This window comes from Ambystoma mexicanum, chromosome 2p (assembly GCF_040938575.1).
Source record: "Ambystoma mexicanum isolate Mex_15411 chromosome 2p, UKY_AmexF1_1, whole genome shotgun sequence".
NCBI classification, from domain to species: Eukaryota; Metazoa; Chordata; class Amphibia; order Caudata; family Ambystomatidae; genus Ambystoma; species Ambystoma mexicanum.
Genome location: NC_090923.1, coordinates 980,922,357 through 980,994,445, shown reverse-complemented (window position 1 = coordinate 980,994,445; position 72,089 = coordinate 980,922,357).

Here is a 72,089-nt window from a genome sequence, read left to right as displayed (position 1 = left end):
AATTCATTTTCCTGAGTACATTTTCGCCTAATTCTGAGGAACTCTCCGTATGGTAAATATTTGGTGATGTGTTGAGGATGATTACTCCTTGCATGTAAAATGATATTTCCAGTTGTGGGTTTAATGGAAAGGGTTGACTGGATTTGATTATTTTCTATGTATAATTCGAGATCTAGAAAGTGGATTTCGACTTCGCTTTCTTCCATAGTTAATGTCAGATTGTATTGATTATTGTTGAGATATTTGTAATATACTTGTAATGATTCCTTACTTCCTTTCCAGATGACCAGGATGTCATCTATGAATTTTCCCCAATAGATGATTTTGTTTTCCTGTGTGAAGGCAGGATGTTGCCACGCATGTTCTAGTTCATAATTACCCATATAGAGGTTTGCCTAGGGCGGGGCAAATTTAGCGCCCATGGCAGTTCCTTGTTTTTGCCTAAACATTTCATTGTTAAATAGAAAAACATTATATTGTGAGTGTGAAGTTTAACATTTCCAGAATCATGTTGTTTTGGTCCAAATATGAGATAGATCGTGTTTCCAAAAAAAAATGTACTGTGTCCATTCTTTTTTGTGTAATATGCTAATATAAAGGGACGTTACATCAAAGGAAACCGATCTGTAGTCCTGTTCCCAATTGATTAATTCCAGCTGTTGTATTACATGCATAGTGTTTTGTATGAACTTGGCTAGTCCTGCTGCCAATGGCTGTAAATATTTTTCTATGTATGCCAATATTGGTTCAGTTCTTGATCCAATTCCATTTATTATTAGTCGACTTGATGGTAATGTTGCATATTTTATATGTATCTTTGGTATCTTCTCCCAACAAGGTTGTTCATGTGCGTGCATTCAGTACTCAAGTTTTAGTTTGGGCTATTAGGTGTCTCAGGCGACTCCTATAAGCCAAAACTATTGTATTAAAGTACAGGTAGGGAGAAATGGAGTATGAGGAGGGGCACACAGCTTGTAGGTTTTGTTTGGTTATGTGCCCACCCATTGACTGCCCATGGTTATGTTAATCCTTATGGCCATTCCACACCCAGTTCCCACCCCTCCCGACCCAAACCACCTCCACATGGGAACTCTTTGAGCTTGTTTTACTCAAGCCTTACCATCAAACATTGCACTCAAAGTGCCAGTTAGTATTTCTTCAAAGATGTCTTCTGAGGGTTATTGACGTAATTGGAGTTGTAAACCTGCTACTGGTGTAATACAAATTTCTTAACCAGGTCTGCCTTCAACCACTCGATTTATAAGCACTATGCATGTCCTTCACCGATTTCTTGTTAAAATCAAGCATTGGAAAAGCCAACAGTTTTGCTAGTGTATAAGTATTAGACATTTGCCAGACACTGCTATTAGATGCCCTGGTACTCATACCATTGTGTACCTGCTACCATCAATGACCAGTTAATACCACTACGGCTGTGCTTGGCCTTTCCCATACATGCATACACAAAAGCCCAAACTGTTGGCATTGCCAGTGCTTGTTTAGAGTAGATGGGGACTGATGTGACCCTGCAGGTGCACAGGGATTCAGATTGTGGAGGCTGGAACCCCTATGAAGAAAAATCATCTCAACAATGACATGTGTATCCTTTGAAATTGGCATTTCTGTGGAATTGAAGACTTCACATGGCATATGAGGGCAACACCTGGAAACATCACTGTACCTTAGGTATTATGTGTAAAACTGGACTGGCAGTATCTGTGTATAGGTGGCTACACCTGTCATGTTATGCCAAGACCTGGAAATTGGTAGCTGTATTTAACATAGGATGACTGTACCTGATGACTGATGCTATAACTGCCATATGGCAGTGTAGGGGCATATCAGGCTATACTGGCATATATGAGAGCAGTGCCCGGCCTATGTTACGTTAGCTCTTCTGGGTATGCCCCTCTTATTTCATGACCCCAACAAGGGCATATAAAGGCAGAGCTATTGTTTAAAATGTAATTGGTAACTGATATAGTCTTTTGTCTGATTTTCTAACTTCTTGTTGTTTTATTAATCTCAAGATTAAAGATTTTTCACATATGGAATGTCATTTCCTGTTATGTCATTGTATCAAAGGTATTGTGGCCTCACTTCCTATGATGTCATTACGTTATAGACTGGTGACTACACAGTAATACCTTCTGCCCTGGCCCCACCTCAGTACAGCAAAGGTGTGCGACGTTACAAACTGAGACAGGCTTACCGCCCCATGAACAGAGGGGAGGTTGACAATATGAGTTAAACTAAACACCATGAAACAATATGCTTAACAAAAGTGAACGAAAATGCAATCTGCCGTAAATAATTAATTAGGTTGTGCAACACAAGAAAGGACTACAAGTAGTTGTAGAGTGCACAAATAGTGTGCCAGATAAATAGTGCACCATAGCATAAAAGAAGAGGAGGTTCTTGTGTACCAAGAAAGGGACTCCCTACACTGATAGGGCAGTTGAAGTATAGCTAGATAAGATGATGAACACACATGGCATACATACAACATTAATAGACGCAGCTATAGGTCACCAATGTTGAGGCCGGAAGACAGAAGTGCAGACATTTTCCTAAACACAGAGGCTGCAGCAGGACTCAGAATTAGCAAGGCCTCAGAACCCAAGATGCTGAAATTACAAAAACACATGTATCCTAGAAACTAATGCAGAGCCTAGACAGTAGCTCACAGCCAGAGCAAAGGTTATGAACAACAACAAAGAGAGTAATAGATTAACTGAATGCAGGCACAAGATAACAGTTCCCACTATGTGAAGCAGTAGACTCCCAAGTTAATACATTTTAATAAGAGCACAAGCATCCATTTCTGTCCAGGTGTGCGAGATCAGTGAAGCCAAAAGTATTTAAAGACAGCAATTGACTGGCACCCGCAGTGGCCACAAAGAACACAACATGAACCTCAGAATTAGCTAAAACCTCAGTAAGTAGAAGGAACTCCACTCTCAAACATAGTACCCTAAAAACACGTGATCCAGACATGAAGAACACTGGCTATTTAGCACAAGCCAAACCCAGATAAGACACCTGCAGAACTCCCTCAGTATACACACTGACAACAGAAGCCACACCAGGTTAAGTGCAGGCCATGCACAAGGAAAAGGGAAGGCCTCTTCACCTCGGGATAACCAGGAGCATTCTTTAATTAGAATTATGGCAGACTCTGCCTCAATTTTTGTCCTGCTCATATCTTGATGTCTCGTCAAAGTGGGTTCTATGTGATTTTAATGAATAAATTACAGAGATAGATGTTTTACTAAAAACAAAAATACCCAAAATATTGCTGATTATTTTCTTCTATTCGGGGGGTCCCCCTCAACCCTCCCATTCCCCTATGATTTTAAACCCAAAAGAGCCCCTCCCCCCACTGGCTTTAACCCCTTACCCCACTCCCCATATATAAAGTACTAAGCAATTAGGTGTTTTTTTGTTATGTTGTTATTTTTATTTGTGGCACGCACAGTCACCCAAAGGCATCTTTTCGCGAGGAGGAAAAAAGTACCAGTTAGTCCACATATTTATGGAAAAAGGAAAGTTTTCAGAGAGAGCCTGAACAAAAGATGAATCTCTGTTGCCCTGATTCCAGGGGGAAGACCATTCCATAGTTTATCAGACATTAAGAAGAATGCTTGCTCGCCCGTGAAAGTCAGACCTTTGGAATCACCAACAGGTTGGCATTGCTGGAGCGAAGAAGGCGTTCTGGGATATAGTGACAGAATATGTCCTTGGGATATTCATGTCCAGTGAACCAAACTGAGAGATTTAGATGTAATCCTTTGGTTTACCGGAAGCCAGTGCAGTACTGAGGAACAGGACTAATATTTGCTCCATAAGAAGCATTTGTAGCCACTAGGGCTGCAAAGTTTTACAAAAGCTGCAGACGATGTATGATTCCTGCTGGTTGAGCCATATAGAGAGCATTACAGTAGTCAGTGTGGCTGGTGATGAGCGATGATACCACCAGCAGATGCAGATGGGGTAGGAGTAAAGGAAGTACCTTTCTGAGCACTCTGAGAAAGAAATGCCCACTTTCACAAACCACACTTACTTGAGGAACTCTGGAGAGTGAGGAGGATAGAAGAACAACAAGATTTCTGACAATTATCACCATGATAGGAAGGTCATCGAGTGCAGGGGGCCAAACTAATGAAGTCCACAGAGCTGGACCCAAAGGAGAACCCACCAGCAAGACCTTTTCTTGTCACCATTCAGCTTAAGCCAGTTCGCGCTCATCCGCTCCACGACCACAGCAAGACACTCACACAAACACAACAACACTTCAGCAGACCCCTCATCTAAATTGACCAGCGTGGATAAGACAATGAGAGGCTGAACATAGACATTAAAAAGCATAGATGACAGGACCGAGCCCTGAGGAACACCACAGGATAGTGAATGAGAAGATGATGAAAAAGGTGATTACAAAAGTGATTTACTCTTATCCGTCGAGAAGCAGGAAAACCAGGCCAAGACATCCCCAGAGAGGCCAGCCGCTGTGAGACGGGACAACAGGATGGACTGGTCAACCGCGTCGAATGCTGCCGAAAGCTCTAATAAGATTAGGGCTCCCACTCCTCCGTGATCAACCAGCAGGGTAAGGCCGACCATCACAGACACCAGCACACTCTCTGTGCCCTCAGCCCGGTCGAAATCCAGACTGGAAGCAGTCAAAGAAAAGCAATGTTTCCAAGAAAGAAGAAAAAAGAGGGGACACGAAAGATTCAAGCAGTTTCATAGAAAAGGGAAGAAGTGAAATTGGACATAATTAGCCAGAACAGTTTAGTGCAGAGAAGGCTTCTTCAGAAGAGGAATCACGGTTTCATGTTTTTGCTCTGCAGGGATGGTCCCCGTCTGACAAGAGAGGTTAATGCCATCTGTTACCCATGAGGGCAGGCATGATGGTTTTCAAAATAGCCAGCGAAATCAGATGGGAGGGAGCTGCAGATTTAAGACAAGAAACCGCCCGTGAAACATCATCCTCAGGCTATGTCGGAAAAGTGTTCCATACTGAGATAGAAGAGTCAGCCAATAATGGTGCAGGAGGAGTAGATCTAGGACAGGTTGTAACAATAGCTTTCCAAATGTTTACCACTTTAGTAATAAAGGCATCAGAGAGAGATTCGCATAGTGCCTGAGAGGGTAGGGCTTTAGTCAATAGATGACTGGCAGAGGAGAAAAGATACTTGGAATGATTGAGAGTTTGATCAATTTTTTGAGTAAAAATCTTTGTTTAGCAATACAAATATCCAGGTAATACTCCCTCGTAAGTTTTCAAAAATACTCTTTTTCTGTGGGGTTATAGCTCTGACACCATTTATGGTCCACCTGCTTAAATTACATAAGGAAGGCATTCAAATGTTCCGTAAACCATGGCTCGGCATGTCGCTTTTGGGTTTATACAGATTTAAGAGGAGCTAGATGGTTAGCAAGGACAGCCTAATTTGAGAGAGACTCCTCCATTTAGCCATGACCAAAGATGATAAATGCTGAGTTATATCTCAAAGACTTGACTGGAGGAGATTTCAAGGTAGCCATAGCCCCTAATAGTTGCAAGGATATAAGATAATGGCCTGACTAGATGACCGGTTGATTAAATATGACCAAGATGCTAGCAGTAGCAGAGAATGTTAAATCAAGAATGCAACCCTTAGTGTGGGTAGGTTCAGATATACACTGACAGAGTTATAAATCCTCCATAGCCTCATAGTATTGGGCTAGAACCGGTACTAATGTGGTATTGCACCTCAAATTAAAATCACCTAGTACAACCAAGTTAGTATATTGTAACTGTAGAGCACCCACCAAGTCCTCCAAAACAGGATTCAGAAAAGCAACATAGTGACCAGGCGGTCTATATACCACAGGAAAATGCCACACCCCTGAGGGTGGCACGGCACAGTATACCAGAAGTGCTTCCATTTTCTACTTGTTTTCCAGTGGGATAAGAGAATATTTTAGAGAGGTTTTAAATACTGTGGCAATGCAACCACCAGTGTGGAGCGAGTTGCGATCACAATGAATTAGACTATATCCATCTGGAATAACCTGTGAAAGAAGAGGAGCAGCTGTTTCATTTAGCAAAGTCTCTGTGATAAAACCCACATCCAATGAGTCTGTGGCCAGAAGCTCATGCAAAAAGGTGGCGTGCTGAGTAAGAGAGCAAGCATTAGTTAAAAATGCCGACTTAAATTTTACTTTCATATCCACGTCAGCACCATCCATTAGTGTTACAGCTAAGAAGTTTATATGTAATAATATGCCAAGAGGGCGAAGAGCAAGTACAGCCTTCTTAGAGCAGAACCTATCTTCCGGGCATTCATGCCTGGTTTGCATGTCTCGTGCCAGGACGGGCCCAGACGGGCTTAACTTTGGTGCAACTTCGGCACAATGGGCTCTTACCTGCTGCACACGACTGCTGTGCTGTCTGGCAGGTCTGCACATTTATACTGTGGGTGTATTACCGAAGCCAATCCATCTCCACTGCCAGTAAGCATTGAAGAGAGACTGCCCCACGTGTCTTGCGTGTGTAAGGAAATGAAAGACAGACCCGTAACTGAGTACGAGCATTGGTGCACCATTGAGGCCAGGCACCCTCTGCCAGGGGCTGGCATACAAGGAAAACAGAATGCTAAAGAAGAAAGTGAGGACTAAAACAATATAATACAAAAAATAATCTGATCGGTACGAAGAAGCGTGTGTGCAAGTACGTGGTGCCCAGTCACACCGCGTAAACCCGGGTAGCAGCTCGGTGCATGAAAGGAAAGTAAAACATGACGAGCACACCCAATTGAACAAAAGGATAAAATGCTTAAAAGAGCGTGGCAGTGCCGTACCTTTTTATCCAATGGCGTATGGGACTAGTGAGCAGTAAGCTCCACTATGACCAATCTGTGTCCACTGCCAGTAAGCAGTGAAGAGTGACTGCCCAATGTAACTTGTGGGCGCAAGGAAATGAAAGACAGACCTGTACCCGAGTACGAGCCTCCGTGCACTGTTGAGGCGAGGTACCCTCTGCCAGGGGCTGGCATACAAGAAAAACAAAATGTAAAATAAGAAAGGGAGGACTAAAACAATATAATAAAAACAAAATGTTATTTTTGCTTCAGTAAAGCATCTGTCTGTGAAAGTGATTTTGTTATAATCACAGAATACTGTCAAAATGTCCAAGGTTGCTGAGCTGAATGCCCACCAATGGAATTTTCCTTTGCCACACCACTTATGAAAGACAATACCAACCAATTTGCGATCAGCTTAATGATGTATTAGCAATATTATCTATAGTGGGATCGGTCCAGGCGGAGCCATCAGATAGGTATATCCCAATAGAGTAACTAACCCCTATGCATCCTATATCTAGTTTGAGCCATTAACCAATCCCAATTCCCTGTATGTTTTGTAGAATGATAATGTAATGTGATGTCATTGCTGATGTAATTCTGGTTAAAAAACTTGCTTGTAATCGTTGAAAATGTTGAGAGCTATGAGAATGAGATGCTTGTATGCTGTCACAGCTACGATTCATTGTTTGAATAAAGCTGAGTTTTGATGTGCACCTGAGTCCTCCATCATTGAGTATTATTCTGACTAATTGTGTGATCTTGGGTGCACCTTTACACAGGTTAGCAGAGGATGGTTCTCTGGCAGTTTTCAGAATATTGAGGGCTCCTTGCTGCGTCCCCTTGGACAGTGAGGGTGGTCTGTGGAGAGCAGAGATAATGCTCACTTGACAGGAGAGGTTGCAGGTACCCATGTTGATGGGAAGCCCTACCTGGTCCCCACAGGTCACCCCACTGGGCATGAAGGGTAGCAGGCAGATAGAGGGGACTTAGCATTGTAGACCCTGAGCAGATCCATGGGTGTGAGTATGAAGAGTGCACGCCAAAACTGGGGATTTGAGTTTTTGTGTGTTATTGATTTATGAGAAATTGAGATGATAAGAGATTGAATACCTTCGACAAGGGTTGAGGAGGACCATGTAGTAAGCCCCTTTAATCCCCCGAATCTACAGAAAGACAGGTCTATTTTGCTTTGTGTTAATGCTTGCGGGTGAGATGATATAGAATAGTGGCAGTCTTCTTTTGGATTGGTGGAAGAAGTGAATAGGTGTTGTGGACCAGGAGAAGGGGTCCGGTGTGTGAGCTGTATTTTTGGTGCTGCTCAAGAGTAGGATTGTGGGTAATTGGGGACTTGTTCTTAGAGAGAAATGTGGGTGTTGTAAAATTGTGGTAATTATTGTAGTCAGTGGTTTGAAAAGGTGTCAAAAAAGGTGAGAGAGGGTTTATGCAATGTTTAACAAGTATTGGTAAGTTGTATTTTATATTGTTGTCATGGCTGATACTCCCATTGCTCATTTGTGTAAGTCACTCACCCAATATAAAACTAAAATTATTAAATATCACATTGAGTGGGTCAAAGACACGGCTGGCAAGATGTTTAGGCCACGGCCCCAAGACGGCACTCATTTTAAGACGCTGCTGCAACACATAGGCACATATTTACATGTCACACATAAGGGAAAACAACTACAGAACAGATTGAGTATACTAGAGCTGTGGAAAATGTTCAAAGAAGTGGAGCAAAGTAAAAAAAAGAATGGATGCTTAACCAGCATGATGGAGCAGGCACTCAGCCCATGGCTCCTACTCCTCCTCTTCCCCAAACCAGTGACCAGTCGTCGACTGTATAAGGACTATATCCATTAAAGGCCGTTGCAGGGTATTCCAATCCCTTTAAAAAGCACCCCTAGCATATAGTGATGGAGACGGTATGAGGGGAGAGAAAGTGAACAAGCAAAGGCCACCATTATTACAGGAAGAATTTGATCCATGGCGCAGGGTTAAGAAGAAGTTAACAGCAGTGGATGAGGAGCGTCAGAGAGCAAAAGGCATGCATGTGGAAATAGCGAGACAGCAATTGTGTCAGATAAATGTATAGGAGGGCAAAAAATATTGAACCTTGATAGAAAGGGCATTGATGAATGTAAAGAGAAGTCGAGGGAAGAAAGTGGCAGAGAAGGAGAAGACATTGGAGTAGAAGAGTGAAAGAGAAAAACAAAGAGAGGAGAAAGAATGAGAGAGCAGATGAGAGGAAGACAGGGAGGGAGAGAAGAGAAGGGAAGAAAAAGAAAGAGTTCGGCAAGGTGATGAAGGGAGGGAAAGGGAGAGAACTTTAGAGAGATGCTGCAAGGAAGTTGATGACATCATTGGTAGGCACGCAGTATTAGACAAGGGAAAATGAGACGTTATGAGAAGGAATAGTGACAAAATATACAGGGACAGAAGGGATGGCACAAATATAAGAGAGAACTGGGGAAGTATCCGCAAGAGGAAGACAGGGATATACTGGAAGAAGTAATTAGTAGGATGTATGGGAGAGATACTCTTAGAGGACTATAATTTGAGGACAGAAAGGATGAGGAAGAAGGGGAAACACCTTTGGAAGAGAAAGATGACGAGGAGGCAGGGAAAAAGCTGCACAAGCCCTATCTTCAGACATATGTGTAGGTAGAGAAGTAGCATAGTCAGACTTGGAGGAACCGGCAATAAGGCCAGAGCCCATTAAATACCCATGGCTCCCGGGGATATGATATGTTTATTTATATAGCACCTATACACAATGTGTTTCAAAGCGCTTCAAGGCAAGAGAGGGAACAAGGGAAAATACAATGATATTCTTACAGGCCATGAACAGTAAAGATGTGAAATTAAGAAAGGCAAACACGTTTTCCTGCAGTCCCTGTGGGAAGTGCTTCAAGAACAGACACAGTCTAGTACAACACAAAAGATCCCACACAGGAGAGAGACCGTTCCACTGTTCAAAGTGTGAGAAACGTTTCACATGCAGATCAAATCTGTCCCATCATCTCAAATCTGTGTTTGGTTGCTCCCAGCCCTAGGTGAGCCCTCGCTAGACTATTGCATTTAGCCTACGCTAACCTCCTCATTGCTGATGTATCTGTGTTTAGTTGCTCCCAGCCCTAGGTGAGCCCTCGCTAGACTATTGCATTTAGCCTACGCTAACCTCCTCATTGCTGATGTATCTGTGTTTAGTTGCTCCCAGCCCTAGGTGAGCCCTCGCTAGACTATTGCATTTAGCCTACGCTAACCTCCTCATTGCTGATGTATCTGTGTTTGGTTGCTCCCAGTCCTAGGTGAGCCCTCGCTAGACTATTGCATTTAGCCTACGCTAACCTCCTCATTGCTGATGTATCTGTGTTTGGTTGCTCCCAGTCCTAGGTGAGCCCTCGCTAGACTATTGCATTTAGCCTACGCTAACCTCCTCATTGCTGATGTATCTGTGTTTGGTTGCTCCCAGTCCTAGGTGAGCCCTCGCTAGACTATTGCATTTAGCCTACGCTAACCTCCTCATTGCTGATGTATCTGTGTTTGGTTGCTCCCAGTCCTAGGTGAGCCCTCGCTAGACTATTGCATTTAGCCTACGCTAACCTCCTCATTGCTGATGTATCTGTGTTTGGTTGCTCCCAGTCCTAGGTGAGCCCTCGCTAGACTATTGCATTTAGCCTACGCTAACCTCCTCATTGCTGATGTATCTGTGTTTGGTTACTCCCAGTCCTAGGTGAGCCCTCGCTAGACTATTGCATTTAGCCTACGCTAACCTCCTCATTGCTGATGTATCTGTGTTTGGTTGCTCCCAGTCCTAGGTGAGCCCTCGCTAGACTATTGCATTTAGCCTACGCTAACCTCCTCATTGCTGATGTATCTGTGTTTGGTTGCTCCCAGTCCTAGGTGAGCCTTCGCTAGACTATTGCATTTAGCCTACGCTAACCTCTTAATTGCTGATGTATCTGCGCTCAATATTTTAATTACTGATATATCAGTGTTTGGTTGCTCCCAGTCCTAGGTGAGCCTTCGCTAGACTACTGCATCTAGCCTACGCTAACCTCCTAATGTACCTGTGCTCAATAGTCTAATTACTGATGTACCTGTGCTTGGTTGCTCCTAGTTCAGCACATAGTCATTTGCTGCTACACCGCCGTATCTCACATACTACACTCTGCCATTATCACCATACCCTGATTCGTTATGCTGCTGCACCTTTATTCTATCGGCTACCTCACTGCACTCTGGGCCACAGTTGCTCTCCTGAGTGGACCAGTGCTAAGTGCCTTACTACCGCCATATTTAACATACATGACTAACGTGGTTCACACCTCCACCATGCCGCTAAACCTGACTCCTGCCTCTGAGCCATTAGTCTATTACTCTACTGCACCTACTGCACTCCTTTCACCAAGACTCTGTTCTACCCAAAAGCCCAACTTACTGCACGGCACAAATCCCTACCTCAACTCCCCTGCCTTATGGCTACAACACTTTGCCACTAAACCCACACCTAATCAACCTTGCCCGCTATATTTGAGAAATATCAGATTAAGATCCAGATTCCTGTACGTACCTAAACGTCAACCCATCACCCACACTAACCATCCCAACACCAGCCAAACCCATCATGCTCAGATACCACCTGACAGCCTTAAGTAAACGCCCAAAAATGAGGTGAGGGGTGCTCTTATCAATGCTAGATCCCTCACCGCCCATGCCCTTAAAATCGCTGATCTCATTACCACACAAAATGTTGACTTCATCGCCATTACGGAAACGTGGCTTCACGCAGCCTCAGGCCCTTTATTGGCACTTGCCATTCCTAATGGATACTCCATTATCAGAAATGACCGCAATTCCAACCTCTCCAGAGGTGGCGGAGTCGCATTCATCCACAAAGATGACATCAACATAAGACTGATCCCTAACACACAACTCTGTTCTGCTTAGTCCATTTCAGTCAAACTCTCTCTTTCCCACAACAGCACAGCTACTTTGCACCTCATTTATAGACCTCCGGGTCCACTTGCTACCTTCTCTAATGACATCTGTACCACCCTGGCAGACAATACCAAACCTAACTCCCAAGTTCTACTCCTGGGTGACCTTAATCTCGGACTACTAGATCCTAATGATTCACATTCTAGTGAGATCGCCAGCAATATCTCAAATCTAGGATTCTCTCATCGTATCCTTAACCTACCCACTCCAAAGGGAGGATGCTCAATTGGATTGCTGACTTAAACTGTAACATGCACATCATCTCTAACGACCCTTGCGCTTGGTCTGACCACCACATAATCATTTTTGATATACCTACCATAGATTCCCACATCAAACCCATCATTGCGCCATCCATGCCTACCAGAAACAAAAAGGATATCACCAAGGCCAAACTTCTACCCTTGATCCTGCCCATTATCAATAATCCAGCCCTCTCACCAGACAACCCAACGGTCATGGTGGACATCTTCAATCAAACCATGCTCAAAGCTATCAACACCATAGCACCCTTCAAAACTAGGAAACCTATACAGCCTGCACATCTCAACTCTTGGTTCACGCCTTACCTTAAAACACTCCGCAAAGCAAAGCGCAGCGCTGAAGCACTTTGGAAAAGCCTACCCTGCGAGACCAACAAAGACAACCTCTTTTTAGCAAACCTTAATTACAAGGAAGCAATCCTACAAGCCAAAAAAGAGACCTACAACCAACGTATCTCACAGGCGGAATCCAACACCAAGGAGTTATTCAAACTTCTTAAAGAATTAGAAAACCCATCCTCCACCCCAGATAACTGCAATAAGGACAGCACCTGGTGCGAAAACATTCAAAAAGCTCTCCTTAGTAAAATATCCACATTACAGGCCAAAATTAATATTAAACAAAATTGCCTACAAAATAGCAATTCACACACACTCCTTTTAGCTTTACCCCTCTCACCATTAATGAGGTGGAAAGCATCATCAGTAAAATGAAACCTTCCAATTGTCAAGGTGACTCTTGTCCCGCACCTATCATCAAGGAATCTGCACATGAGCTTGCACCTTTCATCACTGAATTTATCAACACCTCATTCCACTCGGGCATTGTTCCCGATAATCTTAAGGATGCATGGGTCATCCCACTGCTGAACAAACCAACATTGGACCCTAGTATCCCCACCAATTATAGACCGATCACCACGGTCCCCTTCTTATTGAACATTTTGGACAGGGCAGCGTACTTACAGATTCAAAAATACTTAGACAACATTAACTTGCTTGGCTCAAGACAATCTGGCTTCCGCCCCAAACATGGGACAGAAACAGCACTACTAGATTTGAAAACCCAAATTGAGGACCTAAAAGATAACGGCAAATTAGCCCTACTATTACTCCTAGATCTATCGGCAGCTTTTGATCTTGTCAACCATGAAATGCTCTGTCACCACTTGAAGTCTGCTTTCCACTTTTCCACTAAAGCTACCAAATGGATCAGCTCCTTCCTGGACAACAGGCAAATGAGGGTATTCTCACCCACAGCTGTTGCAGAACCTATCCCGGTGCCATGCGGGGTATCCCAGGGCTCATGCACCTCACCTACTTTATATAATGTCTTCACTAAACCACTGTTTGATGTCCTTGTTTATCTGGGTGTCACCTACACCAACTATGCCGATGACACCCAGATACTCATCCCAATCACAGGAGACTACCTAGTGGATACAAAAGCCTTGAATGACATTTATCAAGTCATCCAAGCTTGGATGGCCCAGCATGAGCTATGTCTTAACGACGATAAGACAGAGCTCCTCGTCCTGGGCTCCCAACAACGACTGAACAGACTTGACCTTGCCTTCAAGACGTCCATTGTCGATGGTAACACTATCAAAGTCTCCTCTGACACCAAAACGTTAGGAATTTACCTTGACTCCACCCTATCACTCAACAGACAAACCAATACAGTTGTCTCGGCATCCGCTTACACATGTAAGCTTATCACAGCATGTCGCCCCTTCCTCACCACACATAACTGTACTATCCTAGCCAGGACATTGGTTATGTCCAAACTAGACTATTGTAATGCCCTATATCTTGGGACCAGCCAACATAACCTGAACAAGCTTCAGGTTACACAAAATAATGCAATTAGAGCTGCCCTCAACATCTCCAGATCCTCTCACATCTCCGAGACTAGGAGAAGTTTACACTGGCTATCAGTGACACAAAGAATTGCGCTGAAATCTCTCACGCTCACACACAAATGTCTGAACAACCAGGCCCCCACCTATCTCTCCACGTGCTTCTCGCACTACACACCTACCCGTCTACTCAGATCGGCTCAAGCACACGCTCTGACCATCCCCAGATACAAACTGCAGAAAGCTGGGGGAATCAGCTTCCCTGTCCTTGCCTCCAAACTTTGGAATTCTATTCCCTTACCTATTAGATCCGTACATTCCCCTACCATTTTCAAACAAAGAACCAAATTATGGTTAGTTTCTAATGTTGTCTAAATGACCAATGTATTACAGGCTCATATTCTACCTCTGCTTGTATATTTCCTTGCTACTTGTAGATATTGCGATATGCACTCTGTAAATAAGTACATCTACTCTGTGACTGTAGATACTCTTGTACATTATACTGTTTCTATGCCAAAATGTAACCTGTACTGTAAATATGCACCCTATGTCAAGATATGCGCCCGGTTCCCTCAGGCCTGGCTGCGCTATATAAATAAATAAAATACAAATACAAATCATACTCAGCCTGACGACATTTCAGATGCAAGAGCTAAGACATAGATCAGGAAGGGAGGGGGAGAGTGGGAAGGAAATGGAAACAGACAGGCGACTACCGTACTAGGCCTGACGACATTTCTGGTAGAGCTGGAGAAAACAAAAGGTGAGGGAGAGGGGTGCAGAATGGGAAGGGGGGGAACAAAACAAGCCACTATCGTACTAGGCCTGATGATGTTTCAGATAGTGCTGGAGGGGGGCAAGTAAGGGGAGATGGGAGGGGACAGACACGGTTGCTATCATACTAGGTCCAGGGACAATTCTGATAGAGTAAGTGCATAGAACAAAGTAAGGGGAGGAAGGGAAGAGATAGGAAAGGGGAGAAAAACAGAGGAGGAGAGCACAGAGAATAAGCAGTCAAAAAGAGTGGAGAAGCAAAAGGGCAGAGCAAATACAATTGCAGAAGTCAGTAGTAACACACAATGCTGCAAGCCTGGATACAAGATGAAGATGGGAACAGCATGATTCAGGGCCACCATGAGAAATGGTGATGCACTGTGAATCAATGAAGTGCATAAAAGTCAAATCCAGCATTGGCCACAAGACAGTGATGGTGAAATCACAATATATCAGGACTGACTCCTGCAGAAGTAGGCTGGAGGCGCCGGAGGGGGAGCAGGGTAGAAGAATCAAGCAGAACAAGCAACACCTGTGTTTGAGAAGGGGGAGGGGCGCAAGGGAATATCATGGGGGGGACCAGAGGGGTGGGGATGGCCTGTGGGGACAGAGGGAGTAAACACTGAGAAGCCCAGAAAGAAATATACCATATTTAAATAGGCTAAGAGATTTACCAGGATGTAAGAAAGTTTGCATGACAGTCATGATAAAGAAGACAAAGGGTGACTGAAATGACACAATTACCATTATTACCAAAGCATAGAGGACTAGCACAATATATACCATGGCCAGAAACAGATACAAATAATTTGATTGGTAAATTACCATCGCTCACAGCAGGGGCAGAGCAGTGGATTTATGAGTTGGAAAGAGAAACTGCTGGCATGACTTTAGCAGTAGGAGACATGAAAAGCTTGTTTGCTGCTATATTAGGTGAACAATCAGACGACATTTGGAAATGGGCAGGGTATCCTGGGATGAAAGTACAAAACACAAACATGACAGTGCCTTTTTTAACAATTGTCAAGCAGACATTTGGAGGGCACTCAGAATACAATTCCAGACACATCAGACATGAGTGTGATAATGTCACGGAAAATGAGGCCAGACGAAGATCCGGCTGCTCATATACAAGATATACAAGAGAAATGGTGTTTAGAAACGAGGGAGGCTTGGGTAAAAAATATTACCATTTTCTTATCACATTTTATGTCAGAGAAGTGCAAAGGCAGTTAAAAAAAATAGTGGGGATTGAAGCAAAGCAATGACCCCAGATACAATTGACCATTGTTCATCATTGTAGACTAAAACAAGAGAAAGACAGAAAGAAGGATGAGGAAAGGACGACAGAAGAAGAAAAAGTGGTCCAAAAGAAGCTGTCAACATTTTCAGTAAAAGGCACCGTACTAACAAAGGTTGGGCAAAACCACAACATGCAGGAAACACAGCAGATGCAGCCAGAGTCAAATTGAAACTGCAGGAAGAGGAGAATATAATCCCCCCCTCCCCCCGGAGAAGAGGGTTTGCACACAGAGGTAGAGGGTTTGGATTTCAAGCACCACAATGTTGGGAAGGAGAGAGGGTCTTCCCACCCCCTAGGCTATACCGAATGAGAAACAAATTCTAGGGACATCCAGGTAGTAGGGGGGTTAACACCTGAGGGGGGTGTACGATCAATCTAGTGCATGCATTAGAAGCTATACAGTAGATGCAGGTGTGAAAGCCATCTTCAATAATGGAAGCCATTTTGGAACTTAGGCTCAAGCACTGCGAACAGCATTATATGTTTTAGTATTAGATCCTTTGCATGAGCGCAAACATCACCCCCACCCTGGCCAGGTCTCACAGAGTCCATGAAATAGTTCTAAAAGTTACAGGCCCTCGCGCACAGGGAAGAATGTGTGCTGCAAGGTCATGACAAGGGAGCAGCGTGCCTCTTGACAGTGCCATCCGACGGGACAGATCGCAAGGCTCTCCTGCCGCCAACCACCCCACACGAGAAATACAGCTTTGCAATGCTTCTATCAGAGACCCATGCATGCCACAGGACCATCTAAACTCAGACCAGCGAACATAAACCTTTTACACCCCTCGATTGATCACTAAGAAGGCTATTGCGCCTTCACAAGTGGGTCATGTGATTTGCGCAGCAAGGTGTAGGGTGGTGACAAATTATAGCCCAAAACGAAGGTGGATGACCATGGGAGTTGCTGATCTGTCTGGGAAAGGAGTGGAGCATGTGAGTTAGTGTGACCTCAACCTTCCCCCAAGATCATCTCTGCATCTGCCAGGTGCACAATTAAAAAGATAAAATAACATTGTTTTTGTTAGTAGCCAATTAATTGTTATATCAACGTCCCTGCAGATGGCGAGCCCAGCAGCGCCCACGTAGACAGAGATGGACAGATGAAGATGGACCAATGGCCTGGCATCCCATATGGAGCAGGCCCTACATGTATAGGGATCTTCCAATTAGGATTGTAGAATTGTACTACATATAATTATGTCATCAGAGATGCTGTTTGTGCCTGTAATGTGCTGCACATGCCCATGGATGCCAGAACATTTGGCGGCAGCAATGTTCTTTGCTGATGCACTTTTATTCTGTAGAAATAAATACTTGTTATCCTTGCAAACAGTGTCTTGGGCCTTTTGCCCTAGCGGGCTGTGTTTCTTTCTGGAGTGAGCGTGTGGGGCGTGCCTTCAACAGGCAAGAGGATATAATGGATGGCCAACATGATTCAGAGGATCTCCAGCACAGTGCTGGGCATGCAAGAAATTACGACACATTTCATGGGTCTGCAGGAGTAGGGGAGTAATGCAACAAGACTGGCAACAATTCGGCCCGAGGGGGGTCAGCATACCCACCGCCATTTAGTGCGGCACTACCAGACTATAATGTCCAAGATTACATGCAGTATCAGCAAACACAGGCACTGCAAATGCTACAAGCACAGCAGGCAGTACTGCCACAAATGCAATGACCCAAACAACTGGTACAATTTCATATACAGCAAGCACAAGTACAATCGCACGTACCGCAGAATACAATAGTACAATGAGAGGCAAATGTATTGCCGCAGGCACCAGCAGCACCCAGAGTAGGGGGCGTGACAGTAGTGGAAGGGAGCCCCTTTACTGGAGCAGGACTGAACATTTATCCACAATAGGGTAGTCCACAGAGCGACCTGATGTGTTCAATTCTATCGATTACCCCAGGCCCCTAAGATGAACTGAGGGTTAGGGTGACTGTAGGTGACAAGACATTGTCCTTCTTGGTTGCTACAGCGGCAACGAGATCCTGTGTTAGAGAGGGGACATTTCCAATGTAAGGAATATCAATGGATGCACAAGCATTCTCTGGGACTATGACAATGGTTCCTTTTACAAACAAATTGCCCATTACCATAGGGGAACACAAGATGGCTATGCCATTGATATATTCTCGAAAGACAACAGTCAGCATATTGGGGTGAGACTTGATGAGCAAGCTAAACATGACAATTTCATTTACTGAGGAGGGAGTAATTTGCTCCACAACGGGCATTCATTATGCATACGACTAGACCCTGCTCAGTCTTTCTTTTCTAGACCCTTCAGTGCGCAGGGGCAGGGGGATGCAAGGACTGGCCTGGGGAGGAAATTGGAAGGAGGGAACAATGGGAGAGGAGCAAGATTATTTTTTAAATGCCTGCTTTTCTCAACTACAGTCTCTTCTTTTTCTGGAACTGGCTGTCTTCTTGTGCTTTTCCTCAGACTTTGCTTACTTTTATTTTGCCATTGGATTAGGATGTCTGTGTGTCTTGCCTTGGCTGCAAGGTACCCTTCTCAGCCACATGTTTTTTTTTTCCAAGTTGTCTTGGCTACTGGGTTCAGGTAAATGAAAAAAGTACTAAATCTGTGTCAGTGAAAATTAGTGCTTTGGGAACAGTGTCTTTAAATGCATGACTTTCCAGTTCATGAGTTCACCTTCGAATTGTTTTAGTTTTAGGCATCTGCTTGTCTCATAGGAACACAACAGTCTCTTGTTTTATGGATACTTGTTTGTTTTGTTGTTTCAGACAGAATTCAGCAATCTGAATAATTCTGTTTAATTTTAGTGGTTTGCCTTTGAAATTAGGGTTTTTGTATTGACCTAAGCGGATTTCGAACGCCTGTGGAAGCATTTTTAGTGTGGTCTGGTTGGCGAGTGTCCGGGCTCAGATGGGCAGCCTGGTATTTAATACATGCTCTGCCAGTATTTTTCACACCCATTAAGCTTTAGTTTTATTGGAGGGTGCAGACTACTATTTTGCATCAGAGCGTGTTGCACAAAGTGATCTTTACAAATTATCCTGGGCGGATTGTATTTTTCAGGGCTCAAGTCGAAGGAACACACATGTGCATGGCGAACACGCACTTTTTTCAGGGGCGGATTCCAACCCCGCTATGTGTTTTCAAAGAATTATTTTTTTTAAATAATAAAGTGCCACTTCCACTTGATAGCACAGCGCTGGGTCTGGGATTCGAACCCTGAGGCTGTGAGGCAAGAAACTTAACCACGAGACCACAAGAATCTCTGAGCAAATTGTCGTGATAAACTTACATTACATTTCTGCCGTTCAGGACACGTTTTAAGTTAAATAAGGTGTACACCTTTTCTATTTAGCAAGAAATGCTTTAAGAAATGATGTCCTCTTGGGAAATATGTATTTGTCCTGTGGACTTTCTTGGGTTGGGAGAAACATCTTAAAATTAAATATGCAAAAGTCTTTCAATGGTCGTTCACTGCCTGTGACGTCACACCCCACTGCATACACCAGTGTCTCTCCACTTTTCTTTTTAGGACTTGAACCCTAGTTTTGGTTTACTTACTTTGGTGCGCGGGTGCCTCATGTTACTGGATGCAATTTGAAAACGGCAATGATGCCAAGGTTAAAAGCTCTGCCTTGCCACTTTTGCGATCAGTGTTCTAATCTCGACTTTCATCGTGCTCTTCTAAATAAGGTTTGATCAGTTTCAATGCTACATTCGTGTACCGAAAAATCATGCTTTAATTGTCTTTCCAGATTTACCGCCAAATGCGTATTTAAATTCGGGAGGTTTCAGTGGAGTCTTGGCAGTTTCCTTGGCATGCTGGCCATTCTAGGGACTGCAATTTGAACACCTGAAAAAGCTGATGAGTCCCCATCTGATAATGTTTTCTAGCCCGGCTACACTTCATTAATATTTCATGGGGCAACTGTGGGTGAAGATTTAAAGCCAGAACAGGGTTGACATTCGAACTTTTCTTTTGCCTGCAGTGCAATACCCTGTCATATTGGGGTTCCATTTTAATTTTCAATGCATTTGTCCCTGAAAGCAAGCAGGTTCTATTTTGCCATGGGCAAAAGGGAGAAGTCATTGTAGAGAGGAGAGTCTTTTGAAAAATGGCCAGCATCGCCGAGCAGCACAGGCTCTTTGTTCTGCCGACATTGGCTTAAGAGAAGGTGGTGCCTGCTTTGAATGGGCAATTTCTGTTTGAGGATTATTATTTTCTTGTCAGAGGCAGTGAGGTCTGAAACATGCAGTTCATACCGCGTAGTAATCCCTGCAACATAAGACAGTGTTTGGTGCAGTGTTGACTTTTCTTTTTTCTTTTATAGCATGACTCCAAAGTGTCAAGCAGTTAAGGTTTCTCCTGCAGAGCCCTTTGAACGAGTGACCGAACAGGTGCAGAATGATTAGTTGATCCTGGTTACTAAGCATCTTGAGACAGCGCGAACACAGGGAGCGGACTGGGTCCTTCAGCGGTTTATCACGCTATAGACAGTGCTAGTATCACATTCTGCTGGAAAAGGAGGGATAGCGATCCGTTGCAGGAACTGGTGAGACCCTCTGGGAGGGTCAGAGCCAAGCCGGCCAGATTGTTAGACGTTGCAACAGTCACATTTAGAAAGCGGCCAAGGGACTGAGATTACGGGGATAGTAACTTTACCCCATGAGCTGTGGATGTAGTTGCACCACAGGCCACTTTGGGTGAGTTTTCTGGATCATAGAAAAGTGTGCCACCTTCATTGTCCATTTCAATGCAAAGCTTAGGCGCAACACCCCACACCGGCCTTCCCCGTGGCCCCACATTTGGTTCACCTGGTTTCCAATTCCACTTTGTTTACCCTGCGGCCCTCCACACATTTCCCCTTTACCATGCCCTCCACCAACACCCCCCCAGAAATAAGACAATGACTCGGGTTGTGGATGTACAGGCCGCAGTTGCATTATTAAGCAGCAGGTAGCTTACAGGTGCTCCGTTACTTGTTACTTGGTAATACAGCATCAGGCTATTCTGCTCTGAGCTGCACACCCTTACACTCCTGACTTGGTGGCAAACAGCATCCATTGAGCGGGACTGACGCTGTTACTTTTCCACTTTAACTTAGCATGAACTCAAACTTGATGGCGAGCAGCATCCGTTAAGCGGAACTGATGCCGTTGCTCCCCATTTCGGCAACAACTTCATTTTGAGCCAATTCCACTTTACTACTTTTCCCAGCTGCAGGATCGTTGAACAGCTTTTCACCCCTGACGCCTGCCCCCCCTTGCTCCCTATTGGCCAGGTGTAGGTGCTCTAAACATTCCATTTACCCAACGCCTTCATACACTGACCCCCTGCTTCCAGGTCCCTATCTTATTCCTCACCCCCGGGGTCCCGTAACTCTCTCGCCTCCTCACCCATCCACTGCCTTGGTACCAAACCTCTGCCTCTTCCACCCGGTCTCCAGGCCAACTACTCGCTCCCCGTTGCTTGTGTGACTTACCTTCTTGCATGCCCCCATTAGGTTTCCTGTTCTCCTTCATTCTCTGTTGCGTTTGCCCCCTTCCCTTAACCCCGTTGACTCCTCCTCATTCCCCGGGGGTTGCTCCCCCCACTCTCCTCCCCCTTTTCTCCCCCAAGGTAACCGACCACTAGTCCTCTACCAACTCCCCAGGTTGCTGTGCTGCTTTTCCGTACTTTTGGCCCCTTCCCCCTTTTCCTGACTAACTGGATTTCCCTGCACCCTGTTACCTTATGCCTGCCAGCCACTACCGACAGTTCCCTAGTCCCCCGCCTTGTCAACCCACACTCTAGATCCTTGCACCTTTCCACCTCCCCTTCTATCCCACCACCCGCACATTCCTCCCTCATTTTACCCTGGCCTGCTGAGTTAACTACTCTGCCGCCGACAATCTCGGACACTGCCAGTCCCTTGTGGATTCCAGCAGTTCTACCAGACTGGAGCACCATGTACCTCCACTGCGACAGTTCTGCTGTTAAATACAAATCATGACAAATTAAACAATTCACATTATACATTAAAATTCGAGGGTGGGCAGGCTGGAAATTATTTCTACCCCGTCAGATCGCCAAAGAGGGGGTTTCCTTGTGTCCTGGTGCTTATAAGCAGTTTTTTATGTGGCGGGCTCACCTTCCCCTCCCAACCCACCCTTTTCGCACCTTGGGTTCCCCTACCCCATGCCCATTTCCTAACTGCTGGTGTCTGGGAGGGTGCCCCAACTGGTCTAGTCCTTATGGTAGGAGTGGGGGGATACATGGGCCCAAGGCAGCCTGCTGCGTGTAGCTGCTATGGCAGCATATTCTACAGGTATCCGTGCACTCGGCGCATCCCCTGGCTTTAACTCTAAAGCATGTCCCCCTCCCTCAGCTGTTTAATTCTGATAATTTAGTAACCACACTGGTCTAGTCCAATCTGCATCAGCAGGCTTTCCAGCCCACAGAGTTTGACAGGGAGCATATGCTCTATCTAGCAGGGTGACAATAATTCACACACAGCTTGAACCGCAATTGCAGGGGCACCCCATTCTCCTCTATCGGCTATAAATCAATGGCCCAACACAGATGGCAATTCCTATGCTAACTGCCCATCACCAGCACTGCCGCAAACCCAAGCACGTGATGCAATTCCACCTAGGGGGTCATTTATAGGGCTTGCTGGATCATCGGGTACCACACAAATTATCCAGCAGGTCAACTGCACAGAGACCAGAGTGGCAGCTACCAATGGGTGAGACTGTTTGCAATAACAGGACAGTCCTAGTGCCCTCTCGAGGCAGTGAAACAGTATTTAGGCATAAGGCCAGAATGTGCACTCTCTAATCTTCTAGCTCATTTTGAGGCCCCCCCCCTCAGCCCAAGTATCAGTTTGTGAGGGTTTTTGGTGAGACACTTACTGCCTGATTCATGGAATTATTTGCGCTGAAAACGCAGATTTGCGCGCCTTTCTGCCCGAAAGTCCTCATACTTCAAACAGGGATTTTCCAACAGAAAAGCACGCAAATCTGCGTTTTCGGCGCAAATAATTCCATGAATCAGGTCGTTGATCGGGCAGGTATTGATCCTGTTTGCTTTTCATCCCACTCGTTTCATATTGGGGCTGCAACTACAGCATTTACTTTGAGTATGGGGGTGGCTCGAATAAAACGATTGGCAGAGAGAAGTTTCGATGTTTTGAGACATATGTACACCCTGCGTACAGCATCCTGTTTGGGAAGGTGGGCTCACATTTTGTACATGCCTTTTCTGTTTCTCTTTTACAGAACCATTTATTGTCCCCAGGAAACCACTGGTAGTGTGGTTATGCAGGCATTCTTTCATGTTCCGAGTGACCCTACGTTTAAGACAAATAAACTGGCAGCAGTGGTCGCCAATCCAGGAGATGGCCTGTTTCTGGCTTGGAGGAAGGTGCATGAAGTTTTTTTGAAGATTTTGCATGATAGAAAGTTCCTTGAAAAGGATTGCTTTGTACTTCATTTGAGAGGTAATGACACTTGGAGTCAGAGGCTGTAATGCCCGTTGCTTTGCTGGGCGAGGTTATGTGGCTGTGCTCTTGTTTTCCAGTCACAACTTTATTTTTATTTTTTTATTTTTTATTTGTGATTTATTTATTCAACTTTGCACAACTTCAACATCATCTCTCATCTAAAACAGTTCATTGACAGAACATAAAATCCACACTGAAAAAAGAATCACCCCCACCCAGTCCCCTCCTGCAAGGTCTTCCAACAAATTTACAATTTTCCTGCAAAACAAACTAAAAAAACAAAACACGCCTATTTTGTTTCTCTTCATAAAATCTTCCCATTCCCCATCCACATCTAAATTCCTACCCCATCCTACCTGTGTGCATACCACAGCCCTGAGCTTTAATTTTGTCTGAGATGATTCACGCACTGCTTCCGTAGTAGGCATCTCGGCACAGGATCTGAATGCATCAGTGAAAAATTGGAACTTTGAGTTATCAAAACTGGCTTTTGGGCCTCGTTTGCTGAACATTGGGCATGGGTTGCTGTCATTGTCTGCAACCACCATTTTTCATTCTGATGGGGTTTATGTATCTATGTATACGACATGTGGGTTCTATCTGGATGATGGAGGGCCACATATATGGGCCCAAAATGAGTTAGTGGCGCCAATCCTGCCAATGGGTATGGATGCCACGAAGTGACATATGTCTGTCTGGCAATATCTCGTCCTAAAACCTCACATGAGAGGCTAGTGAAAGCAATTGTTTTCAGCGTGCCGATCATCCAGATAGAACCCAAATTGTGCATGCACTCGACAGAAGGATATACTCTTGCACTTTTAGAGACTTATTGGAAACTAGCATCAGAAACCTAATACTATCCATCCATTTCCTCCTGATGAGCCAGCACTCTACCTGCTGGTGAAACACGTGCAGAGGACCAGGAAAATAAGAATATTCCTAACGCAAACCTGTACAAAGATTAACTTTATTTGAAATATATCGAAATAAATCTACAAATACAAAAAAACAAGTGACTCTATCTTTGATAGCAACCTAGTTTGGCGCGATCACTGCTGCTTTCATCTCGAAACCTTTCTCTAATTTTTAAGTATTGGGCAGACAGAATACTTGGAGTGGCAGGTCAGTGACAACTAACACTCAAAATTTCAAAACACGGGGTTCGCCAGGAGCTTGAACTATGTCTGCAAACACACCAGATACTTTCTCTTATCTGAGGAGAGCACTGATATTTTTTCTGGAACCAATCCTAAAACAGTTATCCCTGTTTAAGGATGGTAGCTGAAATGGGGGAGTATGTGGCAGAAGTTCATAGAAACCCTTTGTAGATTTTAGGGCAGGGAAGGAGATTAAAGTGTGCAATCATCTTATATTCATCCCCCAAGGTTTCAGGTGTGGGGTGGTCAAGGCTCATGATTGGCCTACTGGTCAGGAAGCCAAGGCTCATTCCCCTCAGTTGCCTGCTAGGTGTGAGCGGAAGGTGTCCATGCATTGTCATGGTTGCTCCCCATGTGAACAGTTCATTGTAAGCAAGTTGGGTATGGGTGCTCATGTGGTAGCTGCCGGGATCCGTGCTGGGTGTGGTCACAGCCATCACGCCAATAAAAGTATTATGCTTCGTCTGAAGGAAGGGGCCCTAATATCTTATGTATCTTGCATCTATTCCTATGCCAAGTTATCAATAAAATCGACCAAGGCCTTTTTATTCTATGCATCGAGTGTGTGTTTTCGTTGGGGCCCGTGATGGCCTCTTGAGCCACCTATGGTCATGGCAGGAGGAATAATTTGAAAAAACCCATATTGAAATAATTAAGTCGACAGCATTTTAATTAAACATCTTTGTATGAAAAAAACAAACAGGGGTTGTGGAAAACATTTTCAATTAGGTGAGGTTTGAAGCAGGAAAAGAGGAAAGTGTATTACCTAAATTGCGCCAGCAGACTAGAATTACTCAAAAAGGTATGGATAACAAACAGAAGCAAGTGGGTTTGTCGTTTGAAGTATTTATTGATGATGCAATCAAAAGAGAACTCAAATCATAATGCTAAATAGGACTTAATACATAGACCCTAATGTTAATTTCACAAAAGGGAGTGATGGAGTAAGGCTCAAGGCAAAGTTTGAAAGTTGGGTTGCCCTTAGTGGTATTTGCTCAGTAGGGGCATTGTTTGGATCCTTGAGGTGACTTTATTAGTGATATTTTTCTTTGTGTTGACTTCCCTTTGTGTTACTTGCACCATAGGGGTTTTGTCTTTCATTTTAATCCTTAACGTCCTAAATGTGTGGTTCTGTGGTTTCCACAGTTGGGGTTCTTGGCTGATGTGTGTGGCCTCGAGGCCGTGATTAGTATTTCATGATGGGCTGCTTGGTGTACATAATTCCCTCATGTACATTTTCCCTCAACACGTGTTTCTCCAATACTTTTAGTATTGGTTCCCTAGGAGGGTTGTTCCTTTGGTAGAACTATAAAGATTAGGGAGAAAAAGGTTGAATAAAGCATAGTTAAATAGTAAGTATTGTTACAGTGGCAGTTTATTGATAGACAAATCTTGACATGCTTTTGTTTGAAGAGTCAGGAGAAAAGAAAGAGGTGCTTTATTATTTTTACAAATGTGAAAGGCTGGAAAAGGCTGATCCAATAATAGAAGGAATGCTTGTGCATTAGAAGGATGCTTGATGTTCAGTGATAAGGACATTGTTTACCAAGAGGCCGTATTGCTTAGGTATCAGTGAATTAAGCTAATATTGCAGTGACATGCTTAATCTAAAAGTTAGAGTATCATTGTGGATTTAGTGGTGAATAGTGTAAGCATTAGGTGCCATGTGTACATGCACCCATTGAGAGTCAGTGGCCCAACCGTGGGTCACTCTTACCTATAACGTAATGACAAATTTGCGTTACTAAGGGCACGAGTTCCTCGAAGGTCCTAGTCACTTGCGTGTTGAAAGATGCAGATAATGGCTCCGAATAGTGAAAAACAGAGTGTACGGAAAGATAATTAAATTTGGGACAGAACAGCGGAGCCAGTATGTTTCTACAACAAAAGCAAAAAATTCATACGTTAGTGTGACGGCTTACCTTTGTGAGCGGATTTATATGGTTAGTCCAATTCGATCGTGGTGTGATAACCGAGTGCTTGTTAGTATCGAGGATCGCCATTATGATTATGTGAATGGCTTGTTTATTAAGTGTAAAGACGCAAGTACATGATAACGCGGGGGCATGCCATTGTGACGAGCGGGCTGTCATGTGGTTATATGTGCGTAGAAAACGTAGTGGTCGCCATTTTGGATTGGGAAACGTTTATATATTAATTATATTCTTTTTTATATATACAATCTCAAACTTACCAAAGTGGTTTCTTCAAAAGTATACTGTGAACTGACTAGGACTTCACTTGGGTTTGAAATGGGGAAGACAGAAAGGTATGGTAAATACCAATTGCTTTAAAAATTATGGTAGGTGTGATGGGTAGGTATTGTAAGGTCGGAGATTCCTAATAGGGTAAAGGTGTGAGCTCATTTTTAGGCATGGGAAGATTGCACGCTGCGTATGTTGTTATTTTGGTGTTCAGTGATAAGTTACATAAAATTGATCAACTCATTGTCCGTGTTCAGTCCTGAGTGGCAACAGTCCATAAGGCAGATCCATTTTGCCTCCTGTTGGCGTAGTAGGTGTTCCCAGTTCCCCCCTCTTGGGGTTTGTTGACTTTTTCGATTCTGAAGAATTTGATTGATTTAATCGGTTCCTGTCGGTGTATGTCGAAAAAATGGTATGCCAGAGGTGAGCAAATAACAAGGGGGGTCCTGGGAGACTCTCTGGCAGACATGAGTCCTGTTTACAAGAGCCTTACCCAGAGTCCTTATCTCACTATCTTTCACAGAGGAGAAATATCCTAAACATATCAGTCTTTGTCCTGCCCTGGGGCAGTCCAGCACCGAAATGCTAGGCAATTCTTCTCTGAACAGGAATACCAACAGCAACCCCAGACACGTGTTTCGGTTCTAGTTGAACCTCATCAGTAGGGTTTAGCTGTGCCTCTCTAAGAATAGTGAGAAATGGGTCCACGTCCAGATTCCCCATGTAATTTAATGTGAGAGCCAAAGTTACCTGAAATATGCAAATAACAAGGGGGGTCCTGGGAGACTCTCTGCCAGACATGAGTCCTGGTTACAAGAGCCTTACCCAGAGTCTTTAGCTCACTATCTTTCACAGAGGAGAAATATCCTAGACATATCAGTCTTTGTCCTGCCCTGGGGCAGTCCAGCACCGAAATGCTAGGCAATTCTCCTCTGAACAAGAGTACCAACAGCAACCCCAGACACGTGTTTCAGTCTGGTTGAACCTCATCAGTAGGGTGTAGCTGTGCCTCTCTAAGAATTGTGAGCAAGGGGCCCACGTCTGGATTCCCCTAGTAACTTAGTGTGAGACCCAAAGTTACTTGAAATATGCAAATAACAAGGGGGGTCCTGGGTTGCCCCAGGGCATGACAAAAACTGATATGTTTGGGATATTTCTTCTCTGTGAAAGATAGTGAGCTAAAGACTTTGGGTAAGTCTCTCGTAACCAGGACTAATGTCTGGTAGAGAGACTCCCAGGACCCCCTTGTTAATTTGCATGCCAGATATGAGGTCATGTCTCGAATTCTCACCGCACAAATGTGTTTAGTTATTCTAATTTTCAATTTCCTGATTGTGCTTCCGATGTAGAATTTCTGGCAAGGGCAGGTTATACCATACACTATGAATTTGGAATTGCAGTTGATAAAGTCACAGATGGTGTGGTTTTTGCCATTTGGTAATTTGATGATTTTTTTGTTATCACTTGAGAATTGACATATGTTGCAGGTCCCGCATTTGAAGTTGCCTTTGAGTTTTTCTTTTTTCCATAGTTGAGGTAGACCTGGTTGTTTGTTTTGTTGAAAATGAGAGGGACAAAGAATGTTCTTCAAGTTGGGTGCTCTCCTAAATGTTAAGTTTGGTTGGTCAGTTAAATGGTCTGATAAATCTTCATCGGCTTTGAGAATATCCTAGTGGTGTGAGATAATTTTTATTAGAGAGGAGGCTTCGCTGCTGTAAGTTGTTATAAATCTTGGCTGAATGGATTTGGATTCCTGATTCATTGCTTTGTTAAGAAGTAGGTCTGGTCTTGATCTGTAGGAAGTTTTGTTGTGGGCATTTTTGAGCAGTTGTTTTTTGTAGCCTCTTATTGTGAATTTGTGTTCCGCCTCTGTAACGTGTTTGGTAAATTCAGATTCTAACGTACAGTTTCTTTTGATTCTGAGGTATTCTCCATATGGTATGTTATTGATGATATGTGACGGGTGGTTGCTGTTGGCATGGAGGATGCTGTTTCCCGCAGTGAGTTTGACGAATAGTGTTGTGTAGATCTGGTTGTTTTGTACGTAGAGTTCCAAATCATGAAATTGGATTTTAGTTGTACTGCCATTCATTGTCAGTTTCAAGTTGCAATTGTTATTGTTGAGTTGTTGATGGTATTCTTTCAATTGTTCTCTTGTTCCATTCCATATCACCAAAATATCGTCGATGTAGCGATCCCAGTATACTACACATTTATGGTCAGTGAAAAGGGTATGTTTCCATGCATGGTAGATTTCGTAGTGTCCCATGTAGATGTTTGCATATGATGGAGCGAATTTAGCTCCCATGGTTGTGCCCTGGGTTTGCCTGTAGATTTGGTTGTTGGAAGTGAAGATATTGTTGTTGAGGGTGAAGTTGAGCATTTCCGTGAGCATAAGGTTCTGTTGGTGGTATGAGATAGAGCTGGTTTTGAGGAAATGATGGGTAGTTCCATTCCTTGTTGTGGAGTATACTGGTGTATAGAGATGTGACATCAAAGGTGACAAGGTGAAAGTTGGGTTCCCAATTAACTGATGTGAGCTGTTGGATCACATGTTTTGTGTCTTGGATAAATGATGCCATGCTTTTGGCCAGAGGTTGTAAATTTGTGTCAATAAATGTGGAGATTGGGTCAGTTAGTGAGCCTATTCCATTGATTGAATGAAGAAAGCAAATTGATGATTTGCAACCTGAACGCAATCTTTACAGCAAGCTCATTAATATTGGCTGGAGGTCTCATAAACTAGGGTGTCTGTGGCTGCAAGGTAATACTCCCATTGAGGTTGCCCAATGGATGTAGAAACTGGTAAAGAGGAACGTATATTACCTAAATTGCGCCAGCAGACTAGAATTACTCAAAAAGGTATGGATAACAAACAGAAGCAAGTGGAATTGTCGTTTGAAGTATTTATTGGTGAACCAATCAAAAGAGAACTCAAATCATAATGCTAAATAGGGCTTAATACATAGACCCTAATGTTGATTTCACAGAAGGGAGTGATGGAGTAAGGCTCAAGGCAAAGTTCGAAAGTTGGGTTGCCCATAGTGGTATCTGCTCAGTAGGGGCAATGTTAGGATCCATGAGGTCCTTAATAATGACTGGTGGTAGGTTTTTACCTCTTAATTAGTAGTATTTTTCCTTCGAGTTGATTTCCACTTTATTAGTGATATTTTCCTTTCTGTTGACTTCCCTTAGTGCTACTTGCACCATGGGGGCTTTGTCTTTCTTTTTAATCCTTAAGGTCCTAAATGTGTGGTTCCGTGGTTTCCACAGTTGGGGTTCTTGGCTGATGTGTGTGGCCTGGGGGGCCTTGATTAGTATTTCATGATGGGCTGCTTGGTGTACATAATTCCCTCATGTACATTTTCCCTCAACACGTGTTTCTCCAATACTTTAGTATTGGTTCCCTAGGAGGGTTGTTCCTTTGGTAGACCTATAAAGATTAGGGAGAAAAAGGTTGAATAAAGCGTAGTTAAATAGTAAGTATTGTTACGGTGGCAGTTTCTTGATAGACAAATCTTGACATGCTTTTGTTTGAAGAGTCAGGAGAAAAGATAGAGCTGCTTTATTATTTTAACAAAAGTGGAAGGCTGGAAAAGGCTGATCCAACAATAGAAGGAATGCTTGTGCATTAGAAGGATGCTTGGTGTTCAGTGATAAGGACATTGTTTAACAAGAGGCAGTATCGCATAGGTATCAGTGAATTAAGCTAATATTGTGGTGGCATGCTAATCTAAAAGTTATAGTATCATTGTGGATTTAGTGGTGAATAGTATAAGCATTTGGTGCCATGTGTACGTGCACCCATTGAGAGTCAGTGGCCCAAGCGTGGGCCACTCTTACCTGTAACGTAATGACAAATTTGTGTTACTGAGGGCACAAGTTCTTCTAAGGTCCTAGTCACTTGCATGTTGCAAGATACAGATAATGGCTCCTAATAGTGAAAAACAGAGCGTACAGCAATATAATTAAATTCGGGAGAGAACAGTGGAGCCAGTACGTTTCTACAACAAAAACCAAAAAATTAATACGTTAGTGTGACGGCTTAACTTTGTGAGCGGATTTATATGGTTAGTCCAATTCGATCACGGCGTGATAACCGATACTTGTTAGTATTGGGGATCGCCATTATGATTACGTGAATGGCTTGTTTATTAAGCGTAAGGACGCAAGTACGTGATAACGCGGGGCCGTGCCATTGTGACATACGGGCTGTCATGTCGTTATATGTGCGTAGAAAATGTAGTGGTCGCTATTTTGGAATGGGAAAAGTTTATATATTAACTGTATTATTTTTTATATATACACTCTCAAAATTGCAAAGTGGTTTCTTCAAAAGTATACTGTGAACTGACTAGGACTTCACTTGGGTTTCACATGGGGAAGACAGAAAGGTATGGTAATTACTGATTGCTTTAAAAATTATGGTAGGTGTGATGGGTAGGTATTGTAAGGTCGGAGATTCCTAATAGGGTAAAGGTGTGAGATAATTTTTAGGCATGGGAAGATTGCACGCTGAGTATGTTGTTATTTTGGTGTTCAGTGACAAGTTACAGAAAATGTATTATCTCATTGTCCGAGTTGAGTCCTGAGTGGCAGCAGTCCATAAGGCAGATCCATTTTGCCTCTTGTTGGCATAGTAGACGTTCCCAGTTCCCCCCTCTTGGGGGTTTGTTGACTTTTTCGATTTTGAAGAATTTGATTCATTCAATCGGTTCTTGTGGGTGTATGTTGAAAAAATGGTATGCCAGAGGTGAGGTCATGTCTCGAATTCTCACCGCACGAATGTGTTCAGCTATTCTAATTTTCAATATCCTGATCATGCTTCTGATGTAGAGTTTCTGGCAAGGGCAGGTTATACCATACATTATGAATTTGGAATTGCAGTTGATAAAGTCACGGATGGTGTCGATTTTGCCATTTGGCAATTTGATGATTTTTTTCGTTATCATAGGAGAATTGACATATGTTGCAGGTCCCGCATTTAAAGTTGCCTTTGAGTTTTTCTTTTTTAAAATTTTGTTATACAGTTTATTACAAACTTTTTTTAAAAAAAGAAGAAAAGCAAAAGAAGAACCAAGCTAGAGAAAATCGAAAAAACACAAACTACCAGCCATAGGAAGTACAAATTGAAGCTCAAATGACAATCAAGGTCATCTTTCGCTAGCAAATCCTCCTGCTCCTATGGTACTTCATTGCTTTTTCCTTAAAAATCATCCCTCATCTAACAACACAATTTAATTGATCATTCTCTAGTCAGCTTGGTCATCGAGCAATTGGTGGCTAAATTTTGTGTACATGCTGATTGTCTACTATTCCATTGTACACAAAAATATTCCTCACATGACCCAAAAGATGAATCAAAGCGAATGTCAATTTATTATTCACTCCTTCAAAGAGTGCTGCCCACCAGTCCTCGCAGCTCCATGAACATCTCTGTTCAGCTTCTTTTCCAAAGATTGCTATTCTCTTGTCTAATAAAACCGGACAAAAGGCCATGAGATGTTTTAGAGTTTCTGTTGCCTTGTTACATAATCTACAGGTTAAATCATTCGTTGCCAAACAGTTTCTTCATTTTAGAACTTCCTTAGTTTCAAATTGGTTTAGCCTGAATCTTAAAAAGGAGTTACGTGAAACACTATTAGGGAAGTTTCTTATGTAGTTTGGCAGAATGTTATAGGCCCTTGCTTCAGATGGTACGAGATCCATACATTTGTGGATAGCTCTCTTATGACATGTTTCCATCCAATCCCATTACCACAATTTTTCCTTTATCTTATTTGGATTATACCACAAAGTATCTTCATTCATATTTAAAATTTCCAGAATTGACTTACAGTTGTTTACCCATAGATTTTGAATCAGATGAGCCATTTTACCATCTTTTAGCATAAAATTGGTTAAGCCATCTGGACCACACGCCCTAGAGGAACTCAATCTTTTAATATTATCCAAAATGTCAGATCATTCAATTGTTAAGTTCCAGGGCTGATCCTCATCAAACAAAACTTCGCCAGTTCTGTTATGACTCTTAAATAGTTCAGAGTAATGTTTGATCCATTGGACTTCAGTTGCAGAATTATTTATTAGAGCCTGTTGTTGGCCTTCACAGTTGTTAATTAGCATCCAAAAATCCTGTGTCGTTTTTTTTTTATAAACTTTCTTGCATTCTTTCGGCATCGTTTTGCAACATTATTCTTTTGTAACTTTTTATCCAGTTGTTGTAGGTTCTCTTTAACTTGAGAATCGAAACTTTATTACATTTTCTTTCTTTATTTTTCAAATGTCGAATGCTGTTACGTAATTTGCGTTTTTTCTTCCTAATTTCAATATCGAAATTATGTCGTGGCTTAAAGTTCGATTTGCCATGGAGCGTTTTTTATTTCTCTAAAATGCTCTAGAAATGGTAGGTAATTTAGATCTCCTTCATTTCCAACATGCCTTTTCAGATCAACTATATTTGAGCCGGTTAATGTTAGTCGATTCTGACCAGGAACAACCTCTATCATATGCTGAAATCTCTCTTTTTCTTTGTTACACTGTAGGTTATAGATTCCCACATGTACCAGATCATGATCACTATTGTCCATCTCACACACCCTTAAGCATGAGATCATTCCAACTAGTCAACTAGACACAAAGACGTAATCTAGGACCGAGTTTTGATTGCACCTTCTCCACGTGGCCTTGGCAGGAATATCGCCAGATGTCAAACCATTCAATCACTGGAATTTTCTCATGAACAGTTCATCTTGTATGTGACAGGCAAGTTTCTGTTTCTTAGGATATCGTTTAGCTTTCCAACCATCATTAGTTGTGTCAAGTAAAGCTTTTCTTTTTTCCATAGTGGAGGTAGGCCTGGTTCTTTGTTTTGTTGAAAATGAGAGGGACAAAGAATGTTCTTCAAGTTGGGTGCTCTCCTAAATGTTAAGTTTGGTTGGTCAGTTAAATGGTCTGTTAAGTCTTCATTGGCTTTGAGAATATCCCAGTGGCGTGAGAGAATTTTTCTTAGAGAGGATGCTTCGCTGCTGTAAGTTGTTATAAATCTCGGCTGAATGAATTTGGATTCCTGATTCATTGCTTTGTTAAGGAGTAGGTCTGGTCTTGATCTGTAGGAAGTTTTGTTGTGGGCCTTTTTGAGCAGTTGTTTTTTGTAGCTTCTTATTTTGAATTTCTGTTCTGCCTCTGTAATGTGATTGGTAAATTCAGATTCTAACATACAGTTTCTTTTGATTCTGAGGTATTCTCCATATGGTATGTTATTGATGATATGCGACGGGTGGTTGCTGTTGGCATGGAGGATGCTGTTTCCCGCAGTGGGTTTGACGAATAGAAGCAGGTTGCATAAGAAGTCCTTGCCTGTACAGGGTGAGGGGCATCGTGTATGACAGATGGCACTGCAGTTCATGCAGTACCCAGCGCTGTACAAGTCCAAACCACCCTGCACTCCTGTGATTTCCCATTCATTTAAAATACCGTTGGTCCTCGTTTGAACACCTTCTGGGTTTGAAATGGGTAATTGTGTGCAAAATTACAAATGACTCCTGAACTCTCTGAATGAATAACAGTGAGGAGTGAGTTCCGTAATATATGTGTGGTAGTCAAGATTGGCCCCTTCCCAAGGGTCGCCTCGGCATCAGTCTCAGCTTGCAGCAGTAAGGAGACGAGACACCAAACTGATGGATAAAAACAAGCTTCTTGTACTAGATAGAAAATAAACAGCATACAGAGAAATTATCAGCAGAGAAGCAGGAAAATACAGAAGGCTAAGTGGCGGGCAGTCGCCACTCAGAGCTCTCAGGGGTCTGCCTTGAGAGCACAGATTATATAGCATATCCTAAGAAAATCACTTCAGAATGGGGATGTTATTGCAGACATTTGCAATAACTGTCATCATCTCACTTGTGACCTTGTGACGAAGCCTTTCGGATACATTGTGTTATAATATGGATAAGCTGCATTCGTAGAAACAGAACTGTTATCTGTCATATATGGTGCTAATGCTACACTTGTAGAGAGCAAACGGAAGAGAAAGTCTGATGTGCCCCTTTGCCTTGTTACAGGGTCTTGCTCTAATCAGCACCAGGCAGGGTTTGGGCATGTCAGATGTGCTGAGTGCAGAGGGAGGCAGAGGGAGGCCTCAGGAAAAGGCAAAATGGAGGAACTGAGGTCTAAATGTATGAGGGAGAAAAATGTGGCTTAACATAGTATAGCACAACAATCCTTCCACATATGAAAATGTAATCACCATTCATTCATTCTGCCTTTTGCTATAGCACTTCTGATCTCAATTATGGTCCCAACTTGCTTTTGGGAGAATGTTGAAGGTGCTATTTTGCATATGTGAATTACAGCCATTAAAGTTACGCGAGGGTGGCCCAGACACTGCTAATCACCATGTCTAAATGGAGTGTGAATGGCAGAGGTATACTTTGGACTAAAGGGGGGATTGTGTTTAAGGAGAGAGTTATGTGGGAAGCTACAGCATAAACAATATGCATATGCCAGAATCTTTCTCTTTTAACTGCTGTATTAGGCGTGACTATTGCCCAACTTATTTTATCAACCACAAAATAGTTAAGGGCAGATTATGCCCTGTCGGGATTCAAACCTGTGACTGCGGCTACATGCAGATCACTGGAGAAGCTCACCACGCTGTGCAATTAACCCAGATTATTCTGGGGAAATTGCAGATCCCATGGAGCCCAGACCTGGTTTCATGTTCTGGCCTGATGCTGGAGTACCAGAAAGGATGGAGAAATGACAGCAACTCTAGAAAATGCTGGGTTATGATGTAATCTGGGGTAGTCAGATCATATCAAACCAGCCCTGAACTAACGCCACATGCTCCCAGAGCAAAGGATCTGTGCACAGATGCAAGGCTTTCAGCTGAAATGACCCTGAGTAGGTGAAAGTCTGCCCTGTGCTCGAGTGCAAGTTGAAACCCTTGATAAGGTAGCGCCTGCCTGACCAACCTGCTGCAATCAGGGGGAAGAAGCAGAGGCAAGCATCATCAGAGCCACACACAACTTGTACGTGCTGTTTGGTTATGTGCCCGCCCAATGACTGCATATGGCCCTGCAAATCCCTATGGCTATCACAACCCAGTTCCTGCCCCCTCCCCTTCCAAAACACATCCTCATGGGAATTCTTTGAGCTCACTTGAATCAAGCCTTGCCATCAAACTCTGCCCTCGCAGTGCCTGGCAGTGGGTTCTCAAAGCAGTCTTTGAGAGTTAATGACTTAATTGGATTTGTACCGTACTGGTGTAATAAAAATGCCTAAACCAGGTCTGCCTTCTGCTACTTGATTTATAAGCACAATGCCTGTCCTTTACTGAAGTCATGTTAAAAACAATGATTGGCAAAGCCAATAGTTTTTGCTTGTGTGTAAGCATTAGGCACTTGCCAGGCACTGTTATTTGATGCTCAGCAACTCGCACCATTTTACACCTGCTACCATGAACGGCCAGTTAATACCACTGCAAGCAGAGTGCAGGGCTTACTCCCAAGGAACGCCTTCCACCCTCATCCAGGACCGTGTCCACCCTCCCCACAGTCAGACAGCAACTCATTTTTATCATGGCTGCAGTCATGGTTGTGGAGTGAGATCTCATTGTACTTCACAGATTTAACCCTTTGTTTACAGGAATTGTGCAGCACAGTATATGCCATCGAACACCGTCATTTTTTAAAAATTTTAACCCAGCCTTCAGAAGGACCGTGACGATGACAAGGTTCAAGGAACATTTCATCTAAGAGCCAGAAAAGCCAGGGCCACTGACCGTCTATGACCCCAATTCTGTTTGTCTATTGCATTTTCATGCAAGATCGTGAATGTCAGCCTGTTCCACACTCGGTATTCTGAATGTTAGCATGTGCCACACTAAAATGGAATCGTGAACATTAGCATGTGTCACATCTGCATGGAAATGTGAAGGTTAGCACGCGCTACACTTAGATGAAATTGTGAATAATAGCATGCGTCACACTTAGATGGAATTATGAACATTAGCCTGCGTCGCATCTAGATAGGATTAGGAATGTCTGCATATGCCACACTTAGATAGAATTGTGAATGTAAGCATGTGCATCACTTAGATGGAATCATGAACATTATCCTGCCCTGCGTCAGATCTAGACAGAAATGTGAAGGTTAGCATCCCCGACACTTAGATGAAATTGTGAATGATAGCATGTGCCACACTCAGATGGAATCGGTAACATTAGCCTGCCTCGCACCTAGATAGGATTGTGAATGTCTGCATATGCCACACTTGGATAGAATTGTGAATGTAAGCACATGCCTCACTTAGATGGAATCATGAACATTAGGCTGCGTTGCATCTAGATAGGATCGTGAATGTCAGCCTGTGCCACACTTAGATGAAATTGTGAATGATAGCATGTGCCACACTTAGATGGAATCATGAACATTAGCCTGTGTCGCATCTAGACAGGATCGTGAATGTCAGCATATGGCACACTTAGATTGAGTAGTGAATGTTAGCTTGTGCCATAATTAGGTAAGACTGTGAACAATAGCCTGCATCACAACTAGATAGGATTGTGAATGTCGGCCAGTGCCACATCTAGATAGAATAATGATTGTTAGCCAGTGCCACATCTAGACTGCATCGGAAATACTACCAAAGCCAAATTCTGATAAAATTGTGAACACTAGCTTGCTTCACATATATACAGGATTTTTGAAGGTGGGCCAGTGCCACGTTAGGATACAGTTGTAAAATTTGGTGGGCGTCATATATATAAAAGGAATATTAGCCAGTACCGGATCTGGATAGAAATGCAGAAATATTCACGAGCCACATCTAGAAAGAACGTGGAATTCTAGCACATCACTTCTAAACAGCGATGCCAATAACCAACCCACTAACAATTTCACCCTTTGAATACACCTCTCAAACGCTAAACAAACACAACCACAACCCTATAGCACAACAAACTGCACAAACTTCACTACACCGCAACAACAAAACAAACCACACATAGACTAGCACAACAGCACACAACGGCTACCGAATGAAAAGCACCCCAAGCCCAGTGAACGGTGTTAACCGGGCTGAGGCTGCCAACAGCACATCACTGCTCTCTTGCACTTTTCCTGCTCGTTCCCACTAACTCACTCCCTGTCCCCCTTTTCAGATCCGCCAGAGCGCCAGGGGACCACTCCGGTGGTGATAGTGCGTGGTACAAATATCCTTTAACATTAACATTAACAAGTGTAGTGTTAGCATGTGCACACAGGAAACAGAAATAAGGAAGAACACAGCATTCCACCAGACTATCAACTCACCCGATGTCCCCACCAATCAGAACTTCTCATCGCAACATTTCATTCTCACCCTCTATGACATCACTCGAAGACATGACAGGAAGTGACATCACATAACCTTTGGCCGGAATAACATTTCAAGGAATGCTGTCAGATGGCTTTTGACTTTGAAGACCTCACAGAGAGTGGGGTGATATAAACTAAGCCTCCTTCCCCATATGGAACACCAGAAGGTATGTAGTTTACATGTAGGTGTAATTCTCTTAGTTGGCAAGTAGAGAAAGCACTGGGACGTCCATCCAGCCCAGCACAATACGTTCAACTGACACCAGTGGAACCCAGCACTCCAAACAACCATCAACACTCCACCAGAATATCAATGACAACACCACACCAACACTCCACATGGAATGTAATTGACATCACCACCATCATAACACACACATAGCCATAATCCAGCCCATCACAGATTATGACATGGGGTCTGTTATTTTTTTTTAATACAATACTCTTTCATTTATAAAATGACGCATAGCTTGTAAACTAGACACAGAGTGACTAATAGATATGCCATGGGTGCAGTCAAGATATGCCGGGGCATACCCAGCAGAACCATCCCAGGTCAGGAGCACTGCCTGCATATGCCATTGTAGATGTATGTGGATAGGTACTGCCTTCTAATGCAGTTAGAGCCTTCCACGTCAGTTCTGTAGTCATCACATACCAGGTGTAGCCTACCATGCACAGGTACTGCCATCTTATGCCAAGTGTGCTTCTTATGCACTAGTGCCTCCTCACCTGCACCACAAGCCCCTCTTAACCTCAGAGGCTGTGCCTCAATTTCAGCGGTTTGTGGAGGCTTGTACATGCAAGTTACACAGCTAATAATGGTGTCACTAAGGTTGAATATATCAAGGGTCTTCTGTCTTATTAAACATCATTCAACCCTGTATATAGTGTTGCATGACCGAGTACCACCAATAGTGCTGTAATAGGAGGTTTCACGTTACCCAACGTAATTATATGTCATCTATCAACCTTGGAAGGGTGAAGGGCTGCAGTTCCATCACGACACTGCTGGATGAACACATGTCTCTAAGTTGAGCACTTAATTTACAGAGCTATGTCACCTAATATGGGAAGGTGTACTGTTTCCTCAAAGCAGAGGTTTCTACGTAGCATAGTAATTTACGTGCAAGACATTTTGAATATTTGTTAGTTCACCCTCTTAAGAATGTCCTTATTTTCTGGAATATACACACTTTCCGAGTAAATATTCAATAGGAAGAGATTCTAGATCTCTGAGGTTATCCCACGTAAGGGTTGAATAGTTGATTCCTTACTTGTTCTTGGTTTTTTTGCACAATAATATGTGTTATTATATTTTGTGTATTATCATTATGCACCTGTAAATGCTAGACTCCAAATCATGAAACAGATCTGATACAGGTGGAGATTCCTGATTCCTTGAATGAATAGTGATTTCCTTTAATTGTTGCACTTCGTTAACTTAATCTATGAAAATAAAATAATGATTCCGCCACCGTCATGTTAAAAACAAGAACAATGGTCTGGGGAAAATTCCATCCTAGGTATTCTATCTGCTCCGTATTCAATACTTGTGGGATATGTGGTTCATTGACAGTCATAAAGCAGCAGGCTCTAGCATTTAGCATTCTGAGCGCTCTGTGTTGGGTCTGCATTCAATGCACGGCTCCAAGAACAGGGGTGGACTGGCCGACAGGGAACTCTGGAAATTTCCCGCTGGGCCTCTGATCATAGGGCCTTATTTTCTTTATTTTTATTTATTTTTATTTTTTTATTAGCATTTAGCTTCAATAGAAGCTTTTTACCATTTACAGTATGACATTTTAAAGTCAATGGGCCTCATTACACGGTAGGCGGTAACCATGGCGCTATTAGCACCATGGTTGTCGCCGGTATTTTACTGTGTCTGCCTTGGTGGATGGCGGAATTACCGCCCTACTCCAAGGTGAGCGGGGGCGGTAATTCCCCATTCACCAAGGCAGTTCCCCATTCCCATTTTTGCCCCCATAGGGCATAATGGGAATGGGGAAGGCGCTAATTACGGTACTGCAAATTGCGGTACCGTAATTAGCACCAAGGTCCCTTTGCGGCACCCTACTTTAATGGCTGGTAAAACCAGCCGTTAAGGTTGGGTCCCGCAAAGGGAACTCATAGTAAGGCGGTAAGGGTATACCGGTACCGGTGCCCTTAACAGTACCGGTAAACCCTTACCGCCTACCGTGTAATGAGGCCCAATGACAGTAAAACCACATGATACAATCATTTTAACCAAAATTAAAAGAGAAAAGAACTACAGAAAAAAAACAAAAACCAAGAGGGAGCTCTTACGGTCTCAAAAGTCGTAATTACCCACATAGTGTACAGCACAATACGCACAAATTAGGATCCTTTACCAATCTAGATTCACTTCTTTCCTTCAAGCTTTTTGAAAATAATTGATACCGGCTCTAACAAGGCAAAAGTTACAGATAACCTCGAACCCTGCAACAGTTGTGACCAAATATCTTCCTTGGTTAGTGTTCGATTATTCACATAAAATCTGCCTAAAAGGTTGCGTCGAGTATCGAGCACACCCTGGCAGCTCATAATAAAATGGCGGAGCGTTTCCATTTTGTGACCACAGAGCCTGCATTTGTAATCTCTAATACTTTTCGTCTTTCTGGCTTCACGAATTTCTTTTGTCGGAAAGATGTTAAAACGTAGTCTTAGAAATTGTTTTCGCAGTACAGTTGAAGGAAACATACTCAAGTACAAAAGAGTTGAACCACGCTTGTTGAGAGCTACGCAATATTTTCCATAAAGTTTGAATGACTGCACTGTCTGGATTTTCAATTAGTAGTTTCTCTGTAGTGTCAATTGAGTCCAACAGTTGCAATCATTTAGTACTCCATTCAACAAGTAATTGCTCTTTTCCTATTTTGAGCACCTGTGCCAGCAGCTTAAAACTGCTATCAGGTGGAGGCAATAAATATTCGTGATAGATGGATAGTGTTTTCCAGCTCACATTGGTGATGACAGAGGTCAACCCAAACTCTTTCCTTATCACCTCCATCGGTATGCAATTTGGGAGGTCAAGTACGGATCTCCAAAAGAGGCCCTCTAGGATTTGCCATAGCTTCCAGCTCAGCTGAAGAGAGCACTCAGCCCCATAAGTAACTATTGGAACTACCTTCATGTTGTAAAAGCTTAAAAAGGGATCCAATGAGAATTTACAGTATCTACATTTAATCACTCTTGCCTGAGCTGTTAACATCTTCAATTTGCGCTTCAGCACTACTTCCCTTGGGGCCTCACTGTAGCTTGCATTAATTGATATACCCAAGTAGAGCATTTCTGTTGTCTCTCGGATCTGTTCTCCATTTAAATGCCAGCCCTTACATTTTAGAGATTGGCACCTTGAATTCCGAAGAATAAGCACTGACGATTTGGCAGCATTAACTCTCGGGTCATTAGAGGACAGAAAAGATTCTAAGGCATCCAATTGGCACTGGAGACCAATCGGAGTTTTATCCAGAAGAATAACATCGTCTGCATACAGCAATCTATTCAGTGGAGTGCCCGCAATACATGGTTACATGGTGGAAAGCACCTATTATCCGTAAAAGCATCACCCATGTCAGAGATATATAGTTTAAAGATGGCTGGGGCTAGACAACACCTTTGCTTGAGGCCCACTCCTGTTTCAATGGGGTTTGTCATATCCCTGATTGATTTAGTTTGATCTGAATACTAGTATTGGAGTGAAGAGCATCAATTGCCTCACGTAGATCAGAAGGACAACCCCAGTCCCTTAACTTCAGACAAAGCTTCTCTCTATTGACTGAGTCAAAGGCTTGTGACAAGTCCACTGATGCAAGGTATATGTTTTTGCTGTTCTTTTTTACAGTTCTTAATTTCAAATAGTTAATTAGAAAAAGGGTCAATGATATTCCAATTCCTTTTTCAAAACCAGCTTGCCAGCCATCCCAATGTTTGGAGTCCCATCTCCAATCAGTTAGATGATTCTGTATCGAGGCCGCAAAAACCTTCCCAATAACGCCCAAGAGGGCGATAGGTCTGTAGTTTGTTGCCACAGACCTATCTCCCTTCTTGAAAATTGGTACGATACTAGATTTTCTCCATGTGGCCGGAATAATGCATCTAGCTTTCACCAAAAGAAATAGGCAATGTAAAAAAGTTGGCCATTCCTCGGGGTGCTGTTTTAATGTCAAATTCGTAAGGACATCAGGGACTGCGGCTCTGGAATTGCTGGAAGTTCTAATTAAGGCAAGAACATCCTCGGTCTCAAACTCCCAATTTATGCAGTAATTCTCTACAGCCTTCATAACATATGCATTAGGCTTTGAGAAAAGCGAGGAAAAGTGGTCCATCCAGGACTTTGCTGAAATAGAATTGGTAATGAGACTCTGCTGGGGACCATCCAGCACGTTAAAGATTTGCCATATTTCCCTCGGGGTTTTAGATGCAACCAATTGCAGCATATGTTCCGAATTCAATTGCATTAGAGATTGGCTATGTTGCTTCAACCAATTATTGTGCGCTGCCTTCATTTTTTTGACAACAGCATGTGATACCAGCAAAGGATTTTTTTTTATGCGCTCTTTGTATTCGCTTTAGCTCCCTTTTCCTTGTGTCAACTTCGTGGTTGAAGTTATTTTTATGGCAAAATCTCTTGAATCTACCTGGGCCAGTTTTTTTATTGTAGATGGCCAAAGACTTTGTGTAGTCTATATCATCCGACCTATCATTATCTCTTGATTATTTAGTTACATGATCACTCGATAGTCTCAGTGGTTCCATGTGTTAAAATCGCAGCAGAAATGGCTGTGAACACAAAATATTGTGGCAAAAATGCTGTGGTTTTGACACTGCAATCCATGTAAAGGATGCAGGGGACACCCCTGCAACCTCTGAACCCATTATACCATTTAATGGGAGTGGGGGACACCCCTGCAACCACCGCTCCCCTTAAATGATGTAATGGGGTACACCTTTAACCGGTCAAACCACAGCATTTTTGCAGGGATTTTTTTTGCAGGCGATATTTTGGCCACAATTTTATCACTCCATACCCTCTAAGTCTATTTCTTCCAGGCTGTACTTCCAGAATATCTCCTTCTGAAATGAACTTTGTCTTAGCACCCAATTGGAGGCATAGTTTCAACATATTATGGTCCCTTTGTGGTGTTTCAATGACCGTCAAGGCCACTACAGTAGATTGGAAGTTATTGGAAGCAAGGGAATAGTCCAATATATTGGATTCATTCCCTCTCTTCCAAGTTGGGTTTGGCAGTATATCCCCTGATGTTATGCCATTTAGTAATGAGATATTCATCAACTGGAACTCCATCCTAAATGACAGCCCTCGTTTTTACGATTCTTGTAAGTTACTCATGTAATGATTTATAAGAACCCCACAATTATTAAAACAGTGAATGTTTAAGTCCCCACATAAAATCACATTCAGATTAGAGTAAACAATCATTGCAGCGTCAACCTCCTCCAACAACTGGTCCATGAAACTCTTGGCTCCCGGGTCATTACAGTTCCAGTACAGGTTGCACAATAGAATTTTCCACATGGCATCACCCTCACCAGTTTGGTATTCCAACAAATGGACCTGAATTAGAGTTGAAATGTCCTTTGTCCATGCTACTCTTAATCCACAACTTTTCTTAATTGCAGTCGGTAGACCCGCCATCGGTCTACCCTTTGGTCCTTTTGTTGCCGGGTTAATGAGGACAACAAACCCATCAAGGGTTGGCTGAACACGCATCCACATCTCCTGAAGGCAACTAACATCAAAATCTCTGAATCGAATGCTACCTTCTCCCAACAAGTATTTGAAACCCTGCGTCTTCCAGCAACCCAAATAGACATGAAGCAGGGTGTTATTACTTCCGGAGCCCTGGAATTATGATCTTTGAGCCAGTGTACTGGCCAGCCAATCCCAGTTGTCACCATCCTTGTTGCCCAGGGGCCCCCAGGTCGCACACAATGAACTCTTTGATGATTTAGAGTTGTCGATCATTATTCTGAATTTTTCATTATTTTTACTCAGCCCTTCATCACTTGAGATTTTATTTGTTCTTTAGGGCCAATTACCATCACCATTACCTTTCGTACCACTCCCCAATCTTGGGTTATTGCTGTTGGTTTTGCAATTATTGGCAGGCAGACGAATATGCAATTTTTCCTCTTCTGGGTCCGAGATTGTAATAACTTTTAGGGAAAACCCCATAGTTTTCAAAGAATCTATATTTTGCAGCAGTCGTTTTTTTAACATCTGTAGATGCAGATGCAGTATGACATTGCCATAATTTGAATCATCAGGAAACTCTACTAATAAGAGATCATTTGTATTGAGCCCAGAAAGTGTATGGATGCTGTGGAAGAGCCTCAAAATAGTAGCTTGTATATATATACACAAGCCCCTATAAAAATAGGGGCTGGTGTATTCTCCTTTAAGGAACTATTCTCTGCTTCCTTTTGGCCAGTTTAGGGCCCTCCAAGTTGTAATCCTTATTGAACCATTTTATTTGTTTATCTATTGCCCTCCTGTTTTGGTCAAGCATCATACATTTTCTCCCCACCAATGGCAGGGTATCCTCTCTAAAGGATCTGTTCATATGAACTCTTGATTTAAGTCGAGGATTTGCAGTCATGGACAAGGGCAGGTTTTGTTGATCCTCGCAATCAGAAACACTTCATGTGTCACTGTCGATACCTTCAAACTTAATGGCCTCCAGTAAGATGGTGGGAGAAGAAGCCCAAGCATCATTGGTTATCAGGGCCCTAAAACGATCTTCCAAAGAGGTATCAATCTCAAGGACCTCATCCCAATCAGCAGAATACACCAATATGTTCATCAGGTCCTCCAAATCCGCAGGTTTTGGAAATCTTTTTGGGTTGATTGTATTTTTTGAAGCATTCAAGGTCATTTTCATTTCGCATATGTCTTCATCAGAGTCCACATTTGTAAAAGAGTCTTCATTTGATTTTTTATATCGGGGTAATTTTTGTTCCCCCGTCTTGGCTATTAGCCTGCTTGTGTGCCAGACCCTTGAAATTCTTTATTACTGGAGGTGGACAGTGTTATTTACTTTTCTCAAGTTTTTTGGCAAAATTCACATGTTTGATTTGTTTGTTAGGCTGAGAGCATTTATTCCCAGAGCCAATCTTTCCAGTGAAGCTGTTTCTCATGTCACTGCCATTTGTAAAGATGCCGTAGGTTTTCGAAGACGAGGAGGAAGCAACTATTGGTGGCCCGATAGCCTCATTAGTTCCAGTGGGCATAAGATTGTTGATGGCAGTCCTAGTCTCCTTTAGTTTCCTGAGGTTCCTCTCATCATCGCAGATCCCTCCATTTTGTCTCCCAGGGGGAACCTGCTTCGAGGTCCCAGGACCTGATTATCCTCCACTCCAACAAGATTCCATTCCCCTGGTGGAGGCATGAAGACATCTGAATGTACGCTCTTACGTACTCCATTATCGGTGTCGAACGGGAAGACGTATTATACCCTGTACATCGTGTGTATATATATTGGCCTAGGCCAAGTCGCTCTGCGAGGAAATCCGCGTTGCAAGGTCCTGACCTTAAATCTATGCTTGGTGCCATTTTAGGTTCATCCGCCATTTTAGATTCTCTCTCTAAAGTCACCCTATGTCCCAAAATGGTGGACAGTGTCATTCCAAATGTAACATGGCCGTCTTGACCTCTGTGTACAAGCTAATATGTAACCTGCCTGCAGGCCAAATGTTAGGGTCATGTACTGAGACCTTGTCCTTCGTTGATCTGTGTATAGAGGATTGCCTGTGCCACGAAGCTAATCCGTGAGCATATGTTAATCATACTGTAGTCAAATACTGAAATATGAACACTTGTCTTACTGCATTGTATAAAGAGATGTGCGAAGGCTCAACAAGGAATACAAAGACACACTGTTGCCATTGTAATTCGTTGATGAATGTATTAAGGATAACCCCTAAATGTATAGATGCATAAATTAAGATGCGAACTCGGCATGAACCCTAGGTCCATGATGTATTAACTTGTAGGTGGGCTGGACATCATGTTTTGGACTGTATAAAAGGTGCGACTATTCTAATGTACAGTCCCACTCACTGGGCACACCGAACAGGGCTGGAGTTTGCTGTGTTGCACTGAGGGCCTGATAGCTATCTGTTGCTTTGTCCTTTGAAACTGTTCAGTTATAGAATAAAGATCTCTGTATCTTTCTTTGTAACCCGCGTTTGGTGTATTTCCTTTTGGGGTACTCAGCCTCGATATTTTCATTTGTTTCCACAGATAGCGCACGAATAGGGACCCTCAAGATTGATGCCAGCTCGTTGAAGGTTGACGGAGGCTATTGGACCAGGATCAAACGGTGTAAAAAAAAAGGGGGCCCTTTCTGAATGAGAAGCGACACCTCAGCAGCGCTGCACTGCCCCATCCCTGGACGGTGAGCACGCGGTCCGAGTCGGCATCTTGACGCGCGTCCACATATCGAGGCGGGCAGATTTGCCGAAATCACCAAACACGAGGTAAAATTTGTTAAAAAAACTTTGAAATCCGATAAATTGGCCTTAGGCTTGATCAGGTGATTCGTGACCCGATTCTTAAGTATCCTGATCATTTGTTTTGGTGCATTGCACTTGCAAGTACAATTATTGACCAGGTAACACTAGTATTCTGATATGCCTGGGAAATTGTCTGCCTGCTTGAGGGCGTTATTCCACAGTGACAGACAATCTTTGGAATTTAGCCATCCTGCGCTGCAGGAGGGGTCGCCGGCTTGTACTATGTACTGTAAGCATGGCATTGGTAGTATAGTGTTTAATGATATTTGGCACAGACAAACTAGACATGCTTCCGAACTTCAGAGGCCAATCAATGGTAGTTTTGAGATCCCTCGCATAGAATACTTAGAATCTATAATATTAAAGAAAAAGGCTAGACCTGCAGCATTCGATGTATTACAGAATTGGAAAAAAAAGAAGCTTTACAGCAGCTTAAGAGTAGAGAAAAACATGCGCGCCGTCATAAGGACGAACGCCGAAAAAGCGTTGTTATATGACCAGGATAAACAGTCTGAGTCAGCTAGAAATATGGATAGGGCTTTCTCACTTGGTATCCAGAAAATCTATCCTTCTAAAGACTTTGATGTTTCCGACAAACTTATCGATAAATTGTTCAAATTGAGCCTGTTAAGATTGTTTTGAAACATGGAGTGAAGCTGCCACGCATTCCACAGTATAAGATTTCAATCGATGGTGAGCAAGCTTTGAAATGCATCGTCTCCGATTTTGTACATCGAGGAGTGATTGAGGAAATTGCAGGTAGTTTGTGCAATAGTCCGATTTTGCCCATGTACAAAAAAGGCAATAATGTGATTCCTTTTCGCTTCATAATTGATTTACGCACCATCAATAATATCGTCGCGCCACAATTTCCAATTGTGCCTGATGTGATGACGATATTGACTATGATCTCGGCTTCAACTACTCATTTTAGTGTTGTGGATCTGAAGAATGCTTTCTTTAGTATTCATATACACAACGACAGTAGATACCTGTTCGCGTTCACCTTAGGGGGACGCTCCTTCACATTTACTCGTGGACCGCAAAGTTACACGCAAAGTACTAGCATCTACAGTAGGGCCTGAAAGAACAACTTGATACCCTTGAGTTTCCCTCTACTTGTACACTGCTTCAATCCGTCGATGACTTGCTTTTAACTGCTGACTCAGAGAGCGCTTGTAAGGAGGACACTGTGTTGTTGCTTATTCACTTGGCTAAACATGGACATAAAGCTTTGCTTAAGAAATTTCAATATTGTTGTCAGGTGGTCGCCTATTTAGGCTATCTCCTGTCAAAGGAGGGAAGAAGATTGACGCCTGAACGGATAAAACTCATTTCTAGCATGTCTGTCCCAAATACGCAGAAAGAAGTTAGAGCCTTGATAGGAATGGCTTCTTACTGTTGGAAGTGGATACCCAATTTCTCGTTAACGATTAAGCCGATGTTGGCTTTGACGACGAAGGGCATTTCTTCCCCATTGCCGTGGAACATGGAGCACCAGCGTGCATTTGATTTGCTCAAGACTGCATTGTGTTTGGCACCGGTTTTGGGCATACCAAATTCTGAAAAGGCCTTTATCTTGTTTGTGCATGAATGTGATGGTAAAACAGAGTGAGGGAATGGTCCTAGGCCATGCTTTAACCCTGATGGTAACTCACTCTGTAGATGTTCTACTGAACAGAACTCAAAAGCAACACCTCACTTCCGCACGGTTGACAAGATATGAATTGATCTTGTTTGCACCACACATCCAAATTAAGAGGTGTTGTGTTCTTAATCCGGCTGAACTTTTACCTTTCCCGCACGGTACTGCTTGCAGTGACGAAGAGTCACACAATTGTCTTTACATTACTGACCAAGAGACAAAGGGTAGAATTGATCTGAAAGATACTCCTTTGAATAATCCGCAAAGGGGAGCTGTTTTGCGATGGCTCCTGCTTTAAACTTCTGGATGGTACACCCATAGCTGCTTATGCAATCACTACGTTGAGCACGGTCGTGGAAACCAAGAGAATCACGCATAACTCTGCGCAGGCCGCAGAGATTATGGCATTGACCCGAGCTTGCGAACTTTCCGAAGGGCTTACCATGAATATATACACTGACAGTCAGTACGCCTTTGGAGTGGTTCACAACTTTGGGAGACTTTGGTCAGAAAGAGGGATCTTAACTTCGCATGGTGCAAAGATCCAGCATGGCTCCCTGATAGTACGGCTACTCTAACCGCTTGCACTCCCTACTCAGCTAGCTATTGTAAAATGCGCTGCACATCAAAAGATTGTAGATGATATAGAGAAAGGGAATGCTTTTGCTGACCAGATAGCTAAACAGAGTGCCATGGATCTCTCTTTAGATATATATACTTCAAGGGAAGCCACAAATGCCTGTACTATGGATGAGAGTATCGATTCTGTGAGAGATATCCAAGCCGATGCCACATTGGAAGAGTCTAAAAAGTGGGCTGAAGGCTTGGGGAAACTTTACGATGATGAGTGTTGAGTGGACAGAGTTGAAGGGAAATGGCTACTTCCTGATGCATATATTATGATGATGGTTGTTATGGCTCATGGGCCCACACATATATGTGCCCGAAAGATTACAAAAATTTTGGAAAATGTATGGGTGAATGACAAAATCTCTACGGTAGCTGAACGTTTTGTCCAAAACTGCATGATCTGTTTACAGCATAATGTGGGAAAGGGAACATCAACTCCCACGGGAAGTTCTGGTCCACCTTCTGTCCCCTTCGAGGTTATACACTTTGATTTTATTGAAATGGAACGATGTAATAACTTGAAATACCTGTTAGTTGTCATTTGTGCTTTTAGCAAATGGGTTGAGGCTTTTCCTGTTAAAGACGCTACAGCCAAGACTACTGCAAAGACTATGTTAAAAGATTATTTCCCCAGGTTCGGGATACCAAGGGTCATCTGATCGGACAATGGTTCTCATTTTATCGCTGCTGTAATTCTGCATATATGCGCAGGATTACAGATCGATAAACGGTTCCATTCGGCCAGACACGCTCAGAGTGCCGGACTAGTAGAAAGACACAACTTCTTTCAGATTACTGTAGCCAGTTGACTAAAAACTTGTATTTGATTCATCACCAGGTGCGAGAGACTTTACCTATACGATACGAGGGCCCCGGTCACAGTTTACGGCCCAGTGACTGGGTTCTCATAAAAGCATTTGAGCGATCCTCTTGCCTTGCACCTCGGTGGCGGGGCCCCTTCCAAGTCCTGCTGGTCACACAGACGGCAGTGCGGCTGGCTGGCCGGAAACATTGGGTCCATGCAACTCACACCAAGAAAATTCCACACCCAGTGCCATACGATACAGAAGAAACAGAACCCCTCATCAGTACTGCAACCAACGATCCCAAAGCAGTAAACAGCATTGAGAGTGCGTCAGAGACCCTCCCTGAGCCTTGGGGCTTGGGGAAACAGCCATTTTGCCTCCACACTCTCCAACAGTTTTGTGTCCGGAAGCTGTTGTTCCGGATCTTGCATCCTCTCTTCTTCTTGATACGTCGCTTCCAATGGGAAGTGACGACACGTTGTTCTCAGATCACTCAGTACCTGGAAGCACGAGGTACGATTTGCGACCAAGGAAATAGACCTACTGCACGGTTCGGCTGTGCGAACAAGGAAAATCAGCAAGGGCTTGCCTTTTTGGCCCGATCTATTGTCTACACGGGGATTCTGTTGGCTAGGGTTTGTGGAAGGACTAAGAAGATGCTCGGCCTGGAGGTTGCCAGCTAAAAACATTGGCATGTTCGTTTGAAGATTACAATGCCTGCCACCGTTACCGCTCATACAGGACTGATGAGCAAACGTGTGACCAGCTGCAAAAAAGGACAGTCCGTAACATGGGCCCCGAAAACGTATTTCTGTTTTTTGATAATGTTGATTGGTTTTATAATAGTCATTGTTTTAGGCTTCTGGTATCTAGAAGAAGTACATCCGTTTGAACATTTGTTACCGACTGAAAATGTACCTACTGTTTCTACTCCTTTCGTGCATCTGCACACTCTATCTCCTAGAGATTCTCAGCATAGACAGAGATACCACAACAATACGCTATTACTCATCATGAATGCCACACATGCCATCTTTAATAAATCCAACTGTTGGGTTTGCTCGCATTTGCCGCAACACGGGGATAAGGGGCTAGGTTGGTATATTCATCCTTTACCTTTGACAACTGCATGTTATGCGTCTCTTAGAGCACTATCCTTTGGTCGCTGGAACGATAGCATTTCAGGGAACTTTGATGGGACTCATTTGAATCAGTTTGAGAAACGTGTTCTGACTCCCTTGGGATGCTCGCTTTTTGCAAATAAGAGTTAGCTCAACGTTGCTTCTATTAGGCCTTCTGATAGATTGTCTCGTCCTTTCAAATCTTTGATTTCCTTTAAAATGGCTCCTATAGGCAATAAGGATGCCACGCCTCCTTCTTACACTGTTAACCATAGCCCTGATTCAGTTTTTTTCTGCATACAGAGGAATGGTACTCAGTCAATGGGTGATTTTAAAGGTTGCGCCAACGTTGCGAATTTGACTGGGGAAGACAGACCTTTGTATGTAGGCGAACCTGTCTACTTTGCTTGCGGTAATGTAGCATTTCCATGGTTACCCAGGGATTGGCAGGGAACTTGTTATTTAGGGATCCTGTTACCCGGGGTATTCATAGCCAGTACTGTAGAGGTTTCAAAGGCTCATCCACGGCGAGACGAGGATGGTGACACTCCAGCACAAGTTTTGGGAGACTTATCAAAGTCCTTTGTGCCATTCTGGGGACAAATAATGAACTCTGAGGATATCAGGAGACTAGCGAGAGTACTGGAGAGAACCATCAACCGGACCACTGACATACTCTATAGTATGACTCTAGAACAGAAAGCAATAAGGTTAGTAGCACTTCAGAACCGGATGGCATTAGATGTCATTCTGGCTGAACGTGGAGGGGTATGTAAATTAGTGGGGTCCGCTTGCTGCGTTTTTGTACCAGATTCCTCCCCAACTATCTTCAAGGCAATACAGAATCTGCATGTTTTAAGTTCAGAAGTGCATGTTCCCGAGGGAAACTGGGATCTTAGCGCTTGGTTCTGGGACTTCTTGCAATCTTGGGGTTGGAAGGTACTTTCGGTCTTGCTGATTATTTTGGGAATTCTGTTGTTTCTTTGTTGCTGTATACAGTGTCTACCTGGTATATGTTCGATGCTAGGGGAATGTTGCACACAGGCAATGGGTACATTAGGACACAAGGTATACGCCCCAGACATAAACTCCAATGAATATGTTCTGAAAGAAATTCTGGTAGCCGATCTAATGGCAATTGATACCTCCGATGGTGGTTCAGGGTGTGTGGACATTGAGACGTGGAATTATTCGTAAAGTGATTAGAAGTAGTTTAGCGCTTGGCATAGGCCACAAGGAGGGTTTGTCGAACAGGAAAACGTGTTATACCCTCTAGATCGTGTGTATATATTTTGGCCTAGGCCAAGTCGTTCTGCGAGGAAATCCGTGTTGCAAGGTCTTGACCTTAAATCTGTGCTAGCCGCCATTTTAGGTTCATGCACCATTTTAGATTCTCTCTCTAAAGTCACCCTGTGCCCCAAAATGTTGGACAGTGTCATTGCGAATGTAACATGGCCAAATGTTAGTACTGAGACCTTGTCCTTCGTTGACCTGTGTATAGAGTATTGCCTGTGCCACAAAGCTAATCCGTGAGCACATGTTAAACATAATGTAGACAAATACTGAAATGTGAACACTTTTCTTACTGCATTGTATTAAGAGATGTGTGAAGGCTCAACAAGGAATCCAAAGACACATTGTTGCCATTGTAACTTGTTGACGAATGTATTAAGGATAACCCCTAAATGTATAGATGCATAAATTAAGATGCAAACTCGGCATGAACCCTAGATCTGTGATGTATTAACTTGTAGGTGGGCTGGACATCATGTTTTGGACTGTATAAAAGCTGCGACTATTCTAATGTACTATCCCACTCACTGAGCACACCGAACAGGTCTGGAGTTCGCTGTGTTGCACTGAGGGCCTGATAGCTATCTGTTGCTTTATCCTTTGAACTGTTCAGTTATAGAATAAAGATCTCTGTATCTTTCTTTGTAACCAGCGTTTGGTGTATTTCCTTTTGGGGTACTCAGCCTCGATATTTTTATTTGTTTCCACATCGGTTGATTTTGAGATCTTCTTGTTACCTTCCCGAGAGGATTTGTCAATGCCATCAAAGTTGTCCACTACTGTAGTGGATGCAATTATTGGAGTCGGTAGAATGGTTGTAGCACCCAAGTTGATATCATTCCCCCCAAAAAGTGCATGGGTGTTACTAGAGTCTATTTCAAAGATAGGGCAATTTTGAGTGGTACTTGACATAGGTAGTCTCCTTTTTTCTGCATCTTTAATCAGAGGTTCCAGAATAGACTTCAGAAAGTTGATAATATATTCCTCTTGCTTATTCTTGTTTTCCATTAAGGCCGAGATGAATCCTTCCACAAAAATCATCTTAGTAAGGAGCATTGCAATCAAAGTGGATTGATCTTTTAGTTGGTCTGCAATGCTCATACAACTTCATAAAGGGACTCATGGTGACGGAAAATGCTGCAATCATATTAGCATCTAAAGGTTGCACTCAAAGAGGACTTTTCCTTCACCTGAACCGCAATCATGTCCAATAATAAATCTTCGTCAGATATTGACACATTGTTCCTCAAGTCTGCCTACACTGATGTGGCTAGCCAACAATGTTTCCTGGGGCAGCTTGCCCCCAATGAAGGTTGAGGTTCTCAAAGCCTTTGGTGCTTCGCTGTGGATGTATTGTTCTTCCTCACACTAGGCTGGATTTCATCATCTTCGCAACCTTTCACTCCCTTTTCCACTCGATGAAGGCGGGTTTAAGCCATTGGCTTGTCAGTGATGTTGGCCAAATCTTTCTCACCAATAATCTCTAAGCCCAAATTTCCCAAATTTTTCTCTACACAATTTGTGGTAACATGTTGAATAATCAAAGTTTGTCTTGTTTTTCCAGGAATGACTTCTGCTTTATTCTGAAAATGTGACAACATGGTCCCCCTTTTGCTTAAGCAGTAATTACCAACAGTAGATTGTGTAGTCAGTGGAGCACTCGAGGAAGGGCCTTTTTGAGTATAACATAGGTTCCCAAGATGAGAGCCAAAGCTCAAGCCACTGGGTTTCCTTGCTGGTCGGTTTGAGGCCTTACTGTTTGAATTTTTGAAAATGTTACGCACCAAGGGCTTAGATAGACCAGTATCACGAGTCAAAGCAGCCATTGGCAATTTATCTTCTTCTTCTAAAGTAACAACAATCACTTTGTTAGCTTGAGAAGTTCCTGTGATGCTTGTATCATTGTGGATCGGAAAACAACTATCTGAAATCTCTTGTGCCTCTGTTATAATCACCTCTGTTTCATATTCTAATGAGCGTGTGAATCATTAAGTGGATCTTGGTGTAATTCAGATCCTGTTTCATTTAGGGGGTATTTATTTCAAATTTTTGGCCAAGATCAAGTTCCATCTCAATGTCCAAAATGTTGTGGGCAGATTCTGTTTTTTGCCCTATGTCATTGCGTACCGCTAACGGACAGTTGGTAGGGGTCTCCCGATCTAAGTTACTGGGTAAACGCACCTGAGGTTTCATCTTGACTTGGGGCCTCTGTTGCCATAATTCCCAGCAGTGAGCACAGAGATTGACAGCTCAGTCGAGAATCACACAATAAGGGGCCCACACTAGCCAGCAGTTGATTCCCTTGGTTTAAAGTACAGACGTGTGTTACAATTATCACAATGTAGCTGACCAGCTATCCAGCTCTTACCAGGTCGTTATTTTCCCGCCCGGCTGTCCGAGGCCGCTTGCAGCTCGTGAGCGGACTGCAGACTGCGTAGTAACACTTGGCTACCACTTTGCATAGTGTATTCCTTTTTTGTGTTCTCTCCCAAAAGAAGCTCCTTTATGGAAGTAAAAGGATGTGCATGTATTTAGGTGAATGAATGATTGCGGTCCGTTCGGGATCAAAGGATTGTATCCCGCAGTCTCCCGACCGGTCACGCTGCTTGGGTATCCTATATACTGTGTGCTGTACACTATAGTGCACACAGTTTCTTAATCGTTTGCGGTTAGCAATCCAATTTCAAAGTTTCACAGTAGATTTCCCGAGTGGTTTTCTGAGTGGTCATGACTTTAAAAAGGGCAGATTTATTGTTGACGCCCTGGTCCGTGGAAAGGAACCACGTAAAGGAAGCCGCCAACAGCTGATTACTTGTGTACAAGCTGTACAAAGCTGACCTCCCAGGTCTGAGTCCTTCGGCGACTCCTGCCGGCGACTCTTGCCGCACTTGGAACGCTTGAAACGCTCTCCGCGCTGGGCAGCACTGTACAGTGGTTTATTCCACAAGATATAGTCTTACCCTATCCTTTCCAGACTGCAAGCACCTGGCACTCTCCTGCGCAACCTGCGCCACTGGCCTCCAACAGCTATGGCTATGCTGCAAAGGCTCTCTCTCTCTGGAAGGAGCAGATTAGAGGAAGGAACCTCAGGGCGTAGGATTACGAGTGACAGGGTCAAGCTGCACCTCTCTCGTCTCTCGTCTCTCAATGAGGCCGCTTCCGACTCACGCTTCCTCCTTATTTCCAATTGTTCAAAGGAAAAGTATTTGGTCTTGCTGAAAATATATAATATAGGGCCACTTTGAATATTATTTCCAGTCCAACCCGGACCAAGAACTGCACGTTGCTGACACTGACCATGCCTCTTTGACAAGATGTAGCAAGGAGGTTACTCAGGGATATGGAGTGGGGGCATGTGATACCCTGATGACCGTCAAGAGGTGTGCATGGCTGGGAAGAGAGCTGCACAAGGGGTTTTAGTGTGGTTCCTCCACCTCCAATAGAGCAGCACAGCACCACTCAAACCAACCATTCCCTGCTCCAGTCCCTGACAGCAGACCCGCTATGGACTGGAAGGAGGCTGGTGCAAATCCTCCCCTGATGCACCCAAACCCCGCCCCAGTCCCTGACAGCAGACGCGCTATGGGCTGGAAGAAGGCTGGTGCAAAACCTCCCCTGACACACCCAAACCCTGCCCCAGTCCCTGACAGCAGACGCGCTATGGGCTGGAAGAAGGCTGGTGCAAAACCTCCCCTGACACACCCAAACTACGCTCCAGTCCTGACAGCAGACCCGCTATGGGCTGGAAGCAGGCTGGTGCGAACCGTCCCCTGACACACCCATACCCTGCCCAAGTCCCCGACAGGAGACACGCTATGGGCGGGAAGAAGGCTGGAGCAAACCCTCCCCTTACACACCAAAACCCTACTCCAGTCCCCGACAGCAGACCCGCTATGGGCTGGAAGGAGGCTGGTGCAAACCCTGCCCTGATACACCCAAACCCTGCCCCAGTCCCCGACAGCAGACCCGCTATTGGCTGGAAGGAGGCAGGTGCAAACCCTCCCCTGACACACCCAAACCCTGTTCCTGTCCCTGATAGCAGACCCACTATGGGCTGGAAGGTGGCAGGTGCAAACCCTCCCCTGACACAATCCAAACCCTGCTCCAGTCCCCGACAGCAGACCCTCTGAGGGCTGGAAAGAGGCAGGTGCAAACCCTCTCCTGACACACCCAAACCCCGCTCCAGTCTCCGACAGCAGACCCACTGTGGGCTGGAAGGAGGCTGGTGCAAACCCTCCCCTGACACACCCAAACCCTGTTCCAGTCCTCAACAGCAGACCCGCTATGGGCTGGAAGGAGGCTGGTGCAAACTCTCCCCTGATGCACCCAAACCTTGCTCCAGTCCCTGACAGCAGACCCGCTATGGGCTGGATGGAGGCTGTTGCAAACCCACTCCAGTGTTAACCCAAATCCTGTTCGAGTCCCTGACAGCAGACCCACTGTGGGCTAGAAGGAGAGGCTGGTGCAAACCCTCCCCTGACAAACCAAAACACTACTGTGGTCCCCGACAGCAGACAAACTATGGGCTGGAATGAGGTTGGTGCAAACCGTCCCCTGACACTCCCAAATCCTGCCCCAGTGCCTGACAGCAGACCAACTATGGGCTTGGAAGGAGGCTGTGGTTAGGTTTTACACTGCCTGCCTTATGTATGGAGACGCATGCTGTCAGACACCAGGAATGTGCGGGTTTGTGGCAGTAGAGGTATGTGCTCCTGGTAGGGTTACCTCTTGAATTGAATGTCCATATGTTAATTTTTGTGTCTGGTATTCAGCTCTGCATTACTTTTTATGTTTCAGTGGAGTGAAAAGATGAGTTCTGAGCTTTAAAAAGCAAATGTGGTATTAAACAAATCGCAAGGGGGTCTGGGAGCCTCTCTACCAGCACAAACACGGCCCATTGACCTGTTCTTGGGTGGATGGCCCCTGGGAGCGTCTCAACCAAGTCTTTAGCTCACTGTCCCTTTCACAGAGGAGAAATATCCCTGTGGTATTAAACAAGCAGTGGCATAGCGAACAGTTGGGTTTTGTTTTGTAGGCATGGGAAAGGCACTTGCCAAGCACTGCCATAGTGGTATTAAATGGTCATTGATGGTAGCAGGTGGAAAATGGTGCCAGTTCCTGGGCATCTAATGCAGCGTCTTGCAAATGCCTAATGCTTAGACACAAGCCAAAGCTGTTGACTTTGCCAATGCTTGTTTTTGACAGGGCTTATACATTGAGTGGCTGTAGGCAGACCTGGTTTAGTCATTTGCATTACACCAATAGCGGATTACAGGTCCAATTAATTAATTAACTAACTCCCAGAAGACTGCTTGGATAAAACACTGGCAGGTACTATGAGTGAAAAGTTATATGATAAGGACTGATTAAAGCAAACTTTAAGAGTCCCCATGAGGAGGTGTTTTGGGCAGGGAGGGGCAGGAACTGGGTGCGAATGGCCATACGGATTTGCATGGCCATAGGCAGTCAATGGGTGGGCAAATACCTAAACAGCATCTGCAAGCTTTGTGCCCCTCCTCATATGTCATTTCTACCTATTCGTACCATGATGCAATAGGTTTGGCTTATAGTAGCCCAGACTAAAAAGGACAACATAGATAGTAAATTGAAGGATTCTAATGGGGCATCACACACCAGACCAGGACTCTTGATACTGGCTGAGGCTGCAGCGCACAATTAAAACACTTTTGCCTTATTTTACTAAGGATTCAGATTGCGATGGCATCCAACCCGTCTCACAACCCCTTTTACAAATACCCCGGGCCACAATGGACCATGAACCATGGGTGGAAATACAATATTTATTTATTTTGAAAATCCAAGTGAAATCACACAAGTTTAATATTGGGCAGCAATCACCAGTGGGGTGATAACACTGTAAAATGATAGAATACACTTACTTTGACCTTCTAATATAACATATACAAAGCACAAATGCATGGGACCAATATCACTTTTTGGGTAGATAGCACCCCAGTTAATATGTCCCCCTGCAACGCTCCCTCAAGCCCCGATTAACCGAATTTTGGGTGGATAGAAAGGAGTAGCAAGGAGTCAGGTATACTAGACAGCAAACAAAATGTAAATCTGCAATAGCACTCGGAATTAGTACATATTTGTTTTACATGTGCAGTTCAATGCATAAGGTAGAAATGAGTATGGCTGTACCAAAGAAGTCAGAACACTTGCAAACTACAAAACAATGTACTAGCAACGGGCATACGATTCAGAAAATCAAGTTTGGAAGGAACACACAGGGCAACTAATCACACGTTGGGAAATTACATTTGCTAATTTTCACGGGTTTAAATGTCAAAACAGCTTTAAAAATGGGTGAAACGGACAAAATCAGAATGTGGTGTTTATGCTAAGGGAGAAATTCACATCACAGGGATAATATGTAAGTGGATCAAAGTGGTCTGCTACTCAAGGATTGCGACACACATACGTTTTTTCCAAGTCACAAAACCCTTTATTCCTGGTTTCAAAGTCACAAAGCGCTTTATTCCTGGTTTACACGTGTTTCGGCTGCTCAAGAGCCTTTCTCAAAACAAATAGGGCAATAGCAAAACAGTCATATTCCATCTTATTGCAATAGTCCCGGGTAAATCCCTTGAGTGATTCTGATTCAGATTCCTCGCGTCGGCTTTGCACAATAGTAGTCCCCACTATTGTGCAAAGCCGACGCGAGGAATCTGAATCAGAAGTACACAAGGCTGTATGGCTGAAGTGAAGTTCTTTGTTATTTCACAGATCTTTGCTGGCACAGCCTGTCATTCAATAAGAAATGCCCCCTTTTTGCTGGAGCACAACCTGAATCTGGATGGACATAGCTGGGTCTCACTGGATCAGCATCAGGGTGCAGTCATATTAAAAAGCAGAATACATCAGCCCTCCCTCCCCAACCTAGGCGTCCTCCATGGTCCAAGGCCTCCCGAAGCAGGAGAAGATAGACCGAGTCCGAGCGGCCCTGGGTGTCCTCCGCTCCTCCGGCGTCCCGGACGCCCAACGCCCTTTCAGCGAAATTCAGAAACAGTAACTCCGGCCCAACACAGTCCTACGTTCGCCCAGCGCGGCGGGCTTCCTCCACGGCCTATGCCCCCCCTCCAAGGTCCGCTCCATCTCAGAGTCCTTGGATGCAAACGTTACTTTGCCAGATACGATTGGCCCTGTTGGCCTGGGGTGGGGTTACACCCACAATGTTTCCCACCCCGCTAGTTAAAAAGTTGGCCTCCCGTTGGGGGCCTCTGTTAAAACTGCAAGTGCGGTACAGAGCACCTCTACACCCTCTACACGATGGCAGCTAATGGACAACCTGGAGTCCCCCCTCCGTCCCCCAAGCAAGGAACCTCTGGCTCCCCGATCCCGGAACACCAGACGCTGAGATGCCTTTCCTGGAATGTTAACGGACTCAACTCTCCCCCCAAGCGCAAATCGATTCTCCAGAAGCTACAAGATGAGGAGGCCGGTGTGGTGTTCCTTCAAGAGACCCATCTCCTCCCGGCAGACTTTGGCCGGCTCCGATCTAGCATGTATCCACGCCAGTTCTTCGCCTCGGGGAACTCTAAAAAGGGGGGCACAGCAATTATATTTCGGAAAGACCTGCGCCCCCAGATCTTGGACTCCATGATATGCCCGGAGGGCCGCTTCGTGGCCATCAAGTGCCTCCTGCTGGGGGATCTCTACACCTTGGTATCGGCATATGCACCCAACTCGGGACAGGCAACTTTCTATGATTCCCTGGGCTCCTCCCTCTCAAGCTTTGCGGAAGGCCAGACAATAATCGGAGGGGACTTCAACGGGGTTCCAGACCCCACTAAAGACAAATCCAACCCCCCTGCTCTTGGCGAGTTCGGTCAGGCCCTCAGTCTGCTGCGGCTCTTCAGAACCCTGGAGGTGGTGGATACATGGCGGGTGCTTCACCCCACTGAGAAAGACTATTCTTTCTTCTCGGGCGTTCACCGAACTCACTCCAGAATTGACCTCATTCTATCTTCCCCCCAAACTCTCGCCCTCGCTAATGAAGTGTCTATAGGCCAGCGAATTCTATCAGACCATGCCCCGATAATAATGGAACTAAGCATTCAGAACACCCACGCTAAGGCGACACGCAGATGGGCGCTCTATGACCCAATCCTCAATGATATGTCAATCAGAGACAATATAGCCACCACCATCAAGAACTTCTTTGAGGAGAACCCAGCCAAGGACACCTCCCTAGCCAATAACTGGGATGCAATGAAAGCTGTAATTAGGGGATCCTTGATAGCCCAAGGCGTAGCATACCATCGAAACCGGAAACAGATCCGCCTATCCCTGGAGGAGGACTTGCGAGCAGCTGAGGAAGCCCAGAAAAAGAGTGGCTGGTCTCCCAGAACACAGAGAGCGCTCCGCTCGGCCAGGAAGAAATTGGAGGCCCACTATGCAGAACACACTGCGCAACTCTTGGCGAAGACCAAACAATTTTACTATGCCAAAAGCAACAAGGCCAACAAGTTACTGGTGGCCAAGCTAGCTAAAACGAGACGGACCAACACAATTATAGGGCTCCGAGACCCACAGGGGGTGATACACCACTCCGAACAGACGAAACTACAACTAGCCTCGGACCACTTAACCCAGGTCATGACAGCACCCCCCCGAGATCGGTCCAGACAGGAGGCATACCTGCGGAACGCAGCCTTGACACGTCTCTCAGATTCTACACGAGAACAGTTGGAAGCCCCGATAACAGATGAAGAAGTTGACGAAGCCATCAAGGCCCTCAAATCGCGGGCCCCGGGCCCAGACGGATTCTCCCCGAGGTTCTATAAGATATTTAAGCTCCAACTTATCCCCCATATGGTGGCCCTTTTCAACTCTTTCCAGGTCTCGGGATCTGTGACCCCCACGATGCAAGAGTCGGTGACGGTCCTCCTTCCTAAGCCGGGGAAAGACCCGAGAGATCCGGCGTCATACAGACCCATCGCCTTACTGAATATCGACGCCAACCTGTACTCGAAGATTTTGGCTAACCGCCTGGCACTTATCCTCCCGGAAATAATCCACCCCGACCAAACAGGCTTCATTCTTCACCGAGCAGCAGGGGACAACATCCGGCGGACTCTGAACCTAGTGAACATCGCCCACCGCAACTCCCAAGGCCTCGCCTTAATGGCCCTGGACGCAACCAAAGCCTTTGACAGAGTCGACTGGTCCTATCTGGAATGCACCCTGGAAGCATTTGGGTTCGGCCCCACAGCCCAAGCCATGATCCTGGCGAACTACAAGCAGCCCAAAACCATCCTCAGGATCAATGGCGCCCACTCAGCCCCGATACCTCTGTCTTGTGGGACAAGGCAGGGCTGCCCGCTGTCACCCCTACTCTTCGCCCTCACAATGGAGCCCTTCGCCCAGAAGATCAGGCGGAATGAATCCATTAAGGGACTTCAGGTGGGCTCGTCCCACCACAAAATCGCTCTCTACGCGGACGATGTACTATTGACACTTACGGAAGCCAGTACCTCAGCGAAGCACGCCCTGGCCGAAATAAAGGAATTGGGGGAGGTCACCGGCTTTACTATCAACTTCGCCAAATCAGTGGCCCTAGGAATCGGCCTCCGCTCAGAAGAAAAAGAGGCGTTAACGGATCTGTGCCCGATCGAATGGAGGGACCACTCGATCCCCTACCTGGGAGTTCTCATCCCGGCGAACCCAAAGGAGACCTATCAGGCGAACTTTCCCAAACTGATCAGGGAGCTGGAGGGGGACCTGAAGCGCTGGACCACGCAAGAGATCTCACTAATGGGCCGGATCACAGCCGTCAAAATGAACCTGCTCCCCAGGTTCCTCTATGCCTGCTCATCTCTATCGGTGCCCTTCCCGGCCCGGACCCTCCACGACTTACAGAGGAAGATATCGAAATTCATATGGAAAGGCAAAAAGGCCAGGATCCCCCACAAGACCCTGATTGGTAACGCCAGGCTAGGAGGCCTGGGGGTCCCGGACCTGCAGGCCTATAGGACAGCGGCGCAACTGTCACATCTACACGCCTGGCAGTCGAACACAGCCCGCCCCAGATGGGTGGAACTGGAGCAAGCCCAGCTTCCGCTCCCCCTCCGGTTCCTCCCTCACATCCAACCTTCTCTCAGGGCGCGCTGGAAGGACATCCTACTGACAACGAAGCAGACCCTAAGCTCCTGGGACTGGGCTCTAAAGCAGAAGGGAATCCCGAGGGGCCGGGGCCCCCTTTCGCCGATCTTTCACAACCCCGACTTCTCCCCGGGATCTCTCCCCCGCAACTTCCAGAATTGGATAGACGGGGGCCTTGAAACCCTGGGGCAGATGTACACCGAAAACAGACCCCGGACCTTCGAACAGTGCAAGGAGACTTTTCGGCTTCAAGAGAGGGACAGATTCACATACTGCCAGCTCCGCCACTGGTGTTCACACCCCCAGACCTTCCAGGCGGCAACTCGCCCCCCGACTCCACTGGAGCTAACTCTCGCGGATCTGCCGGCTAGAGGAAAAACTTCAGCCATATATAGATGCTTCTCGAGGGACTTTCTGGCGGCAAAAACTCGATCCATGGCTCAGTGGGAGGCGGACCTAGGCCATCCGCTTGATGACCAAACCTGGGTAGACATATGGTCCCGCACCCACTCCTCCTCCACCTGCGTCACCAACAAAGAATGTGCATACAAACTCACCCTGCGCTGGTATTACCCCCCTCTCAGACTCCACCACATGAATCCACAAGTGGACCCCGCCTGCTGGAGAGGCTGCAGTCAACCAGGCTCTTACTTTCACATGTGGTGGACGTGCCCCAAGATCCAGCAATTCTGGACCAGGTGTCTCTCAACCATTGAACAAATCACCGGCTCCGCCCTCCCACTGGACCCTGAGACAATTCTACTGGGGATCCCGATCCCCGGAATCTACCCCCGCTCCGGCAATAGGGCTAAGCTCCTCACACAATGCCTCTTGGCGGGCAAGACAGTTCTGGCCCGTTTCTGGAAGTCACAAGACGGCCCCTGCCTAGCCCACTGGTGGGGAAAATTGTGGGACATCTTAATAGCGGAAAAGGTCACCGCAGCGAGAGCAGGGACTCTGCACCGCTTCCAGAATGTATGGGCCCCAGTGTTGGACTATGATCAGCGATTTCCCGCAATGACGTTCAAACCAATCAACGCCCGTTGGGCCCTGAGGGACCAGGAGAGTACGCACCAGGCGGGGGTGATAGACTGAATCTCTGGCCCGGGAAAACCGGAATGATGGGGGGAAAGGGACACAAAGCCAAAATCTTTTCTTTGCTATATTATACTGCCATCCGATACTGTATGTAACCTATACTGCCTTGCTATAAATAAACATATTTAAAAAAAAAAAAAAAAGCAGAATATTTTCTTTTTTAGTGAAAAGTTTTGAGCTGGCAGCATAGCATTGCTGCCTTTGACTTCTTTTCTCTGGTGCAAATGAAGAAAATACTGGCAGCAATTTTTGGGGTGTTCTGTGTTTTCTCTTGCCCCATATGTGGCTAGTAAGACAGTGCAGCCATTATTTTGGTAACTGCAAAGCGCATTTTTAATGCAAGGCGAACGTGCTCAACAGAGTTAGCGCAGCCATTCTGCTGGGGACTGCTGAGATGTGGTTTGGTGATGTAGGGGAGTCCTGCTGGGCGGATAAATGTACCCCACAGTAAGATCGAGGCATGAGGGAGAGAGAGAGAGGAAGATTAGAAAATCTGGGGGACAGAGAAACAGAGAAGCTGATGAGGTAAGGGGACATGGGTCTCATTACAAGTCGGGCGGGACTCCAGCGGTAAATCTGCTGGAATACTGCCCAGCGAAAATACTGTTACCACCAATTGGTCCATCAGAATTACCACCGGATTACAGGTGGCGGTGGCAGTGTGATTCCCTATTTATTTTAGTCCATTCGACTCAATGGGGCTTTTATGGCGTAATTAGTGCAGCAGAATTTCTGCTGTTGTAATTCTGACGATTCTTCTACGGTGAGTGGCAGTATTTACCTCCACGCATTTTCTGGTGGGAAATCTTCCACTCCATGGCCCGACCTTATAATTTGGCATAGTGGTAAAATTGACGGTAACTCTGTTACCGACAATTTTACCACTTACCGCCATACTCGTAATGAAGCCCATATGAGCAGCAGAAAGAAAGTGATTTTAGGGTCCAAAAACAGGGAGAGCAGAAGAGCAAATGTGGGAGCGGGCAGGTTATTTAAAATAAATGAAATAATTGCACCTTGGGGATCCACTGCGTTTGCACTTTTGGGAAAAAGTTCTCTGCAAATTTGGTCATTTACAGTCGGCAGTACAAGAAAGAAGTAAAACAGGCGAAATAGGTTTTGCGCATTCTAAACCTGGCAAGCAGCATTTGTGAAGGATTCCTATGGAATCTGCCTGCTGTTTAGCAGTTAGCAAAAACAGGCTGATTCCAAAGAAACCCAATGGGCATGAAAATTGAAATAAGTGGTGTTTGGTGGTAGAGCTGGAGGGGGAGGCGAAACGGTTTTCCTGTTCTATACCACCATTCTATCTTCAAAAACAAATACACTCCACTTCAAGGGCATGTTCAGTATACAGAAAGAGAGCTCCATGCAGTGTAAGGTGGAGGGAAGGGAGAGAGGGAAAGAAATGCCCAGGTGATTTAGTCCTTCATCCCTTCATTCTCTTCCTGGACATCACAGTTCGAAAATTCATGGGGATGTACACGCCAATCCACTCAAGCACAAGGAAAACGATTCTCAGAGTGAACACCACCATTCAGGAAAGTTTCCTGTGCAGAAAATAACAGACGCTGTTCAGAGTCTGCTTTCAGGACAGCAGCCCTGAAGGAGGAGTCTGAGACTTACAGATTGTAATGGGGCACAAACATTAAAGAGGATATCCAAGTAATGGTTCTACAAATGTCGCTCCTGGAAGCTCCTCCTGCAAACCCTAGTACTATCCAATGATGCAGCCACCCGAAAGGTAGAGCTCCTGTGTATTCCTGAGGTAAGAGAGAGTGTGTAGAGACAGTGGAGTGAAACCCTCCTTTCTGATGGAAACCAGACATCCGTCAAAATGATCCTCAAGGTTCTCCCTATGTCGAAAGCGTGAACAGTATCCTTCCCACTTGAATCCCCAGCTGAGACTAGGAATGGAAAGACCAGCTCATAATTGATGGTAACAACTGATAGATCCTTTGATCGGAAGACGGGAAATGGATAAATTACAATATTTGAATGAAAGAATCTTTAAGATCTTAGTAAATGAGTTCCGCCAACTCACCCAACCTTTGAGCTGCAGTGACTGTTACCAGGGAGAAAGGAACTTGAGTTGCACCTCTTGGAGAGGGACAAAAGGAGGACCCTCCAAACACCCCAGGTCAAGGGGCAGTAAAGGGGTTATAAATCCTTGGTTTGATTCTATCAAAACCCTTGGGAATGTGGGGAGTGTAAGAGTCAATGGTGTCAATAGCCCCATGGACCCATGAAGGTGGTAATCACTGCCAGCTGGCAAGGTAGAGTGGAAATCACTAGTCCTATTTGAGGCCCATCCATTAGCAGTTGAAGAATGGACAAAGGGCCACAGAGGATGCTGGAGTGACAGTTTTTCCTGTATTATTTCCCCAAGGTTACCCCGTGTTTTGCATGAAAAATAAATAACTCCTAAGGGACCTCAGTACTACATTAACTGTTTCTACATACGTCCCCTTACTAAATAACCCTCTCCTTTAAGGAACTTGTCTGTCAGACTCATGCTAACCCAAGGAATGAGAGAGAGGAGTGCTCAGTGAGGAGGGAGTGGAGACAGTTGCAGAGAACGCCTCTGGGATCGGGACAGTTGTAGTAGGAGGGGAAACCGCAACTTCCCTTTCCCGAGTGGAGACACAGCAATCCTAGAGTCCTATCATTCTCTTATCTTCACAAGGTCGCTCAAAACAGAGGGATAGCAAGCAGAAGATCCTGAGTCCAAGTGAGAATCAGGGTATCAGATCCCCAGGCCATTGGATCCGTCTCCAAGGAGCAATACATAGGAGGAAGTGCACTGGTTCTGAATGTGAAAAGGTTTAGTAGAGGTGCTGCTAAGGTTTGGCAGATCAACAGAAATTCACGAGGGGACAGGTACAGATCCTGTGAGGCAGACTCACTCAGGTCCGGAGTTTTTAAACTGGACATGTAAGATGACCGACGGGGGAGATGGTTCTCCTGTGATCGCTACATGATCTGCTGACTCACAGAAGCTAGTAGTGTAGACCTTGTGTCCCTTGCCTGTTGATGGAACATTGTGTGACATTGCTGTCCATTCTGACCGTGTTTGTCGAGGTCATTATTTTCTGTACGAGCTATAACATTCCACACAGGACTACAGAAAATCCCCTCCAGTTTGATGAATGGCATTGTTCTAAACTTATCCTGGGACACTATGCATAAAGCTGACCAAGGGCAATAGATCACTCATAAGGCTTCCGTCCATTGTCAACACCAGTGGAAGAGGGGGCCCCAGTGAAATCCTAGCAGAAATATGGTTCAGGTCCAGCCACCTCATAAGATCCTTGACTATCTTGGGTGTACCGGGATCTGTGAGTGTAAGTCCATGGGTTTCAGATGCATTCTGGCATATCCACCTGAACTCTCAGTCATGCTTGAGATGACGGTGATTAGGATCTCGGGTGCTTTTGCAGTCAGTTAGATGTTCCAAGGTCAAGGATGAGGAAGGAATGCAGTCTTCAGGCCATTGTTGAATGAGCACCCAATGAATTCCAGTAATTGAGATGCCAGAAGGAAAGAATTCCTCAAATTGAGAAGCTAGCTAAATATGTCTAAGTGGAGAGAGAGAGACCCAAATGCTTGCTCTTGGACTTGGTAAAAGAATCATGTATGGAGAAGCCAGTCATCCAGGTACAGGTGTACAGTCAACCTTCCTGGTGGAGGATTGCTTGAGGCAACACACTCGCCTTGAAAGCAAGATGACACAGAGCAACACAGGTTTGATCCCCAGGTCCGCGCTTAGAAACCTCAGAGTACAACACAAGTTATAAATAACCAATTATATATATACACCAACCAGCCTGATTCTTGGTTAATGTCTAATGCTTCAGCCTGAAAGGGAGAACCTGGAATTGTAAATGGTTTTCTGGTGTTTCAAAGGCCAGGCAGTGCTGGCATTTCAATGTGGAAATGTCCATCTTCTACATCGGCTGAAGAGAGGTGGTCTCCTTTTCTTACAGAGGGTGTGATGCTCTGGAGAATTTCAATTTTAAATGGAACATCTCAGATCTTCTGCTTTACTCTTTTCAGACGTATGAACAGATAGTTTGTGCCCGAGAGTTTGGGAAAAGGAAATGATGGAGGATACATCTGCATTCTGCTTCACTTCTGGAAATGGAACTACTCATCATGTGAACATTGGACCCTTGTAGCAACCACTTTCTCCAGGCCTTGGGATATCCATGATCCCTAAATCTGGAGGATTGGGGGGGAAGTCCGTTTTGTAGCCATTTTGCATGGCCTCTAAGGCCGAGGCATCTGAGACAGAGGATTTCCAAACACACAGAAACCCCCTGATGTGGCCCCACTAGTTCTAGAGGGATGTGGAGGTGGCAATGACCCTAGTTTGACTCTGCCATGCATGGGGTTGAGGCACAGTAGTAGAAAGCTTTCCCTTTCCATGTAGAGGACACTCCCACCTCTTACAAATCAGGGGTCTGCAACCTGTGTTTCTCCACATGGTTTGGACTACGACTCCTATGATTCCTCACCATTGAATATTGTGGCTAGAGCTGATGGGAGTTGTAGTCCAAAACACCTGGAGACCCAAAGGTTGCAGACCCCAAGAAGAAGCCTTCAGAGGAGGGAAGTGTTGGATTTATCAATGTCAGTAGGCACTATACAAATGCCATATAACATAACCTAACATGTCCTGCTCCTCATGCTTCATTATTTCTCCTGACTTGATTACAAAACAGTTTGTTTTCAAAAAACAGTACTTTCAGGTCTATATTTTTCTGGGGGATTTCCCCCACCAGCCTCCCATCCATGATTCCCTGCAGTCTGCTGCTGTGGAGACAAAGTCTAAAGCTGTGGCTTCAGTGACATCAAAGGAGGTACCAGCGGCCAGCATAAATCACATTTCCTTCATCTCTAATCATCATCATAGCCCTAGAAATAACTTCAGAACACACTTACAAAAATACAATTTCACTACAACCCTAAATATCAGCTATAGGTAAAGTTTATTGGGTTGATGATAACCGGTAACCCAGCAAGCGGGTTGCTTCTAGCTGAACCAGTGGCTAAACAAACCCATGATAAATATCAAAAGCAATGACCAGTCTATATTGTCAAAAATTGACTTAATATATTCACTCTCGGTCAGTAAGATTAGCAGATGTCAGTCTTCTGGTTACACCCAAGTTTCAAAATGTTAATCCTTCCATTTTAAGTGCAAGCCTCTTTATTCTGGAACTAAATCCCTGCATCTAACATCATGAAATCATTCCTTTATCAAAGTTTTGAAAGTAGAACTCATTCAAACATAAAACAAACTAACATTTTAATGCGGTGGAACAATCTGGTATGTGCTGTATGTATGGTGTCCCACGGGGTGGGAGGAGGGCAGGAGCAGATGCATCATAAAGAAGTTGTTTGTCAGTGAGGTATGCAGCCACACCCTCCACCACCTCAATGCATAGGTACTTTTACTGCTGTGTCCAACTCAACCACTCAGTCATATCCAGTCTGAGCATCAGGACATTGGAAGGTAGTCGGGATGGGGGATCTTCACTGTTACTGGTTGAGCTGAGATAGCCTGTATCACTGGCAATAGAGAGGGAGTTGCAGGCAGCCTTTTGTCCAAGGCAGAACCTACTCTTTCCAGATGATCTGCTCCTCTGCAGACAGGGCTGTGGTGTGCTTACCAAAAATGGACATCATTTGAGGGTTGCCAGGGCTAGTAAGTACAAAGGCAGAATAACACGTTTTGCAGCTTTGATTATTCATCTAGAAAAATGAGGACCCTGAGAACTTTCCCCTGACGGATACATATTGCATTGGGAAAGAGGACCCAAGAGTGTTGATGAAATGTCCAAAAATGTTCCAAATCCAAGACTGTTTGTTGGTGAGGAGATCCATATCTGGCTGTGACCAGTGGGTTGTCCCTACCGCATTCAGAAGCCTGATGCTAAATCACGCCCATTATGCAGCCACAGCCGGTCATCGGGGGTTTCAAAATACATTAGAAATCTTGTGAGAGGTTGCATATTGGCCGCACATAGGGCCGGACCTCGACCAATACTTGAAGGGGTGTCTTGTGTGTGCACAATTTCAGCCAACATCACTCACACAACAAGCTCCCCTCCAAAAGAGGGGGATGACACTACCTTGGTCAGATTTACAAATAGATTTTATCGGGCCCGTGATTCGCTCCTCTAGGGGGAACAAGTACATGTTAACCGTAACATGCTTGTTTACTAAATGGGTGGAATGTCTCCTGGCCCCAAATTGCAAGGCACAAACAGCAGCTGCCCTGATGATCAATCACATCTTCTCATGTTTTGGACTACCCCAAAGGATTGAGTCAGACTGAGGTAGCCACTTCACAAGCGAAGTGATGACAAAGATGTGGGAGATATTTGGGGTAAAAAGAAAACTACACATTGCATATTGCTGTCCTCTAGTGGTCGAGTTAAGAGGTACAATAAAATCATTGTGAGCATACTAAAAACGTTTGTGGCAGACTCTGGGCCAAGCTGGGACATCCGATTACCACTTGTCCTGATGGCCATCAGATCTACCCCTTCTTCTGCAACTAAGATGTCTCCATTTGAGCTTATGACTGTATAGAACACAAGAGCAGACATTAATAAATGCCTCCACAACTCTAGAAAGATCTGCAGACAGTATGAAGACCCACTATGATCTAAAGACAACCAAAAAGGAATACCAAGTAGGAGACAGGGTCTACTTGTGCAATTTCCAAAGGAACCAGACCAAAGAGCGCACATTTTTGCCTACCAGGAGGGGACCTTTTGAAATTGTAGACAAAATCTCACCAGTCGCCTACAGAATCTGCATCCCCAAGAGTGACTTCACAGAAGAGAAGTGGGTCCACATTAATCAGCTAAAGAGTTGCCACCCAGGCACACTTTGCAACAAATAGAGAAGTCCATAGAAAACCCAGTGGGGGACACATCTGAAGTATAGGAATATTTCAATGGTCACTGAATGCATGTGCATCCCACTGCTGTCATCCCGATTGGAGGACAGTTAGTGGGAAATTGTCGTAACCAGTTTGTGTTCTCTTTTATAGACTGATACTGGTTGCACTGTCCTTATCAAGGAGGACCACCTCTGGGACCCGGAAGGAGAAACCCAAGGAAATCCGGGATGTCGATCCACACCAGAAAAGAAAACCTGAGAGAAGGCTGGGGGTATTGTTCCACATTCCAACCTGAGGCAGCGAGGGGAGCGTGTCGCATCATTTGCTGATGGAAGAAGGACTCATACCCGACTGAACCTGCTTTTTCAAGAAAAGAAATACCACTTTCCCAACTTCCACATGACTGGAAGTCCAGACGAAGTCGGGGGGGAATCTGTGGGATATTTTGACCCATTCAGCTGTGCGATGCTACATCACTTTGCTGCATTGGTGCAAGAAACAGCAAAATGGCCGCACTGACTCCTGTGTGCGGCAAGATCTCTAAACCACATTTTTGCAACAAACAGAAAATGGCTGCGCCACCCTGCCACATACATTTCAGGTGGGGTGGAACAGAGTACTCACTGCAGGGATGCGCCAGTGTGCTCTGCAACATTTAACATGGAGTGAAGTGAAAAAGGCAGCATTACTTTGCTGAAAACCCAAAATGCCTCTTTAAAATGGTTGCCAGACATTTGGTCGAAAATAATTGGTCGACCAGACAAATGGTCGAACCAATTTGGTCGAAAACCAAATGGTTGAAACATTTTTTTTTTTTATTTTAACCCTTTTTTTTTTTTTTTGGGGGGTCCCCCCCCAACCCCCTTTTTTTCTCTAAAAACCCCTTTTTTAACTAAACGAAAACCCGAAAAATAAATATATAAATAAAAAAAAAATTCGACCATTTGGTTTTCGACCAAATTGCATCGACCAAATTGCAGTCGACCAGTTTTTTTTCGACGAATTGACTGGACACCTTTAAAATGACATCTTTCAACCTTAAAAGTGTTGTTTGGCGCTAAATCCATCCATTTACCATGGACCACTGTAATTAAAAAGGCCCTGCAATGTCCAAGATCATTCATTAGACCTTAGAGGAACCGTGCCTCATTTGAATGACAGCTCCTGTCAAAAGTATCTTTAAAGAATCAACCAGGGGCTTTGTTTTAATTTTACTTGGGAAACATGTCTATTTCTAGAATCAGCTGTTCAGAGAAATACTCTAAATAGATGCCTGTTAAATGTATCCATGTTGCAAAACAACTCCAGCACTCCAGAAAAGAACTATAGCTGCAGAAAGTGTGTATTTGCTGGAGATGAAAACCAAATTTAAAGAAATAGTAAAATATGCTTTTTCTGACTGAAGAGAGAAAAATGCCTATTTAAAAGCACATTGTTGTGTACAGGCCTGCTTATTTAGAAATGTAAAAGGATTTGTTGCTGGTAAAAGTACATCTATAAACTGTTCTGATTCCATAGGTTTAAATCAAAATGTTAAAACGTATAGGCTAAGTTGGCAAACTACATTAAAAAAAACTTGCTCTGCCAGTTGCTAGCCATGAGAAAGGGTGACACCTCATAAACTTCTG